General features: G+C 36.7%; 1 protein-coding gene across 4 annotated transcripts; it reads right to left on the bottom strand.

Moving 5' to 3' along the window:
- Positions 1 to 6,182: 6,182 nt before the first annotated feature.
- On the bottom strand, positions 6,183 to 55,392 carry TSC22D2 (TSC22 domain family member 2). 4 transcript variants are annotated; one of them, XM_058550973.1, is made up of 4 exons: positions 52,675 to 55,389; positions 41,241 to 41,312; positions 10,202 to 10,253; positions 6,183 to 8,699 (listed from the first exon to the last, which is right to left on the bottom strand). In XM_058550973.1, exons 1-4 carry the CDS (start codon positions 54,546 to 54,548, stop codon positions 8,439 to 8,441), a joined length of 2,259 nt encoding a protein of 752 aa, XP_058406956.1. In that variant the 5' UTR covers positions 54,549 to 55,389; the 3' UTR covers positions 6,183 to 8,438. The 4 variants fall into 4 exon arrangements, with proteins under 4 accessions (XP_058406956.1, XP_058406966.1, XP_058406976.1 ...); XM_058550983.1 differs by lacking the exon at positions 41,241 to 41,312 and having other exon boundaries at positions 6,184 to 8,699; positions 52,675 to 55,387; XM_058550993.1 differs by lacking the exons at positions 6,183 to 8,699; positions 10,202 to 10,253; positions 41,241 to 41,312 and adding an exon at positions 29,061 to 29,168 and having other exon boundaries at positions 52,675 to 55,392.
- Positions 55,393 to 72,089: the final 16,697 nt, after the last annotated feature.

Here is a 72,089-nt window from a genome sequence, read left to right on the forward strand (position 1 = left end):
GAGTGGGGAGCCTACAGATTAAAAGAGACTTAACACTAACCAATTGCAATGTATGGAACTTATTTTGATCCAAATTCAAACAAATGCACTGTAAAAAAATTTAAGACTAGAAGGAAAATGTAGACATTGACTGGATTTTTAATGATATTAAGGAATTATTGTTAATTTTGAAGTGGGATAATGGTATTATGGTTATTTTTTTAAAAAAGAATCCTTTCTTTTAGAGATATGAGCTTAAAGTATATATGGATGAAGTATTATGATATCTTGAATTGCTTTCAAAACAATTCAGAGGATCATGGTGAAAATGGGGGCGAGAAAATAATACAACATTGGCCATGTTTAAGCTGGGTGATAGGTACACAGGGCTTCATTATATTGTTTACTTTTGTATGTGACTGAAAATTTCCACAACAAAATGATAAAAAAATTTTAAGATGAACCACTGGAAGAATGGACATGGAATGTACAACTTCCCAACCACTAGAGGGGTAAAAGATGAATAAGAAAACAATCAATTGAATAAAAGCCAGGAAAAGGGAAAAAAGGGGGAAAAATATAGAAAGCGTTTAAAGGAGAAAACACAAAATAAGATGGCAAAAATACACCTAAATATGCCAGTAATGAAAATAAATGGGAACAGATTAAATTAATCTAATTAAAAGACAGATTAGGTTAAAAATTCAACTATATATATATATAATTTTTTTATTTTTACAAGCGAATCCCCTAAAAAAATGAAAAGGAGGAAAATGAAGAGCTAAAAAACTATCTACTGTTGGAATTAGCAACAAAGTGATCACTGGTGACCACGTGGAGAACGGTTTGGGGCACAGTGGGAGCCCCAGCCAGAGTGCGTGTGACAAGCAGCGATTGGAAGCAGAGAAGTGGGAAGGAAGGAGAGGGAGCGGAAAAGCCAGGTGGAGGGAGCACATTCCCAGTTAGGGGAAGAGGGCTACTTATTTATCATTTATTTACTTACTGAGCCTGTACAAATACTGATGTGATGAAGTCAGAGAAGAGGGCGAAGTAGAAGAACCGGAAGAAAGAGGGAAAAACAGTCCTGGGGAGGGGAGAAGGCTGGAAGTGATGAGATCCAGAGCACCAGGGGAGACATTAGCAGCAGACAAGAAAACACCTTCTATTTTATTTTATTTCTAATTTATTAATTTGTCATTACACAAACAATACATGAATGCATACTCAAAAACACCAAACATTACAGTTAAAGCTAATGCACTCCCCCAAACTACTGTTAACAGTTTGGTTAGTATCCTTCCAGACTTTCTCTCTACATCTGTATAATAACACAAGCAGGTGCATAAGCAGTACACTATACAGTGTGTGTGAATGTGTGTGGCATGTGTTTTCATATCAATACTATCGTGTGTTTTACATGTATTGTCTTTCAATTTTTCCCCAAACTTTAAAAAAATTTTACGTTGTATCTTAGAGATCTTTCCACGTCAGCACATGTAGGACTCGCATTCTTTTTCCTTGATGCTTGTATTTTATAATGTATACGAGGCTCCACCCTCTTGATGGGTATTTTGGTTTTTCCAGTTTTAAACTATTATAAATAAAGATGCAGTTGAAATCATTGTACAAGCCACCTTGTGAACACAAGTGTGTAGAGTGTGTTTCATTAAAAAGTGGAATTGTTGGGTCACAAGGCATGCGAATTTTAAATTTTAATGGATACCACTCAATTGCCTTCAAAAGAGGCCGTGCCAATTTATATGCTCACCAGCAACGTAGGATTTTCCCTCATCCTTACCAGCTCTTGATTTATATATATTTTAAATATTTGCCAATTGGATCTGAGATAGTTTCTTGTGTCTTAATGTGCATGTCCCTTATTTTGCTGAGGTTGGGCATTCTTTCATAACCTATTTGTAAAACTTTTGCTTATGTGAGTTTTCACAGGGAGATTTCTAAAAAAGATGTGTGACCAGAACACACAAGACTCACTGCTAGTCTAGCTGAATTAATTTTTTGTGAGTTAGAGATCTAAATTTATTTTTTCCCCAAGCGGTTATGTCGTCCCAGTACTATTTTTTGAATAATCCATTCTTCCTCTAGTGATTTGAAATGTCATCATTTACTCAGTATATATTTGTGTTTATTTCTGGATTCTCAGCTCTATCAGATTTATTTTTGGCATCAGGCACCTGAGTTATTCTTAACTTGGTTCATTGAATGGTAGCTGATTTTGTCAGCCAAGATAACGAGTGTGTTGCTTATGAGACACTAGATGATATAATTCAAGACACACAAATACGATTCTAGATGAGTTCGATTTAAATCAGTTTCATTATCTACAAACTTAGAGTATTAAAAAAGTGTGTAAACTTCTCTCTCAGATTAGCTCCTCTTTTTTAGGGGATACCTCAGGCTCAAGGTAGAGATAGGAGGCTTTTCACCACGTCCTCTCTTTCTAAAAAAGTATTATTTGATGTTAAAGCTTTTTGGTGATGTAAAGTTGTTTCCTGACAATGTCAAAGGGTTTCACGTGGCATGGCATTATGACTGTTGACTTATGAGTCTTTCATTCAACAGATGACGTGAGGCCCCCAAACGATGACATTCATTTTGAATAAACAAGGTGGCACATTGGCTTTGACTTCTACGTTGGACTATGAGCTCTTGGAGTGCACAAATCATGCCCCATTTATCTGTCTATCCCCAAATATCTAGGACAGGGAGCAGCACCTGAATTGAAATAGAATTGAATTGCATTTCAACAATGTTTCTATAAAATAAAAAATAAAACCCAAACATCTCAAAAACAAAACCTTCACTTTAGGGGATTTACAAAGTTACACATTTATCTTTTTCTGTCCATTTGCCTCCTGATTAAACTATATGTATTTTTTCATAGGACACTAGACTTACACACTGACCTGATATTATTTCATGCCCAAGTGTGGGGAAAACGTTCCCTTGTTGGCCGTGCACTTCTTCAGGTATGATCTATCTTTAGATGCGTTGCTTGCCTGTAAAATGACAGCAAGAACTGTGATCTGGAAAACATTTTCGGTTGCAGTGGGCAAGAATACTTGACAATTATTTAGAAATATCTCAGGCATGCAAAAGAATGAAAGGAAAAGGAAAACTCAACTTTTTTATGGGAAAGAAGTGTGGCATTTGCCTTGTTTTAAAATTCAGTTATTTTTATGTTCTAAATTAGTACATCTTTTCCTTCCCTCTTTCAAAGGGCTAACTTTGGCTTCTGTGGGTAATGTCTTAGTCCATAAACTTAGATGCTCTGCTTTATAGCTCAATCCATGACATCAGACCATGGGGAAATTCCCAAAACTGCCTAATCTATCCATTTCCCTGGTGAGGAGAAGGAAAAATAAAGCTAACACACTATCTAGGTATGTTGAACAAATTCTATGACCAAGTAGACTGTGCCAGGCAGTGCAAAATATCAGCTTCTTACTTTACCATTACCAATCCTAAAAGGCTGTCTTACTTTTATTTATTATGATTCTGTTAAAAAAAAAAAAAAGAATGGCCATGACCTTTAACCTGCTTTGTATAGTGCCTCAGTTAGCATTTTTCATCTGTGAACACAGCGTGTCGCACCAGCTGCAGCCCACTAAGGACATCATTACGAAGCACTTGTACAGTAATCCCTCCACTGACAAAGGGAATACATGCATTCAAAGAAAAGAACTTGCTATAGAAATTCTGTGACCTGCCATAGAAATATATGAAACAGGGATGCATTCTGGAATGTCGAAAAGGGTAAATAGGCTGCAAATATGTGACTAAATAATAAACTATTATTAATGCTAGAAAATAGAAACATGGGTTACTAGGCTTGGGCAGGAGGAGATGGGAGAAAAGGCCCAATTTTGCTTAGGCAGGGGTCTTACAGGGAAGAAGGAAGTCTTCTAAGTTGAAGTGTGTCAAAGAATGAAAGGTTGAAGCCTAGCAAAACCTATTCTGACTTGGGCTGTCAGTATCTACAACAGGGTCAGAACCCATGTTATCCTTTCTGTGGAGGAAGAGATAGCTCTGAGGCACAGGCTTTGGACTCATGCTTCTAATCCTAATCACCATAAAAGGACTAAATTTAGTTTATCTTTAGGGCTGAATTTACATAGAAGCATAAAGTGACAGCCAAGGCTCCTCTATCCCCTGACTCTTCTGCTAAATTCTTGAAATTTTTTAAAGGGAAACAAAGACTTGCATTTTATAGACAGATGTGGCTGTTGGAAGAAAAAGTCTAACTCAAACTTGCTAAGATTGGGGCTCTCTGATCTTTCCTTGGAGCAAAAAGAACAGGCACTGTTGGGATGTTGGGAATGGAGTACTCATTGTGGAGAGAAAAATGGCACAGAAAGACGCCAGACAGACTCCCTTCATGAGCAACACAAGACTGCCTGTGTAATTTTGCCTATTCAGCATTTCTTTTCTGGATTCTTGTCCCTCCTAAATTATTTCTCAGCTTCCAGTTTCAGCCCCTCAATCTACCTCCTACCTGCCACTGGAGTGATTCATTTTTCTGAAGTGCAAATTTGATCACTATCCTACTGCTCAAAATCATTCAATAAATCATTCTTGCTTTCTGAATAGACGCCAAACTCCTAAAGTGGGTGAGGCAGTCACTGCCTGCCTGCCTCCTATGAACAAGTCTGTGGCTACCTGAGGAGCTTTGTTGATGCTCTCCCTTAAGCCTCTGAGCACTGTTTTCTCACTCTTGGGACCTTCAAGACTCAAGTGTTACCTCTTTGAGGAAACCTTCCCTGACAAAGCCATCCTTGACTGTATACAAAAACAAGTCTTTATTACTGCACTTTATCTATTGATTTGTCTATATCCTCAATTAAACTGTGAATCTTGAGACCTGGATTGAGACAGGATTATTGAAGAGAATTGAGTCATGTCACAAAGTGCCTGCCACTGAGCTATAAAGCTTCCTATTAAAAAAATATGACTTCAGATCATCTTAAAAATTCATTTCCAGAAAATTAGCTATTTCTGGTTCTACAAAGATAAATTTCCATGAAGAATAGGTATTTTGCTTACACTAATTTTAAGGACTCTCCCACCACCTCTTGTTAAAGGTCCAGGAGTGACCACAATTTTGAACTTGGGAGATATACCATAATCTCTGACCTGTGACAATTCTTTGTGAATAATGACAGTTGTGATTATCCATCACTGGGGGCTTGATGGTAAAGCATTCTTGTCTTAATACGTCTACTTAGCTCAGAACATTGGAAACAGAATTGGAAATATCCAGCTATTTTGCACTTAGAATTACAAGTTAAAGCAACTGCATACTTAATACCTCACAGCCTTTTAAGGGAGGGGGGTGTAGCAAGCTGTAAAATCACACTGTAACTAAAATGAATTTTCTTTGGGGAAAGTTAGGTTTGTATTGCAGACACACTGCCACATCAGAAACAAAATTTTCTACCTATGATTTTCTAGTTGGCTAAAGTAAACCAACAGAAAACTTATGTAGCATCTTGGTCTATGGGCATGGCACTGAGAACATTACAGATGGCATTCCTCTAAGACTGTGTCCAAAAACTGGCATCTTGATAAATTAACATCCCAGCTATGTGGAGCAGAAGACCCTAAATCTCCGAGGTAAAGCTGAAATTTACTTACAATCCTAAACAAACTGATCAATTTGGGGAACGCTTGATGTTGTTTCCAAATACAGTACATCTGATGTTAAAAAGCACAATAGCTTTCCTATCCTTAAGTTTGTTCCTGACTTTGGAGTGGGGTGGCCTCATGGGAGTACATTTGGATGTAAAGGCTTCCTTTCACAGCTATTTTGGGGGGTGTCTCCAGGTAGAGGTTGGGTGCCAAGGGAAGGAGGGGGGGATGGGAGAGCAGAGGACAGGCACTATTATAATTTTGCATTTTTTGAACATTGCACCATGAGTTGAGTATCTTCTCATTAAACTGGAAAGTTATTAATATTTAAGGCTCTTGATACATATTGCCAAATTACTTTCTAGAAGTACAAAGGAAAGTTTGTCTTTCTACATTAGGTCCTGCTATTTAAGACACATAACAATTTGTTATAAATATTAACCTGCATTTCTTACGTTACTAGAGGTTCAACCTTTAGAAACTGTCTTTTATTTTTTCTGTGAACTATCCATGTTTTTTCCTTCTATTGTGATTTTTTTAAAATGTAAAAGTAATAGTTGCTTTTAATTACCATTTTAAACATACTAACCATTTCCTTTGTGACTATTATTTTTGTGTTTATAAAGTGTTTTTCTATGCCCAGAACCAAAATTTATATTTTACAAAAATCCCAACCTTTTCTAATATAGTTTTTCTCCACCTGTATTCATACTGTTTGCACTTGAGGGGCACACCAGTGAGCCTTGTGGTTAACATTCCAACATGGAAGTTGCACTTTCTATCTCAGCTGTGGTGGTTCTATTAATCTCACTCCACATCGTAGCGTTGCTTCTTCAAGCCTATGTACTTAGTTCCTTTAGTTATTTGTAATATTATTCACTAACATTAAAATTTTGTTTACATTGAACAATATATCCTGCAGCACAACTAGAACATAACATATTTGGTAATTCCATGTACACTCCAATTTTATGCATTTAGTTTGTGGCTAATCTGATTTTTATTTTAAATAGATAAAGAACACTTCTTGATCCTCTTTTAACACAGAGAACTACTGGTTCTCATTAACTCCTGATTAGCTAGCTAGCTATAGATACAGAGCATGTTAATTTCTACAGGCACCTTTCTGAATTCAAGTAAAAGTTTTGGTAGACAAGGATTTCCTACTTAAATGTCATTGACATAATATGAATATTGAGTACAAATATTGCTCACCATTCTTGCATTCTTTAAATTATTTTACTTTGAAAATGTACGCACTATCATTAAGTCATTAATAACATAGGTTTTCATTTAAGGAATATTTTGAACTGTGAAAATACAAATCTAATCAAATTAAGTTTTGAACACATATAGAGCCAAATATTTCAACAAAACTGCAGTTTAATTTCAGAAAATGTGTTAAAATATATATTTATACATCAATTTCTGACATACACTTAATGTGTTAGTATACACAAAATGATGCTTTCTCTTGAAACTGTATTTATGAAATGTACATTTTAATTTAAATACTCAGTATACACTGCACTTAATCTGCATGTTGCATTTATTAAATACATTAAAATCTGCAATGTAACAAAACGTTTTCTGCATACGAAATTCAAAACACCATTTTAAATGAACAAAAGATGGCTCACTTCATTTTTTTTTTTTTTTTTTAACAACTAGCGTATAGTACACTAGCTCAGCTCCACCATACTACCTGTTCGTTCTTTTTCATTTGACATTGTTCACAGACTAGTACGTATTACAATAAGAGTGCTGGATAAAAACATGAGGTACGAAAGTGGTTCAAAGATTATAGGTCATGCAGATCATGCTAGACAGCAAAGAAAATTGTGACTGAGAAAACACTAAATAAAAATACATAAAGAATGTGCATTATAAAAAAAACTCCATTACACAGCTTTGCTTCTTTGGTTACAAAGTAGGTTGAACAATTTCACAGCTTTTTATTCCCACCCGAAAAAAAAGTCATACGAAATGTCAAAAAGCAGAGGAATCGTGGCAATTTCTCTATTAGAAAGTAGAAACAAATGAACAAAGTTTTCTTCATCAAAATAGCCCAATTATTTATTATATCACAATAACTGGTGACTACCTGTACAGTTGCACTATGTTCTTCATACTTACACTATACAAAATTTACATTCAAGCTGGGTCTTTACTACTGAAAATAAATACCGAAGGTCAATTGCCATTAGTGTTAGAAATATGCCAGGATTCTTTTGTTCAATTATTGCCTAAACGTTTTATCTATTAAATGCAATCCTGTCTTTCAATTCCTTTACTGATATTTATAATTATTCAAAAAAATTTAAAAAGTTCTGTGACATTGTTCATGTACATTATGAAAATAGCAGCCCTGTAATAAATAAAACACAAATAAATGAAAACTTATCTAGGCAAATGTTACTGATATTCAAAGAAAAGTGGCTCTTTAGATGAACTGTTATTTATAATGTGATAGGAAGGCTCAGGGTAAATCCATGGGTAATAGGAAACATGGGAGAGCCACCAAAGCTCTTCAAAGACCTCACTCATGTGCACCAGGTAAAATGCAGACTTTGCTCGCTTTAATAAACCCCACCTATTATTCTCCTTGTGTACTGATGACATAGAACTGGATATCAATAGTGCTGCATGACATCTCAAAGAGAGGAAAAGCTCTGTAGAATGATTGTCTAATACTGAAAAGGCCAAACACACAACCAAAGCATGGCTACTTGCTTTCATATAAAGTGGAAAGAACACCAGTGGCACACAAGGATAGATTGCTTTCAGTTTTGTCTTAATGAGGCAAGAAAGCTTTATGCTGAGGAGACATTCGGCTGCTGTGGAGGTTGCGTTGGCTGCGGAGGCTGTGCTATCACTGCTTGCTGTTGAGAAGTGCTACCAGGATTGGCCTGTTGGGCTGGGAGTTGGGATAATTGATCATTGTTTGAAAGAGATTTTAACAGTGCATTTTCTCGTTCAAGTAAAGAGTTTCTTTCAACTAATTCTTTTATTTGTTCCTTTAGAACTTCCACTTCTTCTCTTACTGCATACATCAAATGGCTTTTCACCAGATCCTGTGAAAAACAAAATTAGGAATGTCAAAAAGTGTGAAAGGGAAAGGTGCTGCTCTTCGGTTCTAGCCTACCTGGTGCCTTATCAACATCAGGTGTTTTGACATTACTTTTCCTGCTCTTGCTTTTAATGTTTCTACTGTATCTTGGCTGGTGCTAAGGGAGATGAGGTGGAAAAAATCAGTTCCCCAGCAGGGCAGCAAGCCCAGGATTTTCTTTTCCAAGTTTGGAGTGATTTCCAAAAACACTCATTCTTTAAGTTGTCAATTATAAGCTTAGAATTCAAAAGAAAGTTTAAAATCACAGGGTTAGATGTCAGACCAAGAGAACAAAGGATATTAAACTGTCTGATATTAAACTAGTTACAGTACTGCTTTAAGAGAGAAAGTGACCTGAAATTTCCTACTTTAAAACCTTAGGATTTTTTAAAAAACAGTTTGAGACTAATGGTCCTTATTCATAGCCTTTCTATAGTTTTTTAAAAAAAATTTATTTAACCATATTTGAATCCTAAAACATGTTATTTAATTTTGTATGTTTTTAATGTTAGATAAATTAAATCATATTCTTTTGTAACTTCCTTCTATCACTCAACAGTATGACTAACAGATTCTCCCATGTTGTTGCTAAGCTTAGTTCGTTCATTTTCATTGCTGTATAATACCCCATTGTATGAATATGCAACACTTTATTCCACAATGGATAAACATCTGTATTGCTTCCAGACTGTGGCCATTAACAAACAGTGCAGTTAGAAACAATGTTATAAACATCTTTTTTTTTTTTTTTTTGGTGAGGAAGATTGGCCCTGAGCTAACATCTGTGCCCATCTTCCTCTATTCTGTATGTGGGTCGCTGCCTCAGCATGGCTGACGAGTGGTGTAGGTCTGTGCCTGGGATCTGAACCTGCAAACCCGGGCTGCTGAAGGGGAGCCTGCTGAACTTAACCACTGTGCCACAGGGCCAGCCTCCATTCTGCAGTTTTAATAAACTTGAATCAAAATATTTTGTATAATATGAACAGAATACCTTTAAAGGAACAAAAAAATGATAGAAATAGCAGAAATCAGAAACAGAATCAAAAGAAACAAGTCTATTTATTAAAGCTGAGTAAAATAGTATCTGTAAGTGACCAAAGAATGACAAAGGTTTCCAGCTGAAATTTTCATTTTAATACTCTTTTGTCTCTAAACTATTTTTGATGCTGAAATATTCTGGGGGAACATTATGCATTTTAATTATGTATGCCCCACAAAATGGCTCTTACCAATGGTAATGCATGAAATGTGAGATGTTCAAATGGGGGAAATATTTACTCCCTTGGTATTTCTAGACAAAAAATTCTCAATGTCCTAGCGACTCCAACTATATCTCATTATCAAAAAATATACTTGGGTCATCTTGGTTTAAAGAAATTAGGTGTTTGTTTCTTAGAATCGATCAAAACCAAGTGCTTCATACAACCAACAGTCTATGACATGAGAGGATTATAAACGTCTACTTACCATTGCTTGTTCTATTTTGTTGTCAATGGCTACACCACCTCCCCCAGATGCACTGGAAAAAATTAGAATATTTCATTAAATTATTCTAAAAAATGTAACCTCCCTTCCAACTCTTAAAATACTTAAAAACATTTGTGTTTTACTTCAAATGAAAAATAGTAATTTAAAATAGCTTATTAAGTCTATTCTCACAACTTCAGTACTCAGAGCTCTCATTTTGAAAAAGAACATCTCAGTAAATAAATGACTTTTAAAAATCCTTTGTAGTTCCAACAATTCTAATTTGCCTATGACATACATATGCTACTTTAAGAGCAACTCCCAATTCTATTCAGGAGTTCTTAATTTGGTGAACTTAAAAAGACACACTTCGAATGAGCAGTACCCTCTCCACATCTCTTAAACTTCATTTACCAGTACCCTCTCCACATCTCAAACTTCATTTACCAACTATATATTCTAATTGCCTTTCATGTGGAAATTCTAGTGGTTTGCATTAAAATTCAGATGACTTTTCTTCTATAGAGTTTATATTTAATATTTGGTTTTTAAATGTTTAGAACTGGCTTCTAAAATGGTTCAGAGGGCTTCTGGACATACAGTACTTGTAGGGTCGATTAGCAAGGAACTCAACATTCTGGCAGACCTTCAGGCTTTGACTGTAGGTTACTAGCTGGCAAAAATCACCTACTAAGGTATGTGATTTAGACCAGTTTTTCCTGGAAATAATTGGAAGTAATCTAGCTGGTAAGTACATCTCAAGTTCAAATATCACCTTAGCATTTGTATGATAATGACAAAGAAGGATGAATAATGGTCGTCTTTAGCAGTTTATATTCTCCCACGTATAAACTAAAATAATAAGAGTAGAGAGGATCTATATCCTTTTCTTGGTGTTTTCGTAGCATTTGAAGAATTTTAGAACAGTTACTAGGTTTTCTTGTAAAGACAAATCTGATACTTTAGTCTCTGAACAATTTTTATACAAAACTTTAATACTCTTCATAAAGTATACTCCACCTAGGAAAATTTAGGTGCTAATACATCTGTAAGACTATTTTACTGTAGGTTATGTGGACCCTCAATGTTCTATCAGATTGAGGCTCAGAAATATCCTAATGTAGTGGCCGTAGTGGCCTTTTATACTGTAATCCAAGTAGATCTGTTTAGAATCTTCGTTCTGCTACTCACTATCTGTGTGACCATCAGCAAATCAACTATTTAACTTCCCTGGGCTTCAGTTTCCTCATCTGTAAAATGAAGGGGTTGGTGTCAATGCCTCAAGAGAATTTCCACTTCTAAATCCTTGAAACTCTGAATCAATACATAGAAAACACTAAGCTCATTTATCTGAGCATTAACCACATTAATTACAGCATACTACTTCACTTTTTGCTACTATTATTTCTAAGATGAAAAGGCGCTTCTGTACAGACCATCAATAAATACTTATACGTGTTAGGCTTTAAATGCCTGTATAGAGCTGTACAAAGTACGGCTATATATGTAACTATAAACTACAGAACAACTATATAGCTCATAAGGCTTCAGTATAAAGTTCAGTCCAGACACTATGTGGATATATATTCACTAAATATTGGCCACAATTTGGCAAAAAAGATTGTGACAGGCATTTAAAGTTTGCCTGAAAATCCTTGATCATACTCTCTACATTTTTTATTTCTATCTCAAGGAAACACTGAATTAGTTTTAGTCATTTCATTACTTAAATACATTCAATTCTTTCAACACATCTGTTTTAAACAGAACACCTTAAATGCTAACTTTAACACCAGTTTTATATATTAACAAGCAACCAAAACAAAAAACAAGTAAACCCCAAACCCTTAAAAAAAGGTTACTGCTTTATTTTTTTGATAATTAAAATAAAATCAGTAAGTTTCCAAACCATCCCCTTAGCTAAGGAACAATAATTTGCATGCTATTCTTTGCCGATCCAATAAACTCTAGTCCTGACTCAGACCTCTTTTACAGCAACAGAGGAATAGGTTTGCAAAGCATAAACGGATCATGTTGAAGATATGTGTCCCTTAAAAGGTACTAATATTTCAATTTTGTTAAGCACTGTACTTCTACAGAATTAAACCAGTTACCGATACAATTACTATCACTATAGGGACCTTTGGCTATTTTGAAGGCTGTTATTCAAGAATTCTATAACTTTCTGTAGTGGTTCTCAAACTTTAGCATGCACCAGTCATCTGGAGGTCTTGTTCAAACATAGATAGGAGGCTCCACTTCAGTTTCTGATTCAGTAGGTCTGAGGTGAGGCCCAGGAATTTGCATTTCTAACAAGTTTCCAGGTGATGCTGATCCTGCTGCCTGACAGACCATAATTTGAGAACCACTGGTTTACAGAGATGAAAGTTATAAGAGAAAGATAAAAAACCTAACTCTATTTTAAAAACTTCTTAGCATGATATACAAAACCCTTCATGGCCTTGACCTCTGCCTTCTATGGTCTCCTTCCCTCTCATACTCCATCAGGCCTATTGTCTTATGGTCTTACAGAACTATTTGCAGTCTGTGGAACATATGTTCTCTCAGGTTTCCATGGCTTTGCAGAAACTCTCCCTCAGCTGGCAGTGCTTGAAGTTTCAATTCATCTGGCTGTCTTTTACTCGTTCCTTAAGATGCTCCAGTGCCATCTCTCCTGTGATGCCTTCTGATTTCCTGAGGTAGAACCAATTACTCCACACCTCCCATGGTCCACTAACCTTCACAAACTTTTTATAGTGCATAACCAGGAAAGCAGAAGAGCAAATTCTGGCCTCTCCATATATTCAATGCGTGAATTCTAGGAAATTATTTAACCTTTCTAGACCTCATTTTTTTCCATCCAAAATAAGGATTCTATGCCCCAATTCATAAAACTCCTATGGGACAGGTTCCTTATCTTCTTCACCACTGTGAAGAAGTGAACACAGTGCTTGGCACAAAGGAGCTCAAAGGCATACTGGAAGAGTCAATATGATAGTAATTAGATTTGAAACAACTACTGGTTCATACTAGGAAGCCATTAAAAATTTTTGAGTTTGAATAAATTAGTAGTTCTCAAAGTACAGTCCCTGGACCATCAGCATCACCTGGTAACTTGTTAGGAAGTGTAAATATTTGGGTCCACTCCAGACCTACTGAATTAGATACTCTTGAGGTGGGACCAAAGAAATCTATCCTCCAGGTGATTCTGATAGAAACTAAAGTTTGAGAACCACTGCTTTAAATAGCCTGATTTACAATAAAGATACCAAGATGGTAGTCTTAAATAAGCAAATAAGAAGGTATTCCATTTCAAGATCCCAGACCATGGTTTAAGAAGATTATTTCAATGAGGGTAACGAGTTGTTTTCTGTTGTGTTCCAAGTCAACATAGTGGTTTGGGCTTCACGCTCACTTTTAAAATGAGAAAGATAAACTTAAGTAGAATGAGTAATTTTCCTTCGTTTGCTTTCTTGACCTAATGTTATAGTATTATGCCTTATTTTCTTTTTTTATTATTGCAGTCACCACACTATAACTTGACAGTTAACCAGTTTCCGAACTTAAGTTTCTTAAGGGAAGGCTGCCCCCCTAAGACTTTGTAACTATTCTGGTAAACTATAAGGGCTATATAAAGGCAAAGGATAATTTTTATAAAGAAAGAAACTTTGTTTACTATGGATCACTCTTTTAGAATAAAACCATACCTTGATTAGCATTTACTAGATGAATTAAAAATTGTGGGTATGGAGGGAATGGATAGAAATATAGAACTGTGGAAAAAAGACAACATGAATGACTATATTACTTTTTATATGATGAATTTTTATTTACTGGAATTGTGGCCCCCAAAAGATCTAAATGAGCTTGAATTTAGTGTTTAAATAAAGTAAATTACAATCACATTCATAGGAAAAGTAAAACTCAAAGTATCAACGCTATAGCAAGACAGCTTGGCTCCCCAACACAGCTTTTCTTCCCAGGCCTCCTTACTTTTATCGCAGTAGATCACCTGCAACCTCACTGAGAAGACAAGAGGCCATATATGAACCTCCAGCTTCACAAGTTCCCTGCATTTTCATCCTTCTTAATAGGCTAACCACTTCATCTATGTTCTCAGTTCAGCAACTTTGCACAAATCATCCCCAGTCTTTCCTCTCTAAAAATTAAAATCAATGAAGGCAAAGTTAGGCTAACTTGATCTCACATTAAAAAAAAATCTCTTTATGAGAAGTCAATTTTTTCCTTATCTTATAATCCTAATTAAACGAGTCATGGCTACTTGTTTAAAATACAAATATTGCAAATTTCTTCTCTCTCACATTTTGACTACTTTGCCTTTCTTCTGTTCTCCCCTCAATACAAATGCTAATTAACAAAGCAACAAGGTAGAGGAAAAGAACCCTTAAATGACTGCCCACTACACGGCAGGCACACCTTACTACACGCCTGAGCAACATGCTCATTTTACAGTTAAGGAAACTGAGGCCAAGTAACTTACTCAAAGACACAATGCTAGGAACAGGATTCAAACCTAGACCTAATTAATGTCAAAACACGTGCTTTTTCTACCATAAAAGTAAGACTGTGAAAGGAAGAAAGCAACTACCTATAATGAACTAAAAGAAATACGGAGTTGTGTATATTATGAAGAGTGCTTTAACTAAGCACCAAACGCTAGTTGTGAAACCATAAGCATGGATCCAGAGATTAACCTATGTTCATAATATGCCATTTATCTTATCTAGCACATTCCTAGAAGAGGTTCAGCTCCGAGAACAAGGAAGGTAACTTCTTAAAAAAGGCACTTGCTCAGTGATCTTTAGACAGCAAGGACAGTGTACTTATTAAGAACTAAAATGTTCTTTTGGTTTAGAAAAACTGAGAATATCTTAAAATTGTATGTATCTGTATGCAGAACACTGTAAAAAAAATTACCTTGCTTTACTCAAAGACCCTTCTAACTTTCTGTGTTGACTCACAATCACAATTAAAAACCCACTACAGGAATCCCCCAAATTACAAAAGCAAATCTTTTGTAATAAGAACAAATTTATTTGATTGAGTTAGCAAATCTGATATACTTATGTACAAGCCTCCCTACCCAAACCAGATAAAAATGATTCTTCATAAACTCACAGCAGAAGCTATAATATTTCTTGGCGGTCAGTCCTCAGGAATCATGTACTGTTTCCAGTATATCATTTACAATCTTTGTACCCCCTCTACCCACAACCTTCCACAATAAGCTCTATAATAACATCATTACTACTAAAATGCATTAATTCTAACCTGGGTAACATTTTGCCTCTTTTCTAAGAAACGCATGTTTTGTTTTTTAGAAAGAAACCATTAAGCCACTGATTGCCAAAAAAATAAATCTAATGAATCTGTAACTCAGCAAGCCTGTGGAGGTGTAATAGAAAAAAAAAAATCCATCACTCTTCTGTAAGAGGAATTTAAAAAATATTTACAGCTTAACATTTAATTTAAGAGCAAATAATAATCCTTCTTCCAAAAAAGAGCCTAAATAGATAAAATTCACGTAGACTTAATCTCTGGCCAAATGCAAACCTCTGTGGTTAAGAACAAAACTATTAAAGTTGATAGTAAATTAAGCTAAGAACTAAACATTTTATGTACTCTAGTTGTTGACTGTAAGTTCTACCAAGGTAAAAACAAATAATCTGTTTAATTTCATGATTAAAAAACTCACAAAAATGCCTCATGGAGATTTTTAATATTAACACAAAATAAGTGATTTTTTGTGGATGATAAAAGCTATTATTCCTGCTAAGCAAGCAGGTAAAATGGCTACAATATTATTTTCTCAAGTAACCAGTCTCACAATGGTGTGAAAAAAGCCTTTACCAAAGAACTATTAAAAATCTGGCTACACGTTTATATAAAGACTGATATTTGTTTTTAGCATCTACAAAAACCTTGCTCACTAATGCCTTCAGCATATTTTACATTCATCTAATTAATTTTAGGTCAAAATCCTGGCCAGAAAAGAATATTTAAAAAGAGGAAAAAAGGATACAGGCTGTGGATTGTACCAATGTCAACTTCCAGCCTTTGGATCATGCAAGATGCTACCATTCAGTGGACTCAGTGAAGGTACCTGAGACCTCTCTGTACTTTTTTTGCAACTTCTTATGAATCTATAATTATTTCAAAATAAAAGTTAAAAAACTTCTTCAATAATTTCCCTAAAATATAATGTACTTCTAGAAATCTACAAGACTAGAAGCCCAACAGAAAAATGTGTAGAATTCACGTGTACAGTTCACAAGACATGAAAAAAGTACTCGATATCTCATTCATAATAAAAATACAGATTAAAACTATAATACCATCTCCCTAAATAGCAAACATATTAAATTTTAATACACCGTTAGTGAGGCTGTGGGAGAATGGGTCTTCTCATACAGTGTTGGTACGAGTATAATGGTATAACCCTTATAAAGAGCAATTTGATATATATCTAACAATTTTACACACACACACACACACACTCTCTCTTTCTCTATTTTACTCTTTAGGTCAGCAATCCAACATCTGGGAATTTATCCCAAAGATAGTTTTACATACAAAGGAAACAATATATTTACAAGCCTATTCATTACAGCACTGTTTATAACAGCAAGGCTTCTACCAACAGGGAACTGGTTAAATAAATCGTGGTATAGCCATCCATTCAATGAATATTACCCATCTATTAAAAAAAAAAACCCATGAAGATACTTTTCTGTTTACTGAGATGGGAACAATGTATCCTGGAGATCTTTAAAAGTACAAATGTGTGCAGGGCCAGCCCCGTGGCTTAGTGGTTAAGCGTGTGCGCTCCACTACTGGCGGCCTGGGTTCGGATCCCGGGCACGCACCAACGCACCGCTTCTCCGGCCATGCTGAGGCCACGTCCCACATACAGCAACTAGAAGGATGTGCAACTATGACATACAACTATCTACTGGGGCTTTGGGGAAAAAAAAAGGAGGAGGATTGGCAATAGACGTTAGCTCAGAGCCGGTCTTCCTCAGCAAAAAGAGGAGGATTAGCATGGATGTTAGCTCAGGGCTGATCTTCCTCACAAAAAAATAAAAATAAATAAAAGTACAGATGTGTGTATACTATCATTTGTGTGAAGGGGGAGATAATATATATTGTATTTGCTTGTACATGCATAAAGAAACAGAAAGGACACACATACACAGACTAAGAAAGTGGTTATCTGTTTGGGAAGGCAGGACCATGGGGGACAGGGATAGAAGACTTTCATTGCACTTTGGAGAATACTGAAAAACACATTGCAAAATAAAATGACTCATAAAGGAATTATTACTCTGTATGGTATGAACTCAAGACAAATAAATGGCAGACAAGAAACAGGAAAGGGAGAAAGGAGGGAAGAGAAACCAACAACTCCACTTTCTTTAGGAACTATTTCATTCTGGAAGATAAGATACCATGTTCAACATATGAAACAATCAATAAATCGTATTTGTGAGTTGTAAAATTTATTTCCTTGACTTAGAGTGAATTATAATCATTTAAAAATATGGTGTAAATAATGTTAATAACTTCCAATATAGTTATTTCTGTTCAAAGTGATTCTGGTAAGTAAACAGTAAAAGTCTGTGATAAACATATCTGATACAACAGGCTACATATAAAAATGTTACATTAAAAATGCACTCCAAAGAAAGTATACATGAGATTAATACTAACTTTACCTTTTTTCCCCAGATCTTTTTACATTTCCAAGTTATAATATTTGGGGGTAATTATTTTAGTATTTTGTAGTAAAATTCTGATATAATTATAAAGTTTTTTTTTGTGTAGAGCCACTCTAAAAATTAAACAATATAAAAACTAGCTGAACTAAATTCTGTTAAAAAACACTCAAGATGGAAGATGTAAATGTAGTCTGGAAAAACTGGAGACTGATACAAAAGTGAAATATGCACAGCAATTTTACCATTACAATCCAAACATTGCAAATAAACTAAAAAAGTTTAATTAGTATTCTATTATTTCAAGTTAAATACTTAAATGTTATAAGAACACGGAATCACATCTACTTAAGATAAATGAGCCTATGCACTAGCTAGTTATTTCTTATTAGACTAACATTACACAAGGTTTGACAACGAAAAAAGTTATTTCCTTCCCCTGAGTCAGACTGAAAAAAGAAAGGGTGTGAGAAAGGGGTGGGAGGGTGGTGGCATTTTCTCCAATGTTGGAGTGCTTACATTTAGAGCAGGCACTCTTGAAAGAGATTTCATTGTACTGTTTACACAGCAGCAATACGTAATTGGATGACAGCATAATTCATTACTGGGGAGTGAAGGATACAAGGGGCTTAAGCCCGAATTAAAAATCTGACACTATAGACCTGGATACTTTAATTTACTTCCTGACACTGCAAAAACAGTATTTAACTGACAATTACCTAGACTGAGATGTACACTAGCACCTAAAAGTAAAAAAAGAGAGAGGGACTAAAAAGGATTTCAAATTTTGGCAATTGATGTCTAGCTCAGAATACCTGACAAGGATGTAGTTCCATATATTCTTTCTAGATATTCTAAAGCCATTCCTTTAGTCTGCTGGGATAGAAGCTGATGGTTAACCAATTTCTAAAAACATGAGAATTTAATGATTAAAGTATATCTTAATCTAGTAAAAGATTGATGTTTTTCAATACTGATTTTAAGGACTATCTTTCCTAAAAAGTACAAAATTGAAATTAGAAAAGGAGAAATTCAGGGCCAGCCCCGTGGCATAGTGGTTAGGCTCGGTGCACTCCGCTTTGGCAGTCTGGGTTTGGGGGTTTTGGATCCTGGGGGTGGACCTACACCACTAGTCTGTCAGTAGCAGAGGCTCACATACAAAGTGAGGAAGATTAGCAATGAATGTTAGTTCAGGCAAATCTTCCCCAGCAAAAAAAAAAGAGAAAAAAAGAAAAGGAGAAATTCAATAAAAATTCTTAATAGGAATGGAGACATTAAAAACATATAAGAGTTTGTGTTAGGAAAAGTATAAAGATTAAGAAAAAGCCTTCCAGGGAAAAAGACTATGTTTAACAGCCATTTTGTAGTAAAGGTCAATTCTCCTTTAAAAGGTTAACAATAGCATTCCTTCCCTTTGATTATGAGGAAATAATAGCATTTTCACCACCTAAGGAAATTTTCATACTGTAAGCATACGAAAATGAACAAAACTGGAGAAAGAACATGATAGAAAAGAATGTCAAAGGAAATAAAAACAAAAACATAAAACTCTAACATTTGTGTTTCACTTCAGAGACCAATAAGCACTGAATAAATTTTCACCCAGCAGTGGGCCTATTATAAAAACAACCTTTTAATATAGCTAAATTCATCTAACATTTCTAAAATTAATTCAGAATTCTTCAGCAATGACATAAAAATGGGCCAAAGGAAAAAAAAAAATCAGAAACTAGCTTACTAATTTATTTCTAATGCTAACCTTTACATTCTTCCCCCCATTCCAAATGCCTGCTCAACTTTTAAGCTAGATATATCCTCAACTCCTTGAGACCATCCATGATTCACTCACTCTCTTTGCTCATACTGTTTCTCACTCTAAATACTTCAGTAGAAATGCTACCATTCTTTTACAGCTTTCATCTCAAATATTTTCTCTTCTGTAAAGGCTTCTCTAACCCTTCCAGAAGTAGTATAGTAAGTCATGCCCCACACTACCCTTATGGCACTTAGGCTATATTTTAACAACTGCATCTATCTCCTACCAGATAAAGCTCTATGTGTTATACAGAATCTACCACACAGCTGGCAGCCACCTACTAAAGAATTCATATGCTGTAGAAGCCTGGATTCACAAATTGTACACTTGGAATTCGAGTCCTAATTACATCACTTGCTACTTTGACTCTGGGGCCTCTTTCTCTAGCCATAACATGAAGTGGCTGTACTGGATCACCCCCAAAGCCACTTTCCACATTTAATGGCAAAATTGACTTTTTCCAAGCAGTCCTTGGTATCTAACGGACACGGATAATGCTATCATTTTCACTAAACTCACAACAAATAGTTGGGGAAATATTCCTTAATCTCATTTCTCATTTTTAGTCTGAAACTAAACTTGCCATATGTTCTTGCTGCCAAATAACTAATTCATACATCTAGGTAATCCAAATTCCTTTGGAGGCAACAGATCATAAATCCTAAACAAACTTTGCCTCTTATTTCCTATGTAGCCAAATCTCAGTAACATTTATCTTTCTAGGTGATACTCTGTAAAAAATGCTAAATTCCAATCTGTCTCCTCTGCACAGTGCCGGACACTTACTGAACATTGGTTGGAAGAATACAAAGTTTGACAGTGTCCACCAGCGGAAAGATCACTAGATGTGGAATTAGCAAGTACACACTGCAGGCTGGCCTCACCTCAGATGTGCTGTGTCCCGAGGCAAGTTACTCTCATTGGGCTTTTTTTCCTTCATCATTTAGTTTCAAAGACTTTTACGGAACTTAGTGTAACCACTCAAATGTGGGTTTGTGTATACGTGTGGGTGTGGGTGTGTGTGTGTGTGTGTAGGGGAGTCGGTGAGAAGGAAACCTGGTAATATACAAGATGGGTCTTGGAAAAAAGAGCTACCAAAGCAAGCAAGGAGGATAGCAGGACACTGCAAAATGCTTAGTTCACAGGCCTTAAGCAAAGTAAAATGAAATAGTCTCTACAATTGAAGCACAGAGAATCTGTGAGAGACTAGAGGGATGATAAAGGAAAGGGACTCACCTAAGACGAAGAAAATGCCAAGGATGACTGGAGTGCTTAGCTTGGAGCAAGTAGGAGTAGGGAGATGGTAATGTGTCACAGGAAGGTTAGATTTTTTGAGAGGTGGGGAGTGAGTGACAGAGGAACCTGGGAATAAAGTGAAGAAAATGAGAAATTTAAGTTTCACTTGGGACTGTTAAATTTTGAGACATCTGGGATATAATCCTGGTGGAGAAATTTAGAAAGAAGGTTGCTGGAAATAGGTGTGTACAACTCTATAGAGTAATCTCCGGCCTAGAAGTCTAGATTTGAGAGTTGTCAGAATGTGGTAAGTAGCTCCAATTCTTGAGAGATGAGCGTGCTTAAACAGTGAGAAGACAAATGGGCCAAAACATTGGAGAACACCAATGTGTGAAGAGTTATGGAAGATAGGCTTGAGAAGAAACTACCCTTCTTGGGAAAGCTAATTATTTCTATTGAATGGCCTCACATTTGTCTCTTCTTGAGGCCTTCTTGAGGTGCAGAGATATTATTTAAAATAAAATACCTTTATAGAAAAAGCATAATTCTATGGACAACATATTGGACAAATAAAATTATACTAGGCTAGCCACTAGGATTACCTGAGCAAAACTCAGCTTCTGTTCCTAGGTTATTAACTAATCTTTCTTTCCTACTTTATGTCCCTTCCTAATCTGTCTCCAAAGGACAGGGATAATAATAAATAAAAATGGAGGTTATCAAGGAACTGTTTCAAAATGGGGATAAACCCAGAAAATAAAACTAAGAGTATCATGAGGTTTTTAAAGAGACAGTGCTTCATTCTGATTTAGACTAAATGGGCAGTACTAAGCATGGTCATCACTCCTTAATAAAATAAAGAGAATATTGTATCAGGGAAAAAATATGGCCTATTTTAATTTTAATCAATGAATGTCTTGCATTTGGGAGGTTTTAAAAATTCAGATTGGCTTAGGTTTGAGCAAAAAATTAAACTGCTCATCTTCAACAAATATAAAGAAAGTACTGTGAATATAAATGCCCTGAAGAGTTAAAGTTGTCTAGGTTATCAGTTTACTACCACTTGGCTTAACTTTTTTTTCACTCTCTACTTCATTCTGGGGGTAAGACAGCTTACCCTCTTAGAAGCTACCTAAATAAAAGGCTGAATTCTCAAAGAATAATAAAGTGGCTTAAGAGCTCAGGCTTTAGAATTAGATAAGCTGGTTTTAAATCCCAACTCTACTAGTCACTAGAGGAGTGATCCTAGCAAGTTAATATACTGAAACCAGTTTCCTCATCTGTAAAATGGGTCATGATTGTACCTATCTTAAAGATTGCTGTGAGGATTATACAAGACTTGTAATAATAGTAAACATTTAAAAAAATCAGTTTCTTCTACTGTTTGGATCAATTTGGACTTTGACACTGTATAAGGTCTACTATCCCAGTGTATCTTTACAACTGAAACAGTGAGGTATGAATAAAAATCAATTATGATTAGTATTAAGAAACAGCCTTTGTATTTATGTCTCACCCAAAGAATGAAATAATCCTAGTTATGCCTTAACATTTACTTGATTTCTTTGTACTCAGTCAAATGTTAAAGATTTAATGCAGTCACAAAATATACGCTAATAAAAATTGTGTGACTTGAGATTTAAACTTACATCCAGCATCCTGTGGATTGAACATTAATAACTGATCCTCTATAGAATCTCAATGTTTCATCGTTTAGAATAAAAATAATCTTAACTTACTGTGGGAAATTTTTCCAAAGCCCATTGACATATAACTGAATTTAATTCAACATAAAAATTTCCAAAAAAGTGCTTAACTAAAAATGGTCCCATGTCTTCCTTTAATTTTATATGAAATTGCAACAATAAATATCACTAAAAACAAATAAAAAGAGTAGGATAAAGTGTTACTTTGCTTCTAAACCACATATTACTCTAGTTGAGAATCACTGCTTTAGAATTATCTAATTCAAAAAGGGATTCTGGTGGAGGACAATACAGAAAAGTACAGAGGACAATACAGAAAAGTACAGAGCAGCACTACTATAAAATCTAAACAGTTATAAAGTTTTTTTGCTCAAGCAAAACTGTACTCAAATAAGTACATTTTCAGTGACAAAAAGTTTTTAACCGAGAACTGTTTTTCATTTAAATCTAGATCCATGTCCTTGAATTCTTCTAGGCAGTAGCAATTCTATAATATAGATACGGTAAATGACAGAACTTCACAATAGTTTGTACACATCAATTTGTGTAAAATCTTTTAATGTCGAATTTAGACTTACATCATGACCTGAAATTTGTTACATCAATTTAGATTCTAGAGATAAGAGTATCCTCTGAAAGGGGATGCTTCACCAACAATTCTCTTTGCTCTCTTCCTTTCTTGTCAACAGGCCCCAGGACGCCTCTAATTCTTCCTCAAACAATTTTGCTTTGTCTTTGAATGTTCTTCTCCCTTGAATTAAACCTTAAAGGTAGGAACTGTGTTCATCTCAAAGGTCTTATTACAACACTCTGCATACAACTGATATTAAACATTTAATTGGAGAAAAAGGTGGAATAAAACTTATAGTATTTAATATATTACTAATTATATTTTGTAAGTTCAGGATGAACTTATGTTGGGCTTATCATGCCAGGAAAAAGAACTAAGAAATTAACCAGCTATTTAAACTATTAGAAACTAATTAGAAGGGTGTCACTGGAACACAGTAAAAATGGGCAGACCTCCTCAGAAGCTGTTTTCTCTCTGACAAAGATAGCTTTAATAAAAAGTCAATCAACCTTTCTGTGATGTTCCTTGTGTCTGGTTGTTACTGGGGAGGAAGAAGTTTAGCAGTTTCTATATAATATAGGCAACTGAAGTTAAGTAGAAAAACTGTTTAAGTCTGAGGAATAGAAAAGCTAGAGCTCCACAGATTTTCAAGTTACTTCTGACAAAATTAGGACAGTGAAACTTAGCAGTTCCTGATCACGGTGATGACAAAGTCATAGAAGACTTGTGGAAAATAAACTGGACTTTAAAAACTCTTAATGATCTTTTGGATAAAAACCTTGACAAAGATCTTTTTACATTAGAATCATGGATTTAGGGAGAAATCATTTTGTAACCTAGTCAAAGGCTTAATTGTATAAACATCCATCTGTGGGTTCTCTCAATTGCGCAAAATCATTCTCTATAGACAACAAGAATTGAATCTATAGGGAAGAAGTGAAAGAAACCAAAAGCTACCCTGAAGTTAGAGGAGGCCAAAGTCTTGCTGGTTTGGTCAGGTTAGATGAAGACAATTCAAACTGCCATGCCTTTAAGCATGCCCCATGAATAAGGGGAAGTTCTAAGCAAACTAGATCCAGGAGTCTGAAGAAATTCAGACGTACTTCACTCTTTTTACATTGGTAGATCAAAGCACATATAAACGAGACCTGTGAAATCCTTGCATCATCACTAGAATCAATAATTATGAAGTAGGAAAACATCCTTGTGATCTCTAAGATGCTAAGCAATGTCTCCTTATCCATTTTTGAAAAAGAACTTTAGAACTACGTTTGTACTAACACCGATGGCTTATAGCCATGAACTGGGACCTATATTCTTGATTATGGCAGCTATGAAAACACAGAACTAATTAGAGAATGTTCTCAGTTCAATGTTTCCACAAAATCTGTAGTGCAGCTTATGTTTTTACATGAACCTAATCTCTTTACTAAATGCTTTATGTGATGGCAATCACCTGATTTTTCTGCTTCACATTTTAGATTCTCTATTTTACAGGAAGGGTTTACAAAAGGTTTAAACATGAAATGGAAAAAGAAAGAACAGGATGCCAAGATAAACATCACTGGAGGTGTTCAAAGGCTAGAAGACAATTTGGAAGGTATGTTGTAGACATGATTCAAGCATGAGACAGGGGTTGGAATAAATGACCACTAAATTCCCTTCCAATTCAGATGTGTTAATTCTAAACTCAGAAGATAAACTCAGAGGTGGTGTGGTGAATAAAAGGGCTTTGGCTCTGGAGTCATACCCAGGTCTGAATCCCAACTTCATCACTTTTATGATATGACTTCACACAATTTATTTAGCCTCTCTAAAGGATAATAATAGGACCAGCATACAGGATTCAGTGAGATAATGTATTAGTGTCTGGCACATGGTAAACACTTAATATGTTAACTGTATAATTTGTATGAGCAAGATATAGTGGCCAAAATCTAAATATCATGAAATACACAAGGAATACTGACTTAGAAGTTGGGTGACCCGGTTTCCACATCTGACTTTTGCCTCTAACTGTATACAGTAATTTTTAACATTCTTTCCATATACCAAATTTTGTGATGCCACATTCCAGAGGGATTTTAATGTACTTAAACATTTATCAGATGCTGATTATGGGGATACAAAAACAAATAAACATAATCCCAAAATTTATGAGTTCACAGGTTAGTGCAGGAGATAGATAGGTTAGAGCTGTGATACATGCTAAGACAGGGCAAGATTTTAGAAGGTGTTTTGGGGGCACATAGTCAAGATCTCGAGCCAGGAAAGAATGTGTAGTAGAAGTACCACAGCTGGGTGGAGAAGAAAAGGACACTCATACGAAAATGTTCCATGTAAAAAGAACAGTAGGTACAGTTAGCCATATTAGAAAATTCAAATAATGAAGAAGAGTTAGAAGGTTGTTGCATTTCCACATAAGAAAGGATTGTGCCCTGAATGAGGATGAGAGATGAATAGGCTGAAGAAATGCTCAGAAGGTAGACATGGCAGTACTTTGTGATGAACTGGCTATGAGAGATCAGGGAAGTGTGAATGTAAGGAGAGATGCCTAGGCAACAAGTTTGAGTGCCTAGAGCATATGGATGGCTTCCTACAGCATAGAGATGACACCCAAAGCCATCTGTATGCTCTTAGCCTAATTAAGATGAGAGAAGAGTCTGGACAGCATCTTGAGGATACCAATAATACTTAAAAGGACAAATACAAAGGAAAAGACTACCAAGGGAACTGAGAAGAAACAATCAGAAAGGTAGGAAGAAAACCTGGAAGGGCTGGTATCACAGATGTCAAAATATCAGTCTAAAATTCAAAACCTATGACATATTAGTATTAGCTTTGTAAAAATGGACAAATATTTGGAACACTAAAAACTATTTAAAAGCTACTTAACCATGATTGCAACTATTAATATCCATGCATATGTACTCAAAGTCTGGAAGGGAATATGCAAACACCGAGACAGGAATTGTGTTAAAAACTTGGATTAGGTGTGACTATTCTTATTCTATTTCTCAAACTTTCCATAACTTTAATTTTGAAAAGGCAAATATATTACTACTGAAGAAGCTGGGGTACAAATATATTATCTAAAAGAAGTCTTTTAAGACAGGATTCTCATATTCTGATGACCTATGAAGTTGTTTGTACATTTTTAACTGCGGTACTGAAGAAATTAAGTTTACACTTGATCTGCAGACTATTTTAATTTAACTGAAGAGTAAACAAATTCTTATGGTTTTACTTGTTTTTGTTTTAAGCAGTACTATTATTGTGGATTTAACTTTAAGCCATATTTAGACACGGGAACTTCATTATAAACACTTCAAAAAAAGGAAAAGGTTATAATTAATAACCTTGGAGCTCATCTGAGAATAAAATTTAACCAACCAAAAGGATTTTCACAAAGTAGGTGCTCAATACAGAAATCCATGTATCCAAAAAATAAATTTTGCTACATAAGTGTTTTAAAAGTAGACATAAAGGAGGTTTCTTAATAGAATTATTGATAACTAAGGGCAAATGGGAAACTCTGACGTAACCCTTAGTAGGTGGTTTTACATGTGATTCATCCCCCTCCCCAAGAAACATTTCCAGTTCAAAGTAGTTTTTTAAACTGCTTCCCAGTGTTTGCTATTTATAAATCCTAAATATTAAAGGGTAAGTTACTCAATGGTTATACTTAGTATAGTACTATTCTACTAAGTACTAAAACTTTTCTAATACATACATACATGACATATTTGCTTATAATCATAAGCATTAAATTTAGACAGAGGTTATTTTCTAATGTAATAAATACTTAATTTTAGATAGTAAGCAACTTACCAAATTCATTTTTTGGCAAATGCTTTAAAAGATGGTTTTATAATGGAGGATGACCCATTGCTACCTAAGTTCAAAGGAAAGCAAACGTACATATTCACATCTTCATACAATATAAAATTCTCCCTTATCTTATCCTTCAAGTTTTCCAGGGTTACTCTGCATACCAGCATACCAACTGAGAGCTCAGGTTCCAGTTAGAAAGCTAGATTTGAATCCTAGCTCCACCATTTAATGGCTACGTGATCTGAGCAAGTTACTCAATCTCTCTAAGCTTTCAGTTTTGTTCTCTGTAAACTGAGGATATTGATAGTATCTATATGATATGGCTGTTGTGAAAATTAAATGAGATAACATGCCAAAAATACTTAGGACAGCCCCTGACACACATTAACCACTCAGTAGCAAAAAAACAACTACTTTGTGAAGAAATCCAATCAACCCTTGAGCATAGAGATTGACAGTATGAAATCCCTAAGCTAAAAGCAGCTAGGCTCTGATTTGTTCCATTAGTCTAATGGTCACTTATAATAAACCAGCCTTGAATATATATCAGTAAGAGTTACAGATTTAGAGTACTCATTAAAAATTTCTTTAAGTCACATATTTGGGTGTCTAACAAGGCTTGTCCCTTAGACACAAACATTCACTGGCAATGTTAACTGTTTTTGAAAATCTGACGAATGCTCTGAATCTTTCACTAAAAACTGAACATAGATGAAGTTCTATCCAAAATTCTTCAGGTTCACGATCCCCTGAAGCCCATCCACTGACTACTAAATATGGATGTCCTACACTAAAGAAATTAGAAATTATTTTCCCAATTACCAAAGTTTTGTAGATTTATTGTAGAAAATGAAAAAAAATCCAAAAACTATATAGAATAAGGGACGCCATATCGGAATACCATATCAGAAACACTTTAGAATATTATTCAAAAGATAGAATGCTTGTGAGTATGTGTGTGCATGCATGTAAGGGAGAGAATAACATATCTCTGGTTAAGATAAAGTCAGAAATAGATATGGTAGCCTGTTTAGATGATAACTTCAAATAATCTTTCATAGACTTGCAGGATATGTGCACCATACTTTAATTAAAATATTAATTTTCTACAACTGTATGACCTTGGAAATATTACTTAACCCAGGTTCTTTTTCTTCATCTGCAAAATATGATAATCTTCAGACTGAAGATTGAGATCTCATCCTAATCTAAACTGTATTATTCTAAGAGTCCTACAAAATACAGCTGTGTAAAACAAAGGAAAATAAGAAGGTAAACAAAACAAGTTAAAAAATTTTGTTTTCTAAACAGAATACATTCTGAAAGGAAATGTTTTAATTTTCAGGGCATAAAAAAAGGTATATTGACTTCTAACATAACCTTGTCATTTGATATTGGCATCTTAGAACACGTGTTCTCAACGTAGGAATTGAGAAATTTTTCTTGATTTTTAGAGACATCTAGAAGAAAAATGCCTTTTATTAAGAAAAATAAGATCCCCAAAGCAATAAAATTTAAACTATATTTTATGAAGAAAATGGAAGTAAAGTTTTTAAAAAATAAAAGATTAATATATTATTTCTCAAATATCTCCCGGGATAATAGCTAGAAGGTATTTGGGGCTCTTTTATATTGTAAGCATCTATAACAGATGCAACAGCAATATTTAAATAATCTCACTTTATTTTTTAAACTGATTACTTTATTAAACACCACTGCAAAGATATGGCCTTCAGCTTCATAAGACTTTGAAAGGATTCCATAATCCAAGTATTTAAAAATTCCAAGTTTTAACTTACATTTAATACTATACTCTTAGTTATACAATATGCTCATTTTGTTCATAAATATTCATCTCAATACAATAACATCAGGTATAATACATAAAATCTAATCCATTAAGTCTTACCAATTTATGACCTGATGAGACACTCTTGTGGACAACATTCAGTCCTTAGAAGCTAGATTAACCCTCCAACCATGTGAGGGCATCACAACTTTTAAACTTTCGGCTTTCGATCATTATTATGTCACATTCCTCCTCCGATGCTGAATTCTAAAAAAAATTCTAGCAAAGAGTTTAAGTAAATAAGTGTTTTAATCAAATAGCCTTTAAAAATCTTTTATAGCAAAATTTTATGTTTTACCATGATTACACAACTGATATTTTGTACTTAAGTATTTTTTTAATGTAAAATAATTTCATATTTGATCTGGATACTTCAAACTTTAAATTTCAACATGGACTTTCAGGCCATCATGTACACTTGTTAGTAAAGAGTCAAGTAGAAATGAAACCAATTAAAGGTTTAAGATCATGATCCAGAAATTATGCTTTAACACCATAACTTGTTATAAACAGCTTTGTAGTCCTGTAGAATGGCACTTGAGTTCTATGGTTTGGCCCATATCTATATATGAGTTTCTAAACTTATAGCACAGGTGGCTGGATCAGTAATAATCTATACCGATCATTTAAATGCTCAAGAAAGCACTCAGTCTTTATACCTAAATCCTAGCCAGTCTCTACCACCCCAATTTTAAAATTAGACAACATGATGGAAAGAATAAAAATTTTTTGTTTTATATAACAGACATAACAATGTATCCCTATTAAGAAGTGGTCCTACTGGTTCTCTGTGTATGGGCACAGCAGAAAACGGGGGGTAGGAAGATTTAATAACGGTGAAAATTACTTCATTAAGAATATAATCCTAAATTTATTACATTTTAACAAGAAAGCTTTCACTTGGGCATCTATTTTAATCACTGAAGGGTAATAACATTTTCTGTCTGATAAGAATGCTCATTTGTATTTTTAGTTGCCAGTAATCCACAGAAAAGGCAACCCACATATTTATGGACATATTTTTGCCTAAATTAACCCCCTAAATAAAATGACATAATAGGGCAAGAGATAGGGAAAGAAGGCCATTACTGAGGAAGATCAATATGTGCAAAGCTACAGAAAACTCAAAGACAGCCTTTTAAAGGAAACTCTGCAGCCATCTCTAGAGATATTTGACCCAAATGTAGGAGCTGGAGTTATGCTGTCACAGATTTTAACTTTTAATGGAATTTTTCTATTACACACGGTCACTTAAAAGTCTCCCACACAATCTGAAGAGCTATTAGGATTTTTCCAATTTACAAATATAATCTTTCCAAACATAATCTCACAACACATTTGACTTCAATAAAATCATACAACTTCAATGTCTTTTGTCAAAGCACAGCTTTATAATGTAATCACCTGGTGAAGGCAAAAATCCATATTCATGAGGATAAATAATAAAGTTGTGGTCATTTCATCAACATATTACCAAAATGTTTTTAGAAAGTTTTTATGCAACTCTTGTCTCCTATCAACGAAAATACTACCATAATTTTTAAAAATGTTATTTTGATGTTTTACTCTTTTGAGGGACAAGTCCCATGAGAAAATACAATACCCAGTCATATTTAGCAAAGTAAATGCTTCCTGAAATATATGTATCTGTAATGCTGGTAATTTGCTTGTGGGTTAAGGCTTTGATGAACTGGTCATTTAAAAGGCAGACTACCTGACCCTTCGTTAAAGGGCCTGCCAACGACAAGCACTGTTACGATAAATGCCCGGAAAGCCTTTGGAAGATAGAATTAAACCAGCCATATAAAGCAAATTTAGTTATTTGACTATGAAGTTTGTAGAAAAAAAATTTTAAGGGTGCATGCATATACAAATGTACGGTAAATTTAGGACTTAAGAGCTGTAGACATTAAAAAAAATACAAAACTTCTATATCAAATTTTTCCTGAACATGCATTTTCAAAATTAGTTGCTACCAAGTATAGGGGTCACATTTGAAGAGTTTCAATCACTAAATTCCAACATATAGGAAATCCTTATTAAAAATCTGAAATAAAATTGGGTAACTGAATTGCTTGTGGATGAACAAAGATTAATTAGATATCCTTTAAAATGTAATTTAAAATTAGAATTCTTCTAAAAATGAATATTTACTTAGAAAGCTGTTTAATATATTAATCATAATCTTGAATCTCTGGCAAGATTGCTATCAAAAACAAATCCTGAACAGCATCTTATAGTTAATATTTCATTTTTTCAATTTGTGAGGAGAAAAAAATCCCACTTAACTGAGAATGTGGTATTAAAAGTTCTCATAGTATATAGTAAAGCAAGAACTAGGCTTGTTTATCATTATTTAGCTAATTTTATGGCAAATTTATCTTAGGAGAACAAAACAGAGAACACAGGGGCAAAAAGGTGGATGATTTCCAATTTCCAAATCATTATTTGAAAACATATGTGAAATCAAACAAATCTAAAAGAGTTCCTACAGGAACTTCCTATTTTAATGAATGTGCTTAGCTTCATTTGATACAAAATTTCACTTTCAAGTGTAAACCACATTTCTTTAAAAAGTTCACTATACCACATTTTAAGAAATCCTAGACAAATCAATGCCTAATGCTTATTTTTTAATGGAGAAAAGGGGAAAATGGGGCAACCCTCTATGTCCCTAATAAATTGCATAGTCTTTCCATAGATTATGTATTAGGGAAATGAGGCTAGAAATATCAAAGATAACCTTTGGAAAAAAATTAGTCCAAATGTACCTAAGAGAATAAGAACACAGGAAAGACCATGTGTCCCAAGAAATTCACGTATTAAAAGACACACAAAATTACAGGAAACCTCATATATCTGTGGTTGAGCCAAAATATGATTTAAGACAACGATTAGCTACGTTAAAAACTAAATTAAAAAAAAAGGTGTTTAGCATGTTTACATTATATCAAATGTACCTACTGGTGAAAGATATGCAGAATATATGGCTTAAAGAATTTTATTAATACAGCTTTGAAGAACAGCTCTAACAAAATAGGTTATTGATATTTTTAATAGATCATGTTTATTCAAAAATGATTTATACTCCTCATTCTTGCAAAAGCAGCAGAAATAGCTTATAGAGGATACAAAAAAAGAAATTAAAATTGGGGATGGGGAGAAAATAAAAATGGAAAAACAAAGTAAGTGGAAGCCGGTTGGTTATGTATTACTCAAATATACACAACAAGGACCTGAGGCTTTTCCAACACAACGCTGCACACTTGACTCTGAGCTTCTATTAAATAACAGCTTTCATAAAAGGAATATAACTGTTCTTAAAATTTAAGATACCATCACATATTATGTTTTTAAGAGTTAATATCTCATTTCTTGAAACAAAGTATGTTATGACCATCCCAGACATACAATTAGCAACATTTTCTGGACTAAGTTAGCCATATCTAAAATAGAAACAGCTGTTGCAAATAAACATTTTCTGAAGACCAATGGTTAACAGTCACCGTGAACAGAAGGAGTGGGAATCAGTCAAACACTACAAATCTTCTTCCCTTCTAATAGTGTGTAGGCTGAGACAGAGAATACCTTCTTCATCATGGTATTACCACCAGGTAGCTATGTAGAAAGATATGTTTTTGGCCTCCAGGACACAGGTTACATACATTACTATTTCTGGGACAAATATCACAATTAAAAACTGAAAAAAATACAATGAGCACCTTCTAAACCTTTTAGTATTCATAACCAAGAGTCTTCAAACTTTGAATATGATCAGGAAACAAAATGGCATAAAAATGCTATTTCTTGAGGATATTTATCAATGGGTACACATTCTACATTATTACCACCTGTTTATATTTATTTCTGTCAAATATGAAAAATATTTTAGAAGTAGTCAACTGAAACCTAAACACAGAAGCTAATTTTTGGTAAGCTACTGCATTTAAGTGCTATATATCAACCACAAAAATCTAATATATTACCTGATTTGAGTGATTTAGAGTATTAGTATGCATATGTGCACACACACACAAATAAAGAACATCAGCTAGAATATAATCACTCATTTCTCTCATCTACCTACCTACCAACCCAAATCTTAATGAAAACAAAAAATTTAAAAAATTCCACTTAATATTTCTTTCTTCCCCCAAAGTTGCCAAGCTATCTCTTGCAGGTTTAAACACATTGAAGAAGTGTGAGTTTAAATTTTTAAATTGTTGAGGACTAGAATGGAAAACAAAAGAAAACAAAACAGATATACGTCTTTTCTAGTTCAACAATTTCAGCCTATATTTAAATTTCCTTCTCATCTGAACAAGTTCAGTAAGAGTTTTTTTTCCTTAAAAAGCTTTGCTACAGCGTTCTAGATTCTATAGATAAAAATAAATTGGGTTTAGCAAATTAGTTTACACACATATACACACACAAGTTTCTGTTCTATTCAACGCCTTGTTTTACTTAAAACCCATTTGGTGAAGAGTAAAAATAAAATAACAACAACAATAATAGAGACCTCACCAACTGCTTCTACCTTTTCCAAGTGTTTCTCAAATTTCACTCTGAAAATTATTACCATGACCTCCCAGAGTAGGCTGTGGTGACTTACGCTGAGAAAATTTAATAAGAGGAAGATGGTAAACACATGAACAGAAGCATATAATAATGGATGAGCACTTAATAATTCCTCATCACCAATTCTGAAGGTCCAGTCATGTGCTAAAAATAATGTCAGCATGTCTGGTGTCCCATTTCAGCCTAGCCATAGAAAGGCTAAGCGAGGAGAAGAAATGCTTGGGATTCACTGAAACACTACTTCAAACAATGAGATACAGAACTATGGTTAAAAATCTGGCAGCAGACAATCCACCCTAGACTACTATCAGAATAAAACTAGGAGAATACAACAGAATGTAAAGAATAGCAATTACATAATACATAAACCCAAGTGGTGAGTAAAAATGTCTTAAAATTGCACTACTTTTTCCAATTCAAGATAATTAAAATCCCAACACATACGTATAAAAATCACAGTACAGGGGCTGGCCCTGTGGCTTAGCGGTTAAGCGCTCGCGCTCCGCTACTGGCGGCCCAGGTTCGGATCCTGGGCGCGCACCAACGCACCGCTTCTCCGGCCATGCTGAAGCCGCGTCCCACATACAGCAACTAGAAGGATGTGCAACTATGACATATAACTATCTACTGGGGCTTTGGGGAAAAAACAGGAGGAGGATTGGCAATAGATGTTAGCTCAGAGCCGGTCTTCCTCAGCAAAAAGAGGAGGATTAGCATGGATGTTAGCTCAGGGCTGATCTTCCTCACAAAAAAAACACCAAACAACTGTTTAAAAAAAAAAAAATCACAGTACAGAACAAACCGGTACATGAATCTACCTCAATTTCTGTTCTAAGGGACACACTCACATTAACGTGCACATGTTCTCCTTCTCTTGCCATCACCCCCCAGAAACTTTGAGAAATAAAAGATCTCCTCTTATAAAATTCCCCCAATCCCAGTAGTTGTTTCAGCTAGATTTTTGGCAGTATTCCTAGGCCTCTCTCTCTTCCCCACCTCCTATATTATAGACTAGCTAAGCAGATGCATTTTCCCCTAGTATTTTATCCAGAACATTAGCGCTTTTTTTTGGTGAATATTTAAACTTCAAACAATCCTATAGGAGACTAACACAAGCGAAGAACTTATTTATTTATATAAGACAGGAGGAAAAAAGACAGTTGTTTGATAATTAAATGTAATCTGTGATCTTGGCTTGTGTATTGGCTTTTGGATCAGGTGAAAAATGGTCAGGAAGGACATTATTGGGACAACTGGCAAAATGTGAATATAACCCGTAGATCAAACCTGAATTTTGTAATTATACTGTTGTTACATAATAGAATCTTCTTTTAAGGAAACATATGCTAAAGTACTTTCAGGTTAAATGGACATGATATCTGCAACTTACTCTTCTTAAATGGATGATAAAGCAAGTATGACAAAATGTTAACAAATGTTGAATCTTGGTAAGATTATTGGAACTCTTTGTACTATTCTTGTAATCTTTCTGTAAATTTGAAATTTTTTCAAAATAAAGATTCAAACATTTTCCCTTCTTTTTGGTTAGGAAATAATATTCTCAGAATCTTCCAGTCTCTAAGACCACTTATCCTTTCTTCAGAGTTTCTCCTGTTCTCTAAATGTAGGTGGTGTTGCCCAAGGTCCTGGCTTGACCCTTTTACCCTATTCTGCTCCTTGGCAACCCCAGCCTCTCCTAAAGCTTGAACTCTAAAAAAAAATTAAATAATAATAAATAAAAGATTCTTCAATCTCTTCTAGTCTTAACTTCTCTACCAAGGTACAGGTCTGCAGCTCCAGCCTTACTGAGTATTTCCACCTTGACATTCCATCAGCTCTTCAAACTCATCCAAAAGTAGTTAAAAACAAAAATCTCATCACCATGTTCTCCTTCCCAATCCAGTCTTTCACTAATACTTCCTACTGTTACCACCGGAATTCCCTCAGTCGATTAGGTTTGACACTTTAGAGTCAAATTTGACTGCTTCCCTATCATATCCAATCAGTTACAAAGTTGGGTAATTCCTACCCTCTGTCAACCATTCTTTCCTCATCTTTCTAGTATCTCTGGTCTCTATCCACTCCATCTCTTCTCTATTGTCTTCCAATGTTTTATGCACCAATCAAATTTAACCATTCTTATCACATACGCTCTGTACTTTCACAGTGGCTCACAGTATTTCCTCTAACTGGAATGCTTCCCTTCCCTCAGTTCTTTAACTCGGCATGATCAAAATCCACCCACCTTTCAGGTTCTAATCAAAAAGCCACCTCCTAATGAAGCTTTGACCAATCTCTCCAGCTGCACTTGAGAGGCATAAAATGCTTTATTTTTAAATGACAGTTATCACTTTCAATCATGTAATGATATTTTTACCTATCTTTTTCCATATTAAGATCCAGCTCACTGGTTTTCCTATTTTTGACCACGACTTAATTGCCTCTGACATGGGATTCTTTCCTAACAGTGAAGTTTGCTAGTCTTCCCTTCCTTAAGCAAATATATAGCTCTTTGAGGTTTTCTGATAATCATGGCCAATAACGACAAAACAGAAGTAAAGGAGCTCAATTCCACTGCTTTTCTTACCTTTTTTCGTTTCCATTGAAAAGTGTGTGTCTGTGTATGTTGGGGGGTGGGGGGGATAAAACTCCACAGAGCAGGCATTTTAAAAGTAATTAGCTCTAAACCTGACTCAAAGTCAACATTCCTGATTAATAGCCAGGAAGACAGCTTTATTGTTTGTAGTGATAGCAAAAGACTATTTTCAGGAGGCCCTTCTACTTTTAGAAAGTAAGCTCAAGTCTGCCTTTGAAGCACCTACCTTGCTGTTCAAGTGGGGTATAAAGAAAGTAGATTTTCTAGTTAGCTTTGTATTTAGAGTATCTATCCTACAGAAATGGAGTACAACAGGTCAGTCACAATCTTTTCCTATTTATTCTAGTTATATAAACATTGCCTAAAATTACATTAGCTTTTGTGGCAGGTTTGTCACTTGCTAACCAATACTATAAAATGCAGTCAACCAATACATCTAGGTATTTTTTACTCTACCTATTCAACCTAAGTTTCAACCTCCCTGAATTTATATACAAGTTCTTTCAGTTTCTCAATTTCTGCATATGCTTCAGACAATGTTAAATTTATAAATGCTGTCATCCAGTAATAGCTATGACTTCCTGCTTTAATGTCATCTGAACATTTTATAAGCATGTCTTTAGGTGTTCATCTAAATCTGAAATCCAGTCCTAAAAGGTGACAGGTCATTATGAACTTGTCTAATTTTCAGCATCTTTGATTATCCTCTAAGGATATCTACCAGATATCCTTAACTGGAATAGGTCAAAATGTAATTAGATAATAAATTATGTAAGTATTAGGCACAAATTATTAGGGAATATATTTAGAGTTGTTACCAAACAGTTTGGGTTTATATCTTCAAGGTACTTACAACTGACTATGGTAATTCTTTAAAATTATGGAGTTCAGATCTACAACTATGCAGAACCATACAGATGAATCTCAAACATAATATTGGGTGAAAGAGGACAGACACAAAAAACATAGTGTGTGATTCAACTTATTAGAAGTTTGGATAGGGGAGGGGAAGTGACAGGAAGGGGGCATGAAGAGGTCATAAAGGAGCTTACAATATTCTGTCTTGATCTGGGTGCTGGTTACACAAGTGTGTTCAATTTGAGCAGTACATTTATGAATGGTGTACTTTTATGATACAAATTATACTTCAATAAAAAGATTTTCAAAAAGTCCTATCACTGAGCATTCGAAAACTAGATTAGCTAAGTCCTGAAACCTGAGTTTTACCATTTGGGTTAACAAGTACTGGTGGGTGTTAATGATATAGCCAAGCTTCTTGGAGGACGAGTAAAACAAAACAAAGTGTCTCATACAAGCAGCTTAGTTCTGATTTACTCCTAACTTCAAAAACGAAATCTCATAGGGAACAATGATAGAAAATATTAGAAGCCTTTTCTAACACAAAATACTTGAGGTTATTTAAACAAGAACTTTCATCAAGTATCTAGTAAAAGACATACCATAAACCTACTTAGACATTCATTTTATGTTAATAACCCATGTGTACTACCTTCCCTATTCATTTCTCTTTAAATATTGGTGCTATCATAAGGAAGGACAAGCCGACTCAAGGGGATGGTGCCCTAAGCAACTGTTAACTCTCACCTGTTAACTACATTTTCTTCATTAAGGCATAAATACTACAAGTGTTTATCGAAAAGGTTAAATCCTTGCAAGCTACCTGATTCCTTCCTTTAGTCTACCTGAGCTAAAGTTTCTTCCCTCCAGTACTCCTTTACCTTACTTACTTGACATTTACAAGAGGGTAAAACTGCTATAAATTCTTAACTTGAGCTTTTGCAGATAAAGGACTGCCAACGAGAGAGCCTGCTCCCCAGTGATCATCAGGATAGGTTTCTAAACTAATTCTATTGATTTAACAAAGCAATGCCAATAATTAACTTTTGGAAAGCTATTCTTTAAAAAGAAAAATAAGAAGTCAAATTTTAAAGTTACTATTCTAAAATGCCAACGGGCTAGGATAGCATTAAAAATTGATTTCTTCAGGGGCCGGCCCGGTGGCGCAAGTGGTTAAGTGCGTGTGCTCCGCTGCGGCGGCCCGGGGTTTGCCGGTTCAGATCCCAGGCGCGCACCAATGCACCACTTGCCAAGCTATGCTGTGGCGGCGTCCCATATAAAGTAGAGGAAGATGGGCACAGATGTTAGCCCAGGGTCAGCCTTCCTCAGCAAAAAGAGGACTGGCAGATGTTAGCTCAGGGCCAATCTTCCTCACACAAACACACAAAAAAATTGATTTCTTCATAGTTAAGATAGTCTCCAGAAAGCTAATTATAGGAGCTATATCATTTCTTTTAATAAAGAGTCAACGTAAACAGTTTGGGCTTCCTAAGAAAGGACTGTATTATTTTTGAGCTATCAGTATCTATATTGTTCTTATATTTGGCAATGGTTTCACCTGATTGATTCCCTGAGGACACTGCAAAGGACAAATGGAGAAGACAGAAAACAATGATGGTACCTACAGGAAAAGGGAAAGGAAGGCTTGACAGTAGCTTCAACTTTAGTACAATAACTGAATTAAGCACTGGATACCAACAGAAAGAGAGAATATCTAAATATAGGCAGAGGTAGACTGGTGAAAAGCTTCTCAACTTGCTAATTCTAATTTAAATAGCGAAGAAAACACAGGGGCCATTAGGTAACTCTAAATCAATGTGAGAAAGCTATATTAGTTATTTATATTTTGAATAGAACATACCCTGCTAAAAGAATCCTGGAAAAAAAGATTCCAGTCTTTCAAGTAAGGCAAAACCAAGAGTCTTCAGTTACGTAGGGTAGGTTTAATGAAAATTGCCACAGTGCTTAAAAGCTGCCCCTACTGAAGATGATTTCCAAGATTTCATAAACAGGAGCCTGAAATATGGTATCGATCAACAGTGATAGGCAAATTTATATTTCAAAGTAAGTAGATGATGTAAGGAATTTATAGTCCTTTAAACTCCTGAATGGTTCTATTTAATAGAATCATCCCTGCAAAATACTTACTTGCCAAACTAGTAGTAAAATTTTTAAAAATCCTAAATCTATAATAGTAAAAAATGAACATGGCAATTTGGTGAGATCTAACACACACAAGCTCAGGAGAAGTTATAGTTAATATTTTTAAAGCTCAACACACACAAATCTTCAACCCCTGTCTGCAATGAAAAAGAATAAACAGTCCCACAATACTTGATTAGCTAACACACCTATAAAAAAAGTCTGTAGATATTGGCCAACTGAAGTTGTAGATAGTCAGAACTAATAAAGCTAGCCACTACTGCTCAACTGGAAATTTAATAAGCTAGTTGAAAAGTTAAAAGGAAGCCACTAGTCAGTTTCTACGGGGTTGGGCTTGTCACCTTGGTACCAACAGGCCAACTTACAGTGAAGAATGGCTGATACAGAATATAAGTTCTGATTATATTTTAGCCTTAACACACTATAGACAAGTATCCGTTAACTTCTTTGGCTCTGGACAACAGACTACAAGAAGAAGAGAAAATAATTGCAACCCATGAGAAACTACAGATACAGCAACTTGCCTCATTTCTGATACCTTAAATGTTTCTGGTATCTAAAAAAGAAAATAGATAAGGAGTATTTATAGCTGTAAGTACAAATGATGAGCAGGAAACTTCTATGGTTTTATAATGAAGTAGAGGAAACCTTTTAACTGTAGATCCAAATTATAAAAAATAAAGCTCAAACCTTTCTACATTGTTTTGATGAAAATAATAGATATTCATATTGATGTCATGGTAGCTCACAAAAGGTAGCTATTTGAAATAAATTACCACACATCCGAAAACTATCCTTATTACATTTCTAAATAGAGTGCTATTTTTCCTTTTTCTAAGGGAAAAGTATAAAGTACACCCCAAAGTACCCGCCCTGGCTACATACATCTGGTAGTCATTTGAATGATTAAACCTGCATGCTTGTTTCATGCCACAATTCACACTTATGTCATAATTTATATTGCTATAGCTGTACAATTTAGAAACTGAATTTGTAAACATGGTACTATAAATTTTAAAACTTCTTGTTCTACAAGTAGCTATTTTAAAATATTTTTAGTTGAGTAAGGAACACATCACTTAAAATACACTTTTTAGGAAATTTCTTTACAGTGACACACACAGCAAATCAAGCCTAAGAATTAAAAGACTGTTACCATTTCTAGGCAAAGGAGACCATGTCTTAACATGACATGTACATGCACTTAGCAATACTCTTTCTTAATGAAAGAGATGGAGTTGAGTTCATGAGCATTATCCAAGCTATGCCAGAGGACACAAGTGCGTTGCCAGGCAGAGTTAAAAGAATCTAACAAAGCTTTGCGTGAATTTTAAAAACACTGCTTGTGCTCAACTCCTATTTATTAGACACAGAATGATGGAGTGCTAATAAATATTCAGCAAAATAACTGACCAGAGCATATAGTATTTACAATCTCTATTAAGCAGAAAGATAAACCAAAGTATCTTTTACCATAAATGAACTCCGAGGCTTCGTTCTATATTTTAAAAAGTTAAAATAAAATTTCTACAACATTTCTGTGAGAAAACACACCACTTTAGGGGTTTACAAAACAGTAATGCAGATCTAATAAATTTTAGTAAACAAGCTTTATGTTAAAGTTTCTTGCCAAGAAGTAAACAATGGCTACTATTTTGATACCTTGGTCTTTTCCCTCCTCCAATTTTTTAATATGAAATAACATTTTGCTTTGAGTCATTAAGGCTTTTACAGAGAAATCTTATAAAATAGCACAAAATTAAAATAACTGTAGGTAGTTTATTTTATAGAATATGTTTTTGCATTAAAATACATAAGGGTAAAATGGATATTTCATATAATAAAATCCAGCAGAATATGTAAATCCTTCCAAAAAGTAAATATATTTAAAAGTGCAGTAAAAAGTATGTTTATATTTTATTTAAAATATAAATTGTCTTTTTGGTTTATTTTGCTGCTTTGTCCCATGCTAGATACTACATGATTCCCCCCCTCACTAAAATAACAAATAAAGATCAGTATAAAAACCAGTACAGTGCAAAGCGATTCATGCATACCCTTCTGCATGTATGCATTCCATATGTAAGTATTCATACCTATCCCAGAGGTTCTTTGATTCCTGAAACGTGTTCAAATGGAACGCTTGGTAGAAAGCAGTTGAAGGATTCCTGTGAGATCCAAGAATCAAATGGAAATGAGGTTGAGAAAGTACAGTAAAATCACTACTTTTCAAAAAAAAGCTGGAAGATTTTAGATTTCTAACACAGTGTAACTGCTTTAGTAAAGAGGAAAAAACCACATAAGCTTTCTCAAAAACATTGTGAAAGAAATGAAAAAACTGGAAGAAACCCAAAATCCAGCAGACCCCAACAATTCACAGTTCTGAAAGAAAGGGGTAATACAGATAAAATTCAATACTAACTAGCATCCAATTGTGTGTGTGTCTATGTGTGTGTGTGTATATACATTTATATACATGTGAATGTGACCAGTTCATAGGCTAATCAACACAACTCTGTATCAGATGCCTTTATGAATACCTGTAAGTTCAGCAGTCTAACAAAGCTGTTCTCAGGTACAGTATTCATGTAAAATAAGCTATAACCTTCATAATGCAAAAGTTCCTCATTTTTAGATTTGACAGGGTTTGATGATGAACAATGAGTTCTTTTCTGCGTTGGACTTGACACAATTTCCACCTTCAGAATCCATTTATTTATGTGTGGCTTCTCTGGCTTACGGCAAAAAATGGTGCTGCAACTGTACAGCAGCTTTCCAATTTCTTGCATTAGGACAGTGCCCCTTTAAGGGGTAAGAGCTTATACACCTTAATCACCATCCATTTCTACCAGTCCCTGGCAACACATTCGCTAGGGCTTTAACCATAGAATTTTAACCGATGGGCTCATGGGGCAAGCTCCCAGCTTACATGATTCACCGCACATCTGAGGAGCGGTTTCTCAGGGGACTAAACTTCTGACAAACCTGCTCTCTAACAGTTCTCCCTCCACCTCAGCATATTTCCATAGTCTCCCCCACCTCCAACCCGTACATTAGGGAGCTAACAAAAACTTGCCACACTGCTTCTAAAATTCCTGAACCAAGCTGCAGCAGAATAACAGCAGCAAGCTAAGAATATATGTTCTTATTATATACCAGACACTACTCTAAGTTTTTCACACTTATTAACTCAATTCTATAACAGCCCTAAGAGGTAGGTGTAATTATTGTTCCCATCTCACAAGAAAACTGGGTCAGAAAGAAGTATCTTGCCTGATGTCATGGAACTAGTAGCTGGCAATCTGGTCCCAGAGTTTATGCTCTTAACCACTATGCTAAACATACAGCAGAGTTAAATTTTAATTTTTCTACGTTTGTCTCTCTATCAGTTAAATGGCGATAGTACTATCTAGACTTGCAAAGTGCTTCAAGAACTGAGACTATATGTAAAGCTCCTGGCATACAGGAGCTCAATAAACGACAGCTCAATAATTCTATCATCAAAATGAGGTTCAGATACAACATGTCAATTCTGAGACCCTAACAAGTACCTTAAGAGAGTCTCTGCAGTATTATTAGTACAATAAGAAAACTATTTCCAATTTCTACTGGAATAGCAGTCAAGTATCAATGATCATCAAACAAAACAAATACTCCATAGAATTCAATGACTTTAAAACTCAGATTAAGACCTGTGTTATCTACTGAATTTTTAAAAAATATTTTTTAGAAGACATTTTTAATTTTAACCAGTAGGCTATACCTTAGATGATGCACAACTAGGAAAGGCAGACAGACACTAGATGCCAGGGTGTCACCAAAACAACTGTTTGATTAATGAGGAGTCTTCACTATGTGCACTTCTCTTTGCTTACCCTACTTCAACTCCTTTCGATTTTTTTAACCCTTTCTCTACTGTCCTCTTGACTAGGTCTAAGGCAATCAAAGGCACTGATTAGATCAACTAACATCAAGGAAGGTTTAAGAGGCTACTAACCACTGTTTATTTAAAAGCTTGTGTCCTCTCAAGATATATTTGTCAGGCTCCTTTTTCACTGTACTTAAAAATCAGGCTGCCAAATTAAATGAAGCCAACTGAACCAACTGAAAACTCAATTTGGCTTTTTTACCAGGCTTAGCCAGGACCATATGGGAACAAGTCTGCTATTCGCACAGGTCTGTTTGGAGACCTTGGGTTTAAAATAAACAGAGTAACTCCAAGAGGAAGGTAGTAAATACAAGAGAATAACAAAGAGTAAACTTGGAAGTTACTCTGCAAGTCTGGAATTTAAAATTCATTAAAGAGTATCTATAATACATTTAGAAGGATGACATTCTTTAAAAGAACTTCAGACCCCCCGACTTCGGAAAAATATATACATATATATTTAATTTGAATCAAATTCATATGCCAAATAAATCGGTTTTAAATGAAGTCATATGACTTAAGTTACAAAATTCCAGCATTTTTACAGCATACACTCCAATAATGAAACATTTCTCGTAAGTCAAATGTAGAAGTAAAAAAAGAGCATATCTGTAGTTAGTTGTATATCCTAGGGCAAGAAAAGAACTTGTGAAATTAAATACTATAAATGGAACTAAAGTCTTTAGAACATCTCAGAACAAATACACTAAGGTTGCAAAAGCTGGCAGTTAATCACTTTCTACATATATTCAAAATGAAGAAGCTGTATGGAGTTATACAATGTAGGTGCTACACAAAAATTTAAATAGTCTAGATTCCATGGATAAACATTTAGATAGTCTTACAATAAAATATGAAATTTTTGGTTTCTTGAATACTTCAGCTGGGATGTTATCCATAAACTGAGGGATTTTTAGCAAATAGCAACAATTATTAGTCTCAAAACATTGATTAACAGGCATAGATTAAAGGAGTCAAGTCTGTGAAACTTAGCTGATCAAGAACTTCAAAAGAGCCATTTGTCAATACCGAAAGGCCTGATCATCAAAGGCTTCTGTTTTGGAATGGCATAAAACTGAGGAAATTAAGAGCCCAAGAAAAACACTGTTAATGGGGATCATTTCAAGGTTACATTACAGTCTATGAAATCTGAAGGCACCAAGAGGCAACTGACATATTAAAAATTTATTAGAAAGAAATAATGAGTTTTATGCAGCTTTAGTCACAAATTCTCTTCTGCCCAAAAAATAAAATTTTAAATCAGTTTTCTAACAACATATTTGACGTCAAGGTAAACTACTAATCCAAGTATAGAGCCAATGAAGCACTTCTTAGGAAGACTGAGGTGTGGTTTATTCTGAATTTATATCAGCCACCTAAATAAAAATGCTGTTTTCCTATCTGTAGACATTTTTCAAAACCAATGAAGAAAATATATTCTTTTCTCCCTGACTTTATACACTAAATAGTCTGTCACATTAGTTTCCAAGTACACGAAACCAGTACATCACAAAGTGACTCAAAATATGACATATGTCTACCTGCTTTACTCAGATACTATCTTTGTAGGGTAACTATAACAGAGGAAAAACATACATATATAGTATACCTCAAAACTATGCTACAAAAATTGCAGCTTAAAGGATGAGGTACATGAACACTGCACTCAGCGAATACTTTCTCCTTCTCTTACGTCAAAACTCAACTTCAGAGAATCTCTAAATAGAACCCAAGGACATACAATAAGCAGAACAACAACAAGGGCCATCTCCAACATTATCATCTAGGGATTTTAAATGATTAAAAAGATCCTTTAGGTAAATGGTTACAACACAACAGATCAGTGGCTACAGCAGCTTTTCTTTCTTCCTATCTTACAGGCAGCAAAGCAATAAAAAACAAAATTGACTCTGGGAATATCCAAGAGCACTGGCTTTGAACTTAGAAGGCCTGAGTCTGAAGCTATGCTTTGTCGCTTAATGCTGTGTGACTCAAATGCTCAAAGTCTCAGTTTCCTTAATCCATAAAAAAGAGAAGAAAAGACTTCCTTACAGTTGCTGAAAAAATCAAATGAGATTATGTATACACAGGGCCTGCCACAACTAAGCCTGGTTTGTGTTTAATATAAGGTTACAGTTTCCAAAATTATGCTGTATAAAAATCAACTTTTGGTAGAGTATCTTAACATATACCAAATATATTATCATTAAGGTAACAGTGAGGCAAACAGAATACTTAAACTTGGAGCTAGGTAAACCAAGCTATTTAGTACATGCCACTGGATGAGAACTCTGACTTCTGGGATTCAGAGCTCCCCCAGGATTTCCTTAGACACAACTGTACCACAAGATTTTAATGAAAAGTTAGAATAATCACTGAAAAGGGTATCGCCATGGTTCCAAGATATGTATTACTTTAACGATAAAAGCTTCAAAAAACACCTTTAATAGCAATCATAAACTTACGATAAAAATCTCAACTTCTTACCATGACATTTAAGCCCTTCACCCCAGGTTCCATCAATAATCATATCATTTTCCAAATCTGACATATTCTCACACTCTTTGACATTGTTACACAAACTGCCTTCTCCCTCCACTTGGATAGTCATCCTCTTATTAGTGACCTAATCTGAAAAACCCTTTTAAGATTCAGTTCAAGAGTTAGCTTCAGAAGAATGCACAATATTGGATTGCTTTTGAGGACAGAAACTGGGTGATGGGATGACAGAGGTGGCAGAGAGGTTTTCAATTTATACTCTTGTATATTTTGAATTTTGAACTGTAAAAGTGCATCACCTATGCAGGGAATAAATTAATTTTAAACGGAAGTCAGTCTAACTACTTCTTCCCCACACCAATCCGACGTGATGTCCTAACTGTTCCCATCAGCACCTTATGTTTACTCCATCACAGCCTCTAACACATATCCAAGTGTACATTTATTTTCCTATAGCCTGAGATCTTAGAGTGCAGGATAGTCTTATTTCTGTATCCCAGTACTTACTACTCATAGAACACAAAGAAAGTCAAAGGACTGACATATTGTCGCTTTAAATGTTTTCTTGGGCACTCAACTTACTTAGAGTACATATTTGCAAACTTCTTTTTCTGTCACACAATAGTCTGGTGGCAGGAAAAGGATTTGCTAAAAGGAAGGTTTAAGCTGACAACAATCTCATGAAACACGTCAAATGTATGGACTCATACATAGGAAACCTTAAAATCTGATCAAGTCTCAAATTCTAATTTTACCAATGAGAAAAACTGAGAGAAGTTAAATGACTTGACCAAAGAAACCAAAGTGGTGGAAGAGCCAGGATTAGAACACAATTTGCTGTAGTTCTTACCACACCACGACTATTCTGGCCTAAAACGATATCTGTACCATGCAATTATTTTCAGATCAAAACTGAAGATTCTTGGTATGATTTGTAACATGTCAAGGGACGATCTGGGAGAGCAGTCTGGATACTGAACTATTGATGTTTCTGTGATGGATGCTTGTCACACACACTGTCTTATGTAAGGATTGTTCACAAATTACTTGCATACCTCATTGAATCCTCTCAAACTCTCCAAGGTAGGTATTATCCCCATTTTTCATATGGGGAAACAAGAGGCTTCGAGGGCTAAATAACTACCTCAAAGTCAAATGCCTCAAGTATGCAGCACAGTTGGATTTCAGCCCAGGCATGTCTCATTCCATTGTCTGTAATGGTCACTCACATGATATGCTAATACACAATTAAACACACTATTGATTTTAGTTGATCAAGAGCCCCCCTCTCCTTTTTTGTTTTTGTTTTGTTTTCAAAGGCTAGGTAGATGATATACCAAGCGAGGATTTGTTTTGGTTTAACTTACAAAACCATTCAGTACAACTGAATTCTAATTCCACTTGAGTACCTAGTTGGTTTTAAACTTTGCTTTGGGTATCCTTCATTCGCAGGTTAAACAATTTACTTGTGTACTAATGAAGGATAGCCTAAAACATTAAAAATATCATTTAAAATTCACCAGCATTATTTACAATAATGACACATTAATTGCAGTTTCTCTTCAATATCCTTTAGTCAAATTTTAGTGAAAGCTTTTGAGAGAAAGGAGGCTTTAAGTAATTTAACATTCAGACTTCACTTATTTGTCTCACCTACTCTGATTAGTATAAATTAGCAAGATATTTACTCATAGTTCATATCCTAGGTGAACACTACTAAAATTACTAACTCAACGATCTGCAGAATTTTCAGGTAACCATCATATATAAACGGACAACGTGAAGAATGAGAGTTCATTCTATCTAACAAATGTTACCTTGGGTACAAAGAAATAAAACTAAATACTTAAATCTGATTTGGGGCTTTAAATTTGAGAGGTAAGCAATGCAGAGCAGCATAGATGAAATTTAATTCATTTGATTTAAAAGTAGAAATTATGCACATACTTTTTAGAGATAAAGTAGATAACCATATACGTTTAAATTACCAGCCAAATTTGACATGTATACATTGAAATATATTATGAAAGTTACGTAATGATGTATAGAAATGATACAAATTGGTTACTGTTCCTAAATCTTTATGGAAGCTCCCAATTTTTGCCCTAAGCAATGCCAGATTAAGAAAATAACAAATAATTAGTAATCTGGTATGTTCAAGAATGGCTGTGGGAAAGACCTAAATTATACCAATGACTCAGGTATGCATATTCTTTGTGGGTGCAGTAATTCATTTACACCATCTAAAAGGGCAGCCTCAAATCACAAGTACTCTAGTTTAGTATAGAGAAAAACCAAACAAAGGATTTATTCCAAATCAGGAATTATGCTACACATAGCCCTTAAATACTTACTTAACTAGTAAGATTTTTTATTGAAAATCTGCTCTTCTCATTAATAAGAAATTACATAGGAAACAACATCATTCAAGCTACATTTACCCAGACCAATTTGTTTTGGTAAAGCCTCTCTTTCTCATACTTAAGTATTTAAAGAGTAATGCAATTAAGAAATAAACAGTATCTGTTCAGAAAAGGAAATACATACTGGTCTAAAACAACTATTAAAAGAAGGAATTAGACTACTGTTGCTCACTAATAACAAGTGTTCCTATTCCTTCTGAGACCATATTTCATGTCATTTCACTTTATTTTCGTCTGTTTTGATTATCTGCCATCACTCTCTTACCCCCACAACCCTCCAACTTCTGCCATTTTAGGAAAGAAAAGTCAAGATCCTTTCATACTCCCCTATCAACCATTCCTCAGGAAAAAGATTCTTTTTGGTTTCTTTACCATCTGACTGGTGGGCTGCTCTTTGTTATTGGAGGACACTAGGGAGCATGACTGCTTCCCATCTCTTTGCAAGACTGAACTCCATTCCAAATTAGCAAGTACCAGATCCATAAATCCAGTATCATATTTTACTATTTCCAAATTAGTGCTATCAGAATTCTTAAAGAATAGATTGGTATTACATTTATTCTCAAGAAGCAGAAAACATATATACCCCACTACCAGTACTATACTGTAAAAAATGACTTCTCATAAAGGCAATTTTCTTCAAGATACCCTCCTTCCCCTACAAGGAAAAAACAAGCATTACTAAAATAGTTACTTGGAGTGTGTCTTATCCACCCACACAAGCCCTTGGGTTTTCTAAAAAATTAACCAATGTTCAGCCTGTAAGATTTAGTTCACACAACATTTTAAACAATACCCATGTCATTGTGAATAAAAAAGGCCATACTCCTATTGATACAACTCTTGGTTTGGGGAATTTCAGGCACTTTTGGATCATCAGCCTTTCTGGAAATCTATGATAATTTCCTCTACTTAGAGCCATGTTTATGACTAACATATTTTAGTAATCAGCATGGCACTCTGATGAATGCATCAACATCAGTTTTTACATTAAATAATAATGTCACTCATACACAGGATGTTACACTTTGATTACAAAACCCTTGGTAAGAGAACTTAGGCATAAGATGGTATCTAGTGTGTGATCTGAACATCAACTGTAAAGCTGGAAGGGCAAAATTACCTCCACAATTGAATATAAAGAAATGCAAGCTCCCAAGAAATACACAGATTCAAGTAAGGAGCTTTCATTTTTAAAGACTAAATGCTGTAAGACTTTCAGAGCTCTAAGAAGTATCTACAAATTTTACACCAAAGGTAAGAGTGACAGTTCTTCCTCTTGATATATATTTACATAATCCTCACTTAAACATTAAGTAGAAAAAAAAAAACTCCATAAAAAAGTGTGTGTATATATATGAGATATACATACATATATATCTCATATACATAATTGTACAAACAAAATCTGTATTTTTAGCACACACCAGGATACACCACTTAACAGTCACAACTTATAATACTTTATCAGTAGTCATTAGCAAACTACACAAATAAAACCATTAACAAGATATAGAGATATCTGCCACTAAGAGATCCTTACGATTAGGTTTTCAACAGTCTTTCAGTTGCAGTTGACAGTTCACAATTGCAGCCATTCATAAGAGTTCTCAGAATGTGGTCTACAGAGTTCACATCAGTCAGCTATCTATGGAAAACGATCTGCACTGTGTTCCTTTTCCAAAAGGGCCGGTAATATTTGGCACCTCCCCTCATTTACCAAAAAGAGACTGTTAAGTGTGTAGGTAGTTTAAATCAATTTTGTAACGTTCACTGTAAAAGTGGCTACACATTTTTTTTATCAACTATATTTTCAATCATTATTACATCCTCCCGTTTACACAAAATCAATTTGAAAATTCTCAACTAACCATAAGCCTTTTTAATAAGAAAGGCCAGAATGATATATAAACTTTATGATAATATAGGGTCAACAGACAATGTTAACTGAGAACTTGAAGACATTTTCTTTGTATACACAACCATCAGCCCTTTTAAAGGTATAATATTATTAAGATGTATTAACATAGAGTCTGATTGTTTAAATGGTCACAAAATGAGCCAATATAGAGCCTTGTATCAGGTAAAAGAACCAAAATCACAGATAGAGTTTTCAACATATATCAACCTAAACCACCTCAATATTTTTACTAATCTTATATTTTCCTTCCTTTTCTCAAACAGACTGTATTTTCTAACATCTTAATATTTATTTTAAAAAGCAAACATCTTATTTACAAATATTTTCTTAGGATCTGAAATTTGTCAACCTATTCACAAAGTTTAAGTCATAATTACTCAAGACCTCTCACTCCAATATGTTTCATTTTACATTTGCATGACTGCAAATAAGACTGTATGTAGATTTCAGTTTAAGAGGACAACCCCAAATCACCACTTAAAATTACAATTGTTAGTACTGTCTCCTCAAAAGCACTCATCTCAATAACTTTAAACATATGCCTGGAAAAACTGTTATTAATTTCAAGCATACGACTTTAAAATGCCTTCTCTTTTACAAAGGCTTTCCTTTAAAAAAACAAAACTATTTCTACTTAATGGATTTATTCCTTCACCAGGTGTGTTGGTCCAGTGATGAAATAGTCAAATGTGTAAGATTACATCTTGGAAAATAGCATGTTAAATTAAAAACCAATGAAAGACTATTAACAAAAATTAGAAATGCACATTTGATAAGCAATACAGATTTTAAAAGACTCGGTGGGGGATGGAAGTGCCACTTAAAATAGGACTGCACATACATCAAAACCCGTGCACTGGATTAACTGCTGCAATTGATAAGAACACTGATACAGTAGTATCTGTAGTTCAAACATTCACATGTTTGGAAATGAGATTCTTGAGATTATCAACTCTTTTAATAAGGTAAGAGGAAAAATAAATGCATCTTTGAGGTCATACTCTAAAGAATACATCCCAGAGTTTCCATTTATCAACAGATCTCTCTGCTTCATGCCATATCATCATATTCAACTTCTGGGGAATGTAATTACATATGCCGTAAACAGAGAGTGTGAAGAGGACACAAAATACATTCTTCGTTCATAGGCGTGCATGTGTTGGGAGTGGGGGTCGGGAAACCAGTAATCATTTCTTGAAAAGCTATGGGGGCAGTCTACGACAGGAACAGAGAGGTAAGCAAATGGTTATTTACCAACCCATCAGAAAAAAACAGGCTTCTGGCAGCTAGGAAAGGGAAGATGCCTGTTCAATATTACCAAAGGTGAACAAATAAACTCAATCTGCATTTCAGGTGTGCCCCTACGTGTGAAAAGTGAAACATGGGAACAAATGTAAAGAGGGATTTTTCTGAGGCCTGTGGAATCAGTTTCTTTACTTGGTAGTCCCATCCATATAACATTTCTCAATGACTAGCTAGCTGAGCTCAATTATGGACACGTGGTATTCTCTAAGAGTTCTCAAACGGAAGAAAGACTCCCCACAAGTAAGTCACCTACAAAAAAAGATGAACTTTGAATTATAAAAAGCAGAGGAGATGAATTTCAGTGAGCATTTTTCAAGCCAATAGAAATATATAACAAAAATACAAAGCTAATTAGAAATGAAAAGTTAAGAAAAGAATGTGAAGGAACTCAGAAGAAACAGGAAGAAAAAGCTTTAACAGGTCTCATTGTATCCTACATACCAATTATTCTAGAAATCCATAAAAATAGTTTTAATCTTTTAATACATCTAAAATTAACCTCTCTCAAAACAAAAACCCCAGCAAGTAAATGTCTAACTATAAAGTACCTGAAACTTTCTACCTAATTTTTAAATGTCATTTTAAAGCTTTGTAACAAATCAGTTTTTAAAAATTCGCATTACATGTCAAATTTTCATGTGACATTTCCTCAAAATCACTTAAAATCCTCATTAAACCATAACCAAACATCATCAACTGTTGTAGAATTGGTATGGCAATACACCAATTTGCACTTAAACCATTAAAAAAGCATCCCTTAAATAGAGGGAGCCAATTGCTGACATTTGCACTCTTACTACAAAATTATTCTAATTTCAAGAACTACAGCTTTTACTACTGTCCAGTATCTCATAGCTCCTTATCCTAGAGTAAAAAAACTGATGAAAAATAAGAACATCTTGCCAACACACTTTTTGCTTTTAAAAAAAAGTATCTTAGAGAAATCACTGGGAAACCTCCTGACCATCTATCCTCTTTTATTAAAAGGCTAAACGAAGATATGATTTTCAAAGCCAGATCTGACATTTTACCATTCTCTCTCCAGCCTTTCCAGATATTCACTAACAAAACTCTCTGCCATAAGTGTTCAAGTAGGATTCATACCTAAGAAAGGGACAATCCTATGGAGCATAACCTACTAACTACCACCTCTAAATTGAAAGTAGTAAGCTAAAATCCATCTTTTTGAATAAACAATGCTGCATCCCTATCCACTTGAGTGCTTTTAAACAACAGTGACAACACCAATTCTCTCATTACACATCTTTACATCAGCAATCTAAAGCTAATATCTTTTCAAGAACTGATACACCAATTTTACTAAACACAAACTACTTTTTTATTTAAAAATGCTGAAGGCCTCAAACTGAAAAAAGAACTCTTCCAAAGTTGCATCCTAAACCACAATGTTTGGCCAAGCATTCCTATCAAATATTTGAAATAGATTTCCATACCTGTCTTCATCACCATCAACAGGAATAGCTATGCTGAATACAGAGGTGGTGAGACTGTTCATAGGTGTTAACTGAAGGGGGTTTGCCAGGGCATCTGCAACAGGAGGCTTCACAACAGGCTTAGTTTCAGCAACGAGAGAAAGTGGCGGTTGAGGTAGGGGTTCTGATTTTCTTCTAGTATCGTCAGCTTGCCCGACTAGAGGCTGGGTCTGAGTCTGAAACTGGGTTAGGTCAGACTGCGGTAGACTTGTTGGTGCACTGGCTGTGCCCTGCGCCAAAGGCAGCCCCACATGCTGGATGATGCTGCCGCTCCTGCTAACGGGCGTATGGCTGCTCAGCTGCTGCGACTGGCCCAGAGGCGCGGGGACATTTGGCATAGTAACAGAAGTGGTAGACACACTAGGCACGCTTGGAGCGGGCACGGCTGCAGGCACGTTTGGAACTCCGGGCACCACGGCGTGAGGGCCACTGGGCCCGGCTGCTGGCGCCCCGCCGCCACCCATCTGCGGCGGAGGCACGCACGGGGGCGGCCCCGCACCTCCCACAGCCGGGGGCCCTCCAGACGGTTGAGCCGGCGCGGCCAGGCCGCCCTGCGACGGTCCCGGCACCGGGGCCGCGGCGTCACCGGGCAGGGCGGCCACGCCCATCATCTGCGCGCCGGCCAAAGCGGCACTCTGGCCGGGGCCCACGGGAAGGCTGGCCGCCGCGGCGGGGCTGGCGCTGGCTCCGGGGCCCGGGGGCTGCGCGGGGCTGGGCGGCTGCAGGCCGGCCACGTGCTGCTGCAGGTACTCGCTCTGGCCGGAGGGCGGGCCGGGCAGCAAATGCGCCGGCGGCAGCTGAGGCTGGGGGTAGGCGAACAGCGGCGGCTGCGGCGGCAGGGCCAGGCCGGGCTGCGCGAGGGGGACGGTCGGCGGCGGCAGAGCCTGGCCGCCGGGCCCGCTCCCCTGGGGCTGGCTGGGCTGCGGGGCGGCCATCAGCGGCGGCGGCCCGGCCACGGCGCCCAGGAACGGCGGCGGTGGAGCCGAGCCTGGAACCACAGCCCCACCTACGGGCGGCGGCGGCGGCTGCCCAACGCCAAAGCTCTGCGGCGGGGCCGCGACGGGCTGGCTCATCCTCTCCGACGGGGGCAGCTGTGACACAGCAGTCAGCGAGCTGTCAGTGCCCGAGTCGGGCCCGGGCGCCCCCTGCATGGAGGCCACCACCACCACCACCGACCCACCGGTGGCGCCCAGGCCGCTGTCCCGCTCCGTAGTCTGCTCGAAAGTACTGCTGTGCCGAATGCAGTCCCCGGAGCGGGTCAGGACGCTGCTGTCCGAGTCGCGCTCGTAGTACTCCATGCACGTCCACCGGCCGCGCCGGTACGGCTCCCCGCTGCCGTGGTCCAGCTTGATCACGCGGAATCGGGAGCTACAGACGGCGGGCGGCTGCGAGGGGGCCGCAGTCCCGGTCCCGGCGGAGGGGCCCGCGCCCGGGGGGGTGCCGGGGGCGGGGGCCGAGGTGGCGGCCGCCGCCAGGGTACTGGCCAGAGCCCCGGCCACGCTGCGGGCCGGGCCGGCTCCTCCTCCGTTGGCGGGCGCAGCCGCGGCGGCTGCCAGCTGTCCATCCAGGAGGAGGTTCGGTGAGACGGTCCCGGGGGTCTCCGCCTCCCCGACATTGTTGAGCGTCTCTTCGGAGGAGCTGCGCTCGCAGACCTCCTCGGGGCCGTAATCCGTGGCCCGGGAAACGTCGAATATCTCGGACGAGACGTCCTCCGTGCGCGACTCGTCCGGGTCGTCCAGGCTCTCGGTGTCCTCGGTGATGCTGGTGGCCACCTGGGCCGTGGTGACACTGGTGATCTGGAAGCAGCTCTTCTTCTTGGCCGGCATCTTGGACATGGCGAGGGGCCTGCGGCAGAGGCACGCCGCTCCTCTGCGGTCCGCCGGAAGCCAGGCGGGGCAGAGGGGCCCCGAAGACAAAGTCCGGTCGGCGCGGGGTCCGGGCCCGCGCGCGGTCACGGGCTGCTGGGGGCGCCGGCCGCCCCGCGCGGCATCCTCCTCGCGGCTCCTCTCCGCGGGCTCGCTCCGCCCGGCGCCTCCCTGCTCTCCGCCTCCCGGCCGCGGCGCCTCGGCGAGCCCCTCAGCGGCGGCGAGAGCGCGGTCCCGGGCGGGCCGGCGTCCTCCTGCCGCCCCCGGGCCGCCGCGGGCAGTCCGCCGCCTCGCGCGGTCCGCAGGCCCGGCTGGGGGTGGAGCGGGAGGGCGGCGGCGGCGTGAGGGGCGGTGCTGCCCGCTCGGCTCCTCAGGCCGGTGCCGGCGTCAGCGCGGGCGCGGGACACCGAGGCGAGAAGGCAGGGGCGGCGCGGCCTCCTCCGGCTGCAGCGGAGTTCAGCCCCGGGCCATGTCGGCCGGCTCTGGCGGAAGCCCGCTCCGGGGGAGGGGAACGCCGGCTCGTCCTCCCCACAGGGGAGCCACCCCGCGGGCGGGCTCGGCTTCCCCTCGCGGCTCCTGAGCGAGTGAGGGGCGGCGGCCGGCGAAAGCGGAGGCGCTCCGGCGCGTGAGGCGGCGGCGGTGGCCGCTCCGGCTCCTCGGCGGTGCGCCCGGTCCGCAGACGCCGCAGAAACTGAGACTCAAACTGCTGAAGCGGCGGCTGCAGCTCCCTCCCCTCGGCCAAGATGGGGCTGAAATGGCCGCGCCAGGGATGCTGGGAGGAGCAGCAGCCCCGCCGCTGCCGCCGCTGCCGACTAAAATGCCGCCGCTGCCGCAGCCGCCGCCAGCGCCGCAGCCGCCGCCGTTCCGTGACGCACCGGCGTCGTGACGTCACCGCCCCGCCCCTCCGGTTTCCTGCGGAGTTTCGCGTGGAGGCTGGAGGGGGGAGGCGGTGGGCGGGGCTCAAGGGTGCAAAGGGGGAGAGGTTTTTTTTATTTAAAAATTTTTGAATTTAAATTTTGCTCTGTAGGTCTTTAAGAGTTGAAGAGCTAAAGACGCAGATTCCCACCCTAGAGCAGCTTACAACCGCGCCAATCGAATGTTTTTATACGGTTTGTTTCGAGACGCTGGAAGGCTGGAGGTCATGTGCTGTGTCTAATGTTCAGCAAAATCTTAGTGAAACGAGGGAGATAGGCATGGAGGGTTGTGGGATTTAGATAGGATAAAGAGGGAGACGGCTGGAGGAACTGAATCACTTAAAAAGTCTTTCCACAAAAGAAATGTTGACCACTATAGTCAGAGGAGTGAAATGTTGAGAGAGATGGGGATGATTAACCAAAAACAGCAAGCCAGATTGAATCAGAAAAATGATCTTGCAGCCAGAAATTCTGTCTCCAACAATGGCATCAGGAGATGGTTACTTGCCCAGGGTGAAGTCAGTTTAAAAAAAGGTTGGAGGTCACCGATTTAAACTCTTGAGACTGTTTTTACTTTCAGCACGAAATCAGCTTATGGGTTCCATAAATGTAGAACCCACTGCGTTAAATAGTTATAACTATTTCTTTCTTTGTTTATTCTGAAACTCTTAGTTGGAGCCAGAGTTATATGGTTTGGATTGGGCTATGAACAACCAGAACAAGTCAGAAAGCACCCTTTCTTGTTCCAGTACAGAGAGCAGCTATGAAAGTACTGGTGAATTTATCATCTGTTAGCTACTTTCTGACAAAAGAAAATGGTAAGGCCATTCTTTTAAACAGTTAAAAAAAAAATAGGGAAGGCGGCTCTTGAACTTTGACATGCTAGTACATCATTTAGGTAAAATCTAGGAAGTCTTGCTGGAAATCAAAATTTCATATCTATTACAGCCTTAGCAGTCGTATCATAATAATTTACATAAATCAGAAAATCATTATTCTCAGTTCTCTAATCTTTGAAGAATAGAAATACTTTTTAAGCTAAAGGATGTTTTGATAATTAAAATTTACAGAGAATTTTTTAGGTGCTTAGTTGCAAATATACACAGATATGTCTTTTAACCTTAGTAGATAGAAACCATGTCCTCCAAACCCAAGTGACTGAGGTCAGGATGTGAAATAAGACCACATAATAACACCCCTGTTGCTTAAGGGGGTGGGAGAGAGTAAAGGAACAAAGTGTAACATTATGCTGCTATTGTGCAGAGAAAGCTAATGGAATGTTTCATTTCTAAATCTGTCATTTCGGTAATTGTTAGAGACAGTTTTCCATCAATAAGTTAGATCAACTGGTTAAATCCGATAAGAATTTACAAAAGCTTAATTTAATTTTCGATGATTTACCAGATTGTTAAAAGTGGTGATCAATGGGTGATGTTGAGTGTGTGACTTTTGGAAAAATAAGTATCGTATGCCTGCTTGTCCCATTACATTATCTTATTACATAAACTTCTTGATTACTTGTTATGATACTCGTAAATCACACACTTAAAGGAAAAATCTTAATCTGTAATACCACTTCTCCTTAAAGAACATGTAAAGGATTCATTATGAAATGAAAGTGGTGATAAAGATAATTTAGAAGGGATCAAGAAGTGGGCTATATTTCTGGTAAGGATGGAGTTGAAGATGTTAAAAGACATCATAGCAAAAAATAAGATTTATAAAGTTAAAATGTTTTGTTTAGATGTTTAAGGATTTATGTGTGTTTAAACTAATAAAATAATTCTCGAAGTAAATTTTCCAGAAATTTTGAAGGCCCTAGCTTCTTTTATACATTTGCTCTTTAAAAATGTGGAGAATTTGTTGCATAAAACTGCTATGAAGAAATGATAAGAATTTTGGTTGTTGCAAACAGGATTGAAATCATTTTACAGAAGATAAAAAAAAATCACATAACTATCATCAAACTACAAAAAACTATGTAATTCATGGTTGGTCCACAAAGGATTAAAAGCCTTTACATAACTAATTAAAATGATAGAAAGCAGGATATTTGTGCAAGTAGGTATGCTCCACGCGTGGGGACTTGATAACAAGTAACATGGTAGCCTAACTCACTGGAACTGGGGAGATCCCTGGAGACCCAAACCTCAAGACTTGGGTCTTAATGTAGCTATCCTGGTTCCATGTCTGCACACAGAAACCACAGGTGGAAACTGCGAATCCTTGATTCCTGCTCCCAGAACCCCCAACTTGACTCTCCTACACCTGGTACTTCCCTCAAAGACTTAATTTGAAGGAATGTATGGGAAGTACATTAGGCAGAAGGGAAAATCACTTCGAAACTAAGGACGGTTTTCACTAATGGAAAAAAAACAAAACCCAAGGACTGCAGCAAGATCTTTTCATCATTTAAGAGCATCATACCCCCAAATTCTACTAGGTTATTATCTAACCATGTTAGTACCAGACGGTAAATTATTGCATAGTCACAAGATCCTGGAGTGTGAACTGCAGATACTCAAGAGAACCTGACTTTTTTTTTCAATGAATGCATATTATATTTAAAATAGTAATGGTACATTAATCTAAACACTCTGGGATAGAGAAAGGAAAATCATACTTTCAGTAAAAATAACTGCCTAGGCTAAGAGAAATAACCCTTTAGAATTAATACTAGCAGCCAGTGACATTTATTGAGTACTCCCTGTGTGCGTTGGGAATTGGACAGTCTGGATCCCACACAACAAGTTTTTCTGGGATTTAGAAATAGCGTATGTTTATTTTCTATGTTTTTATCGCCAAATTGTTAGAAAATACAAAATAGGAGACTAGTTTTCGGGTTCCAAAAAAGCATTTGCTGGAAAGAAATATCAGTTGGCTAAACAAGTAGTACTTGCTTTATTACTGTGATTTTCCTGAGGTTCCATTTCTGGAACAATATTTTATTAATAACCCCTTGCAGTGAGGCCATTGTGTAATATTATCCAAAAAGGAAAAAAAAAATGCAATGAAAGAGGACTAAGGCTAATGAAATTCCATGAATACTTTTATAAAGGAAAACATAATCTGATTGAGATGAACAAACTTTACTTGAGAATGAAGTGTGTAAAATTTTCACATTTGAGAAAGTTTTGTTAGATACTCTTCTAGAGTTTGATATACTATGAAACAATGATTTTTTTTTAAGAGTGAAGATTTCCTTGAGTCCTAAAGATCTTTGAAGTTTGTACAAAACATAGAAATTTGGTGGAAAAAAAGGGTGCGTTTTGAACTAATAGTAAATCTAGTCCTATTAAAGCCTGTTTTCTTTTATAATGAAACTTAATTTAGAATATAAAATATTAGTTCGATGGTTCTGAAATCTAGCTTAAATGCTATGTATGGCAACTTCAATAGAAAATCTATTAATGACCATATTACCTTTTTTATTTAATGTTATGTGTGACCACTTGGGATAAAATTGAAGAAATCTATGTTGCCTAATTGGAGAAAACTTGAGATCAAGAGTAAGCTCCAGTTGTTTTTTGTTTTTTTTTTTAAAGATTTTATTTATTTATTTCCACCCCCCCCAAAGCCTCAGTAGATAGTTGTATGTCACAGCTGCACATCCTTCTAGTTGCTGCATGTGGGACACGGCCTCAGCATGGCTGGAGAAGCGGTGTGTCGGTGCGCACCCAGGATCCGAACCCTGGCCGCCAGCTGCGGAGCGCACGCACTTAACCGCTAAGCCACGGGGCCGGCCCTAAGCTCCAGTTTTGCTATAAACTTTTGTGACTGCAGACCAATCTCTTAATCCCTCAGTTTCCCCATTACTAAAAAGAGCAACATTGTGGTGAAGAGGTGTTAAACTACCAATCCCACTGAACAAGTGGATGGAGAAAGATAACACATGTGGCAGTGTTTTGGCATCTTTGAATGAAAAGATAGCAACTCAGTGTGATCCTATTGGCAGTAATATTTTCAGGGCCATTTGTTAATTAAAGAAGTTCCTAGGTGTACATGATTTTAAGAAGAACCCATAGTCTGTTTTGGATGCCCTAGTTATTTACAGACATTTAATGGCATGTCCTTTGGTCAGGTGAATCATCACTATCTAGTCTGTGTTTCTTGTATATATGAATTTGGTGTGTGCACAGGTGTGATTATGTATCACTTCAAGTGGTAATACACCTGTAATTTTAAGTTGTAACTTTAATATTCACAAAAGAACATTGAAAGACATTGCCAATTTCTAGACTGCTGGGTTACAGTTCTGGATGTATGTTCCTGTCATTGGTTTATAAAGTTTTAAAAAATGTGTTTGAATGTAGAAACTTGTATAAACTGGATTTAGACGTGAAGGATGGTCTAAGTGTTCTTGACTGGTGATCTGAAGGTCGTTCTAACCTGGTTGATTGTACTACTTTTAATTCATAGGAACCAAGAGTTGAAAGGCACAGGTAGAATCTTGATATTTTGTATTCCCAGTTAATGTTTTAATTCCAAAATAACTAGCTCTTTAGTCACTGGAAACAAAACACTTTTAGCATTTAACTTTAGAATACTTGAAATCCTACTTTGCCAGCATTCATGCACATTAAAAGCTCAACCCATGATCCACGTTTGCACAAGGATTTGGGTGTTGCTTAAAATGGCCATGTAATGAGCTGCTTCTCTGCAAATTAATACTCATTCCCCTCCCCCATCTGTAACCTGGATCTTTGGAGAGGAAGTAGCTGGTAAGAAATAAAGAAATAGGGGAAAATGCAAAATCAAGGTGAAATGTTAAGCATAGGGTCGTTCCAGTTGTAGCCATCAAATCCCTAATGAATAGTCATAACAGTATTATTATGACACCCATTTTGTGGTGTTTACCTATCTTTAAGCTAAATTGACCAGATACAAATATATTTTTATCTTCAAATATTTAGAATATTTTCTCCATCTTCACCCTGTTTTTTCTGGATTTTGATACTAATCTTTCTTTTTTGCACATGCATATGTTTATTCAATGACTGATCTAATTCTAGATTTTTAGTTTATAAATATTTTATTCTTACTTGGTTTATAGATACTCCATTGATACAACGTTTCTACACTGTAAGGAAAAAAAATCAACCCCTCCTAGAAAAATGCATATTTTTCAAGAAAGATAAATTATGTGGAGATGATTCATTCACATTATTCAAATATTCTCCACTAAATTTCTTTAAGCTTAACTACTGTGTTTAAAATAATTTTGCTTACTCATATTTCACTTGAAATATTTTGGTGTAAGAAAAAAATTCTTGAAGCAGCACCAACCTTGTATTTTGAGCAAACAGCTCCGAATATCTGCTTGTTCATTCGTTCAGCATATGTTTAGAAGCCTGCTGTGTGCTGGTCTCTTTGCTGGACTTGGGGAAAAGAGTTATAAAATAGACAACAAAAGGAAAGCTCTCGTTCTGATAGGTCTTATATTTTAGTAGGGGAACATATACCAAAGAAATAAAGAAAGAAATGTGATAATTTCAAATGTTCATAAGTGTTAAGAAGAAACAAAACAACAATGGAAGGCGGGGCGAGGGCACCTTAGGTGTCTGGCAGGTGGGCCTGAGGAAAGGCTCAGGCCACCTGAGCCAAGGGCAAGCTTGTTGTCAATAGCCAGTATGTAAGGAAGAGAGACAGGTGCAGACAACCGGCTCAGTGATAGAAACCAGTGTGTGGTGGGGAGGGAGCTGGGGGCATCTGAGAGGACATCTGAGGGAGCAGGGCCGGATCTCATGGACCTTGTCGGAACTTGGATTTTATTTTAAATGTAATGGGAAGCCACAGGAGGGTTATAAACAGAGGATTAACATGATCTGATTTAAAAAGAAACCTTTTTGTTTTCTTAACCTCTCACAGTTTAGAACGTGTTGTGTATTATGTTTAGACAGATCTAAAAAAAAAACTTCTCTTAGATAGTCAAAGATAAGTTTCTCTTTATAGGGCTATAATATTGTGTCATACCAAAATGGTAGACATGTTTAACAATTGACATGACATTTCTTATACAGAGATTTAATAACTTTGTAGCTGTCAACTGATTAAATACCTGTAGAAGAGAAATCTTTTTCTCAATGAAACCCTAACTAACTTAACGGCAGTGATTTTGATTACTCCAGAAGAACTTTAAATGCCCCACTTAAAAAAACAAAACAACTCTGAACAACAGTGAGAAAGGAGACCATTTTGTGTAAATGTAATTATTAGATAAGTGTGATAGAACCACCTGACAAGGAGAGCTAATTTTAGGGAAGCTCGAGGCTGAGCCTCATTTTTCCAATGAGGTAAAAATGTACATAGATAAGTCTAGGGACGCTTGGAAGCGTTCAGTTAGTCATGCAAGAGCCACAGAGGAGGGACCTTGATGGGAGAGGTAGGAGGCGAGGCCATACACTTCCGTACTGGTGGGTTGCCTTTCTTTCAAAGGTTACTTTTTTTTTTTTTCTATTTTTTTTTTAATTTTTTTGTTTATTGCAATAACATTTGTTTATAACATTGTAAAAATTTCAGGTGTACATCATTATACTTCTATTTCTGCATAGATTACATCCTTGTGAGGTACAATCCAACAGTGGGTGATTTTTACTCTGTTTCATGGGCTATTTGTTCATTAGCAAGAGACTGCTAAGATAGCACTGTTTAGTGAGGTTACACTCTGGTGCTCTGGTGGCGACACCTGGCCTGGCTGCTTTCTTTACCCCTTCCTTTATCTTCTCCCCGTTCCAGGCTATGCGTGCAAAGGTTAAACTCTTTCTTACCGCGGTCAGCTCCAAAGCAGGGCCAGGATGTCTGAGAGCTTCAGCAGAGATAGGTGCGTACACCGTTATCACTGTCTGTGGGGCACACAATATTAATCTGTTTTGCTAGTTGAACGTGGGAGAAGAAACAGCTAGATGTTTTGTACCGCAGGCCCCAATGTAAATGTGAACGGGCTGGTATAAATTCCAAACGAAAGGGAAAAGAAAGTCTACTTATCTTATCCAATACTTTTAAAATATATTGCTTATTATTTGATGGAATTTTGTGTTTTTTAAAGTATGATTATAAAGCATTAAGATTAAGAAGAGAAAAGGGTAGGGGCTGGACCAGTGGCATAGTGGTTAAGTTCGAGCCCTCCACTTCGGTTCGGAGGGTTTGTGGGTTCAGATCCTGGGAGTGGACCTACGCACTGCTCATCAAGCCATGCTGTCGTGGCGTCCCACATATAAAGTAAAGGAAGATGGAGACAGATGTTAGCTCAGGGCTAATCTTCCTCAGCAAAAGAGGAGGATTGGTAATAGATGTTAGCTTAGAGCCAGTCTTCCTCACAAAAAAATAAATAAATAAAAGAAGAGAAAAGGGTACTGTGCCAAGTTTGTTGTGCAAATTCTTTAAAAGGGGTGCATGTGTTCCAGTGTTGCATTTTTGTTAAATATCATTCTAAAACTCTTCAATTATTTTACAAATTAATTATGAAGCTGACAAATATTGATCATATTACTTGACAATATCACCTAGTTATGGGTAGAAAAGTATTACCCAAACTTCATAGCCCACCTTATTAACAAACTTTACTTCTGGTTGATTTCTATTTTCAAAAATCAAAACCATTTGGAAGATGAACATTCGTCATCATTTTATTATTTTTTTAAAATGTTAAATATGGTAGAATATTAAGTTAAAAAACGTTAAATAAAACTGTATCTCATCTTTGAAAGAAAATTACATGTATGCATAGGGAAAGCATTTGGGGGAAAATACAGAATTTAAACAGTGACTATCTCTGGGTGATGAGATTATAGGCTTTTTTTGCTTAATTTTAAAAAATATTTTCCAAATTTTCTACAATGATCACATATGATTTTTATCTGAATGTGTTGCTCTTATATATAAAAAACATACCCACACACACCACCCAAACCAAGAGTAACTTAACAACAGATGACACTACAATTTTAGTTATGTGATAGATGATACTTCATAATTGCTATCCAAAGATGAATTGCTCCTCAGAAGCAGTATATATTTGAATGCCATCAAAAGATAATATTAAGAATGATTAGTACTTTTTCAGTTGAATCAAATTAATGCAAAAACACTTTAAAGAGTTAACTTACGAAATATAAAAGGAATTTAAAAAGGAGTGAAGAGAACATAAAGGACAGAAAATTAAAATATGAGAAGTAAAGTTGAAAGAAAATGGGGTGTCAGGAACCCCTGTTCTGTTGTAGGCTCTGCAGCATTCTATGTAGCTATGGATCCTTGAACAGTTCATAAACTCCCTGGGTCTCATATTCTTTATCTGTAAAGTAAGATTTTTGGTTCTAAGATTTGATGAATTTAGACTCCCAAAGGACAAGTTTGGAATCTTGATCTTGTGTGCAAAACCCAACATATAAATGGGTCCACAAAATGTTTTTGCTGCAGCTTTGATTACACTCAAATATGCCAGTTATTGCATGATCCCCCAAAGTACCCTCCTGCCTCAGGACCTTTGAGCTTACTGTACCTTTTGCTTATTCCCTGAGATATTTGCATGCTTAATTCCCTCACCTCCTTCAAGTCTTTGCTCAAATGTCACCTTTCAGTGAGGCCTACCCTCACTATGCTATTTAAAACTGCAAGCCTATCCCACTGCCATCCCTCTTTCCTGCTTTGTTTTTCTCTGTAGATTATTATCTTCTAATATATTGTGTTATTTACTTATCTTGTTTGTTGTCTGTCTTTCCACACTAAAATGGATTGCTCCAAGGAAGGCAAGAGGTTTCATCTGTCTTGTTCATTCTTATGTTCCCAAGGTCTATAAGAGAGCCTGGCACATATTAGATTCTCAATAAATATTGTATAAATAAATGAATTTTCCATTTTTACAACATCCTACAACATGTTCATTCAATAATATGAAAGTGAAGCAATAAACATGCCTAAAATCATGGAATGTTGGTACAGTGGGAAATTCCCTGCCCAGACAGGCACTTTTATAAATATGTATCTTTAAGAGGAAAAAAAAAAGAAGTCATTTGTTAGACAAAGATTTTTTTTTTAACCTTTTTTATTGAAGCAATTTTATTCTTTGTGGAAAGTTCAGAAAATATGCAAGCTATATATTGGATCATATGCAGAAGTCCTTGAGAATACAGCATCTTTAGTATTCTGTAGAAAGCATAAGAGTGAAATTTTCATCAAGATATACATTCCTTTGACACTACCCATTCTTAATCATATTTAATTCAAGGCACGTTGAAATATTTTTAGTATTTGGTATAGTATTCTGGTTTAAATAATACTTCCTTTACATAGGAAAATTTAATAAATAGAACCACACTAGGAGTACGATTTCTTATCGAGTTTTTAAAATATATGTCTATAGATATGTCACTATAGTAACAAACTATTGGGGAAAAAAGCTCTATTTTGAATTCACAGCCTCTAAATGCTATGGATTGGTGAATACCTAGGCTAAAAAAAAATGTCTTTTATAGACTCCTTGGGCTTTGTTTTCTTCATCTGTTTGGTTTGGCTGCTCTCATTTACATGCTTGTTCTCATTAGGGGTTGCATTTCAGAGCTGGCCTCACTCTGTAATGTGAACAAATGTCTTGCCATGTGATACTAACTTTCCATTACATCCTGAAGCATTTGCAGTCCCAGAGGCAAAGAATTTATGGTTGGTACATGAGAGATGGAACCATCACATAAAAGAAGCCAAATTTGAAAACATATTTTTTCTTGGTGCCAATATAGTTTCAAGATAATGAGAACTCAGAATAATCAGCTAATGACCAAAAATGAATCATTGTTAAAACACTTTTTTGGCATAAAATAACTAATGTTTCTAGTTGGTTGATAATTTTCATAGCAACCATGGTATTTGGCACGTTCTAAACACCTTTCATTAGAAGCCCTCAGACCCCTTTGAAGCAGCTCATTATACTCTGAAACAGTTCTGAGAATAGTACATGAGTTTTGCTGATATTCTGTAGCTGTGTAAGAGAGCAGCATGTAGCAAGTACATGAAATGCACTATAAGATTTCTCCAGCCACACAGGAAATTGAGTAGATGCAGCACGAGACATTCAGAAGTACTGCAAGTCAATCCCCAAGTTAGAGTTTGGTCAGAATTCCAAACTTAATTGTTTTATTCTTTAAAAAAATAAATAAATAAGTGGATGGTGGAGTGGAGGCTATTTCAATAGTAGGGTCGTTATTAATGGCCATAAAAATAACATGGCACCATATTTCCAAGGAGTTCTGTGTACTTCCCAACTTTTCCTTATTCCTCCCTGTGCTCTACAAGATTTTTTGATGCAAGTATTATTTTAGTTTTGGCTATAAAGTTGAGGGAAAAGAGTATTAAGAAGAGCAATCAATAACTGGGAGAACTCAGCACAGATCTGTTCACATCTCTGGTCAGACCTTGCCTTCGTGTAACACTTTATGGTTGTAGAACCCCTACCATGCGTCCTCTCATTTGCCCTTTACAACCCCTGTGTCTGTATGACCTCGGATAAGTCACTCAGCCCCTGGCTGTGGTTCCCATTTGATAAGCAGCATTTAATAGATGCCTTCTCCTAAGTCAACAGGAATGCCTCAGAATTAACAATAGAATAGTCTAACACATTATGAGCTCTTTAAAAGAAAGGTATTATTTTTTTTTTTATAATTTTATTTATTTATTTATTTTTTCCCCAAAGCCCCAGTAGATAGTTGTATGTCATAGCTGCACATCCTTCTAGTTGCTGCATGTGAGACGTGGCCTCAGCATGGCCAGAGAAGCAGTGCGTCGGTGTGCGCCTGGGATCCGAACCTGGGCCTCCAGCAGCGGAGCACCCGCATTTAACCGCTAAGCCACGGGGCCGGCCCTAGAAAGGTATTATTATAAATGTAAGATATTATTGTTCATCTAACTGGGAAACTGAAACTTAGAGAGACCAAGTGAGTTGGCCTTAAGGAGGTAGCCACATTGGTCCCAAGGAACACATAGAACCATGGATTAAAGGGTTTATATTTTATAGCTTAGATAAAAAGCATGAGATTTTATCACAAAGGGCAAACTATTGCCTCTTAAGTGGAGGACGCTACTTAAATTTAAACAGTACTTAGTATTTAAATGCATCAAACTGAATGTGATTTCATCAGTTATTGATCAACATTCAAGCTACATATGACAACTGATGACAAAACCAATTTGTTTGAAAAGATACCCAATTTGGGGGTAACTAATCCCATAATTATTATGAATTACATAAACTGAAAGGAGAAATAGGTAATATTTTTGATGAGAATATTATTTTCCAAATATATATAATCAGAATAATATGTCATAAGCAATAGTTATGGTGGTCCGCTGTTATAGCCTTGTTGTATAGCTTACATATTAGAATAAAACCTCCTTAAGAACACTGACTATTTTATAAGATGTTTCAATTTGAATGAAATGATATTCTCTAGCTTCTAAATTATGGTTGTTTTAAAAATATATTATTACCCCAATCTACATGATTGAAAGATTATTTATGTTTATCAAACATTGCTAACATCAGAAAATGATCATTTTAAATTATTTTATTTAAAAAAATTTTATAATGGAAAATTCCAAATATATATAAAAGTAGAGAGAACTGTGTAATGAATGGCAATACTTCCATATTCATCTGGGTCCCTAGAAAATGGAGAGACAGTGAGCAGTGGAGAGAAATGGAAAAGAACCAGTATGTAGCATGTGCCAGGCAGTGTGTAGACACTTAAATGTGTCTCCCTTTAATCTCTACAACAACTGTATGGGATAAGCATTATCATCAAGCAAGAAATTGAGCCTCAGAGAGATTGAGGACTTCCTCAAGAGTTTAGAATCAGAGCCACATTTGAACTGGATCTGATGTTCCCTGGGTCCATGTTCTCTCCATTACTCCATTTGATAATTTATGAACCACCAGATTAGGCATTCCCAAACTTGTAAAGAGGAACTTCTTTCTGGGTTTTTGTTTTGTTTTGAGATCTCATGATGGTGAAAGGAGAGGCCAAGAGAAAGGGGTTGAACCTATTATGGATAAATTTGAGAAGGGCTGCTGATAGTGAGATTCTTGAGTGGGAAGGAAGTGGGCAGGAAGTGGGTAGTTGCATGCCATGTGAAAGAAAGAATGGACCAGTGCAGGCTTTGGGGTGCACCAGTTAATTAGGCTAGTGTGTCGGGAACTGCTGCTGTGGTTGGATAAGGCTCTCTGGAGGACTTTCTGTTCACTTATATTAAGGAGTGGAGCTTTTATAACATGAAATAAAGAATTTCATTTTTCTATTGTTAAAAAAAAAACAACTGGAGGTGTTGATCTGTCATTCTCTTTCAATTAAAATAAAGATGCATCTTTAGCTGGAATGTATGTGTAACTGTCTTGGAATTGGACTCTCCAGGGTCAGACTATCTCCCCACAGCAGACAAGCAAATTCCCGGGATACCAGGCAATGTTTTCAGCAGGCTGCTGCTACTTCCTGTCCCAGGCAAGAGGAGGCTTTGGTTCTAGTCTGCAACTGGCGAGTCATCTCACTTCTCTAGGCCTCTGTTTTTGCTCCTCCGAAAAATAAGGAGGCTGAATGGGACAATTCCTAGACTCCCTTCCAGCCCTTCCGCCATGTGGTTCCATGAGAAGACCAGAAATCACAGCTTATCCCTTAGGGCCTCTGGAGGAATAAAACCAAAACAATTACCTTCCATGGTAAAACTCTCTGTCTGCTATACAAACTTTAGTGTCCCAAGATTTGAAGTCCATTAATTCTGCAAACTTGCTGGGAAGCAGCTCAGTTGACATTTCCATACACTTATTTGGATGTGTTTTAGCATCATTACAGAATTTTTCTGTAGGCTGAAACTTTGCTGGGAGCTGATTCAATTGTTTTTTTCTTTTACATTTCATTTGAAATTTAAAGTAATTGACTTGTTTTGGGTGTCCTATTTAGAGTGCTTTTAAAATCTCAAATAATTTTGTCAAACATTTCAAAAATTACACTCCACCCTTGGAAATTATTTTAGGGACAATTGCTTGCTATATGAAATGGAATAGATAAAAATTTAAATGTTATAATATTTCATTTATTCAAACATATACACCTTAATGATGAATACAGGCTAAATCTAAACATTCTACTATAATAATAGGTTATCCTTTTCTACTGCATAAGGTTCGTTAGTTCACGAATGGGTGGATAATCTTGGTAAAAAAATGAAAAGACTTTTAATGGTGTGAAAAGAAAGATTCATCTTGGAGTTGTTGCTTGCTCAGCAGACACGTGTTGAGTTCCTGCCTACTTGACAAGCACTGCCTATTTGCTGAGTTTACAAAGATGAATAAGATATGCTCCCTGACCCAGGAAAACCAAAGCTAGTAGATGCTTGTAGTTTGTCTGGAAAAAAGAGAGCTTATAAAGTGTTCCTGCTATATTACCTCACTTGAACTGATGAGGTGGTATTATTATTTTCTTTATTTTACTCACGAGGAAACTGAGTCTCATAGAAGTTAAGTTATTGGAATGGTCGACTTGTTATTACTTGCTCAGTATCTGTTGTCCTATTTAACAAAGGCTGGGACCGTGTCTGTTCTTCTTGCTCCGTAGCCGCAGTGCCTAGCACAGTACCTGGACATAAAAGGTGCTCGAGACACATTTGAGGGATTAATAACTATTGGATTATCAGTACAGCCAACATATATTGGATCTCAGATAAGCATCAGTACCATTAGTCTTCTCGCTCTTCAAGCAAGCGCTCTTTCACTATGCCCTGCTGCCACTTTAATTATATCTGTTTAGTATTAACAGAATGGATGCTTGAGGTCTGGAAAAAGAATTATGTGCTACCTAATTTTTTAAATAAGGGAAGAGATTGCCTTTGAAAAGCAGAAGCTGAACACCCTTGCAAAAACACCAGGATAAATCCCCTAGAACTTGGATCTGGAAACTCAACCATCAAAGTATTCTTTTATTTAAAGAAACGATTGTCATATGTTTCAAGATTTCCCATTGTTTAATGATTTGGTATAATTTTGAATTAGCCATTAAAAGAGAAGGCAGCAAGTTTGAGGGTCTAGAAGTACTTTATGTGCTTTATTAGTAATTTGGATGCTATTTATGAAGCTTAGTTTATGGCTGATGCTAAGATACAGCATTATTAGCACTTTAAGATGTAGGAATGGAATTCAAAATGACCTTGGCAAAACTGAGAGTTGTTAATCCTAAATAGGAACACATGTAGGCAGGAAAGACAAATGTACAATAGCTGCAAGATGCAACTGTGGCAGAAAGGAATTCAGAATACCAAATTCAGGAGTAACAAAGTAGTTCTTGTGTGACACTCTCCAGACTGTTACTGGGATGCTCTGGTCAGTCTTGGGCCTACCAGTTTAAGAGATTTGTAACGAATTGTATGAGATTCAGAGGATATAGAAAATAATTGAAGGTTGGAAATTTGGGGATAGGAAAACATAGAGGGCAAGTTGAATTTCAGTCATGTAAAGTCTCAAAATTTTTACCTCTCATGCACCTATTCTCAGAAGCTACTCCAGGATGTGCTCCACCAAAACGAGGGAATGAAGCAAGAGAGAGGGAGACAGTGGATACAGGATACAGGCAAAGGGAGCTCCCAGGAGATAGGGGAGGGAGATCCTGGGTGACAAGTGTGCACTTGGTGTCCAGGACCATCTATCTGGTCCAGGCATGTTACAAGGTGCGAGGAAAGACTTCTTTAAGAAGATGAAAATGGAAGAATTCCTGATGTGTTTGAACATTTTAAGAACAAGGTTAAACAAATTGATGGAGTTTGGGGTTAAATTAATGATAGTACACAGAATGTTTGACAAAACAAACAAAAACCAGCTCCAAGGAAACAAAAGTTTGAGCCAAAAAGAAAAGAATTCTAGTCTATATATGACAGAGCTTAGCTCTTATAATCTTTATATACCTACTATAATATAGACACCAATTATTATTCTAACCAGATATGACCTACTGTTATTGAGTGGACCAAGAGCTGAGAAGGGGGATGTGTGTGATGGGAAGGGGGCAGGTGGGGAAAGAAATCTATGTCCTTATATTCCATGTGAGAAGTCATGGAAAATGCCTACACTTGAAAAATCAAATTAGCAATATAAGCAAATATAGCCCACTTAAAATTGTGGAAGTAAACACCAAAAACATCAATCAACTAATTAATCAAACAAAACAAAATAGCTAAAAACGTTGAATATGGTCACTTTGGGAGTGGGGAGAAAGGTGCTGGGGGGAAGCATGAGGGACTGCTATTTTTCACAATAAACCATATAAACTGGATTCTTTAAACTATGTGCATGTATAACTTTGATTAAAATAAACAAAAACAATTATTTAACTACATAAAAATACAGTTAAGAGGTGACCTAATAATATCCAAATGTGGGGAAATTTGTCGTTTCTCAGGGTGATAACTAACTGCTTGTTGCATTTGTGAAGTCAAGATTTGGGTTGATGTTGTGTTCTGTTAAGTGTTGTTCCATAGGAGTTTCTAAACAGATGAGGCGTTTCCTTTCCTGGAGCTGTGTGGGACTAACAATCCACACTCGATAGTCTGGCATGGCTTTACGTGCAGTGATGGAGAAACGCCCCAGCTCATCTTCTGGGTTCCTGAGAACTCTGTGGGCCTCTGGCAGAGGTGTGCTGTGAAGGACAGAGCACTGGCTTTGTAGACCAAAGTCCAGCTCAATCATACGTTCTTTATGTGACCTCAGAAAAGTTGCCTAACCTCTCTGAACCATAATTTCCTCATCTGTAAAATGGGGCTATGTGATACCTACCTCATAGCAGTGCTGAGTGATTCAATGAAATTATGTTTATAAAGTAGTTGGCAGATGTTCAAAAAATTTCAGTTCCCTCCCCTCTGAGGCAGTAACCTCCTCACAGATGCAGAGCAGTAATCATCTGAATCATATTAGATGGCGTCTATTCAACGCTAATACAATCAGGTAGAGAATTAAAATACATATTTAAATATATGCTAGTTTTACCTTTTACATGATGCAAAACAGCCGGTTCTCCCATCCTAGATGGATATGCTTTAAAAAATAATTGATTTGCTCAAATTAGCTGTTTTGATGTCTTGTAGACACAACTTGAGTGTTCATCTGTTGCGTGTGGCCTAGTTAGTACAGTGAGAAGACTTCAGAAATGCTCAAGGCCCGTAGGTGGTGGAATAGTCAAAACACGCCCCATCCAACCAGTCTTCCAAATTGCCATGGAACCCCTTGGGACCCTGTGAACCATAGTTTGTAAATAACTGTTCATAGATACAGGTATTTCCCCTAGGGTATTATTTATGTGAGGCTGCCAAAGAGCAACTTTTTTTGCCTTGCTAAGTATTAGTGCTAGCACCTGGCCCACAAAGGCAGCGCTGTGGGAGGATGGAGAAGAATCCACTTTGGAAGAGAGACTGAAGAAGTCCCTTGCAGAGAGAGGATGGCCAAGAAAGGTCAACCTTTGAAGAAAAGACTTCCTAAGGAACAAGGACCAGTTGGCCATATGGTCCTCCATAACCCAGATGCCTAGAATAAATGATCCTGTTTGATGAAAAGCAACCTGCCACTCACTCAGCTTTG

Source organism: Diceros bicornis, chromosome 2 (assembly GCF_020826845.1).
Source record: "Diceros bicornis minor isolate mBicDic1 chromosome 2, mDicBic1.mat.cur, whole genome shotgun sequence".
NCBI lineage: Eukaryota > Metazoa > Chordata > Mammalia > Perissodactyla > Rhinocerotidae > Diceros > Diceros bicornis.

Bases quoted from the DNA above. Each gene is read 5' to 3' on its own strand.
- TSC22D2 (XM_058550973.1), bottom strand. From the start codon at position 54,548: ATGTCCAAGATGCCGGCCAAGAAGAAGAGCTGCTTCCAGATCACCAGT. The intron at 41,313-52,674 runs GTATGGAAATCT...TGGATCTCACAG, and splicing joins GTTGATGGTGATGAAGACAG to GAATCCTTCAACTGCTTTCT. The intron at 10,254-41,240 runs GTATGAATACTT...AATTTTTTCCAG, and splicing joins TCAAAGAACCTCTGGGATAG to TGCATCTGGGGGAGGTGGTG.